Raw genomic sequence first — 72089 nt, forward strand, 5'->3', positions numbered from 1 at the left:
GAAACAGCCAGTAACTGAGTCTGACTGGCCGGTAATAGGCCTTGCAGCCATTGTCAAATCATCAGCAATTTCTCTTTCAGAAACCCACAAGAGATGGATTTGTATTTTCTTTTTCATTACAACCAAGAAAGCTGATACACACAGTATACCATGTTTCTCCAAAAATAAGACCTAGCCAGACCATCAGCTCTAATGCATCTTTTGGAGCAAAAATTAGTATAAGATTCAGTCTTATGTTATGTTGTATTGTATTGTATTGTATTATATAAGACCCGGTCTTCTATTAAAATAAGACTGGGTCTTATATTAATTTTTGCTCCAAAAGACGCATTAGAGCTGATGGTCCGGCTAAGGCTTATTTTTGGGGAAACATGGTACATGGAAGGAGTTTATCTTTTTCATTATGATTTTTCTTCTGCAGACCTCTTTGTCTCTTTGTGTACCTTATAACTAAATGTCAGAAACTTTTCACACAAGGCTTGCAAGGCAATAAGTAAACTATAAATGTTGGGCATATTGTTCCCAACTATAAGAAGATTTGTGAAGTACTTCCCTCACGTCTTACAGGACGAGAGTTCAAAACTAGGTTCTAGAGAGAAAGTATTAGGTCAACAGGTGATTTAATTATTTCGTAGAGTGTAACAGATATGAAAATGAGAATTTCTTTGTTCTGGGGATTAGTTTTATCACTTTAGTGTGGTAACACTGATTATCTAATGCTCTGATTGGCAACAATATAAGTTTTAATTAAGACAGAGGAAAAAAATTAATAATAAAATGTATATTTCTTTTCTATGTAGACATCTTTTAGAATAGCATCTTTCAAACTATGGACCATTAAATTCATTTAGTATGTCCCAACTAGTATTTTTTAATAAAACAAAAAGAAATATCTGGAAAGTTTTAAATAGTAAAAGTGTGCATTATTTCTTGACATTGTATTTCAGTTGCAGAAGGTAAGAGCACATATATATGTGTGTACACTGTTGTGAAATAAAATGTATTTCTTAACTGCAGATAGCAGTTAGTGTTTAAACACACATTGGGGAACCTGGGCAAAGTACTTACAATGGCATCTGCTTTGTATAGGTAAGCCCTGAGGTAGGTATAGGAGAAAGGAGTGAGGGTCATGAATTGACACTGGATAAACAGAATCAATCTTGGTAAACTTTTTATTTACGATGAAATAAAACTGCAGGCAACACCTCAACAGGTCGCTGAAATACACTGTGATCAATATCCATCATGCAATCACCCTAATAAATTTCTGTTTTCTCAAGTAACTCTTTTCTCAATCTCAAAATTCACCCATAATACAAATATTTATCTTAATAAAGAACAATACATTTAATCATCATTTAACAAAATACGGAGGGTGCCAAAAAAATGTATACACACTTTAATAAAGGAAACAACTGTGTTAAAAGTGTACTACTCAATATATACTAATAACAAAAGATCAATACAAGTCATGTGCATATATTTTTTTGGCACCCCCCGGTATATTTCAATGAATGGTAAGTTCTCCTGTGATCATTAATAAATGTATTTTAAAGAATCAATTAAAAATATATTATTCATTTAAAAGTCACTTCTGTCGTCCTTCAAATGTAAAAATAACTTTTGCAAGAGAAGTGAGTTTCAGATGTGGTCTCTTCATCACTGGGTTCCAGATCCCTTGAAATATAAGCCCAGATTCAGGCATAAATCTCAAAGTCATTGTCTTGGGAGAACTGAAAAGATATTTCCCTCTAACTTGGGGTGATAGAAAAAGATTAGCACAATCTAACCAGCCAAAATATTGGGGCGGGGGTGATGAGTTGACCCTGGCACACACTATTTGGGCAGTTTATTACTCCAAAGTTAGTCTTATCTAATACTGTTTCCACAAACAAAACATCCTTAGAAAACGTTTATTATCCAAGTCTCTTTGCAATGTGTGTAACATGCATAAGTTAAGTACAAATCAGAACAGTAAGCTTAAACATGGGAAATTTAAGCCTCAAGAAATAAGAAAAATCTCAAACAACCTACTTTTATACCTCAAGGAACTAGAAAAAGAACAAATGTAACCCAAAGTTAGAAAATGTAAGTAGATTCTTAAGGAACTGCAAAGATTTTCTTTAAGAGGTTTACCAATTGTTCAGGTATAATAAGCTGAGTCATTAATAGCAATAAAACTAAATTAAAGTAACTTGGTGTGTTAAATGTCTCACCTTTACAAATTAGTAGATTCAGAATAATTTTATACCGAAAGTTCTGGTTCAGTGTCTTAATGAATATTTTAACGGTGGTAGTATGTGATAATCCCCAGAAAAATTACCGCTTGAGCTGAGCGTTGAAAGAAAGTGGGAGCTGAGAAATCCTTTTTGCTTTAGTGAGGACCTATAGTTTCAAACATCAGAGGAAATGTCTAATGACAAATCAAGGAGCTCCTGGAGAATCAAAAGAATGACAATATCAAGAGAAAGCCACTCTTAGAAAGAAAAATGGCTGTTTTTATTTAAACTATAGTTTCAAGTTTGACTTCATCTAAAATGTTTAAATTTAGGCTAAGAAAAAATAATGGACATTTCTCATCATATTAAATGACACATGCTTGGTGTCTCCATCTTCTAAACAAAATAACCTAAGACCAGGGTTTGTTTAGTTGGAGCTCACATTTCCAAAAGACTTCTATGAGGATCTAAGAATATCACTGGACATGCTTCAAGTAAATTTATCTCGTTAGAAGTAAATGTACGAAAAGACAGTTAAGATGATTCATCTGTCCTTTTGAGACGAAATTGAAGAGTAAAACACAGCAGAAATGATCATAACAACCGGTGTATTTTCTAGAGAACCAAATAATTCTCTCTTTCTCCCTGATGCTGACACTGCAGACCTCCTGGGAATGCCGGAGAAGAGGCTCATCACATGGGCAGGACTGTCCTGAGACAGCCATCCCTCCCAAGTGCACATCTTTGATACCTACAGGTCACCCTCCTTTGTCATGTATACTGAGCCGTCCCCCATCAGTACTTCATCTTCTCTTCTGGAATGGGTTACAGGTACCGATAATGCAACAGTCAGGTATTCAGTACCTGTCAATCAATCCACACCCTTACTAATATCAAGACAGTGCTTGGGGCTTAGAGGAGGAACAACAGAGTTAATGATAATGATTATTTATTGAGTTACTATGTACTAGGTGCCATGCATTCTTTACATGCATTCACTATGCTTTACATGCATTGACTCATTCAATACTACCAATAGGCCAATATACCACTGAACCAAACTTACACTAACATAATGTTCGTAACTGAGGTTCACATAGGTAAATTTTACTTTGCAGAGCTAGTAATTGGCAAAGTACAGATTTGAATTCAGACAATAAAATAAGAGTCTATAGTCTTAACCAGTACTCTGTACTGTCTCACAGTAGAGAAGGAAAAGAAAAACAAAATATCTAATGATGCATAATTTTTATATTATATTGGCATATAGAAATTTGAACAAAGCATGACAAAATATCCATAATAAAACCTAGAAAACACACCAAAAACCCTACCCCAGGAACGAGAAGATGCAGAAAATCAGTGCTTTGTTTTGTTTCCCCAACTTTGTGCTGGGATGAGGCTGTGGCCTACCTCAGATCTATGCAAAGTATGGTAAGGAAAAAAGTGACCATGTCCATGCATCTGTGGAGACAAAGAATCAGATCTACAGAGACTTCTGCTAAAAGAATCAACAACAAAATAAAAGAGATAGAAAAAGGTTTAATATTTAAAGATATACAAGAAATAGTTCCAAGTACAAATTAAGAACAAGAGATCATGAGATATATCTGGACAGATCTGAAAAAAGCCAAATAGAACTTACATAAATAAAAATTTATTAGGATGGAACTTGATGAGCGTATTGCAAAATGCATACAGAATAGCAAAAGCCCAAGATTCACTAAGATACTCCTTGACTATTTGAGGGGCTTAGAAGACATGTAAAAAAGCTCCAGATTTAAAATGTGTGTCATTGTTACTGAACTAAACAGACTAATGCAGTTCAATAAAAAGCAGAAACACAGATCTACTCATGTATAATACCCTAATATGACAGTAAGGAAATGCACATCCGAGGGGAAAAGAATAATATTCAGAAAATGGTGAGGACAAAATTGATTACTTTATACCATTCACAAAAATCAATTCTAGATGGATTCACAATTTAAATAGGAAAGCCAAATTTCAAAACTTTAATAAAAATTGGAGGAGGAGTTATCACCTTGAAGGGAATGATTTCTTAAGACACAGACATTGTGACCATTTTTTTGAAAGTTTGATCAATTGTACTAAATAGAACTAGAATTTCTGTCCATCAAAAGACATCACAAAGTAAATGAAAAGACAAGCCCCAAACTGGGAGAAGATATTTGCAACACTTATAAAAAACAAAGGATGCATATGTGGAACATATAAAGAATGCAAAGCAGTAAGAAATCCAAAAGAAAAATGAGCAAAAGCTATAAACAGACATTTCACAAAAAGGAAAACCTCAGATAGCTCATACCCATTTTAAAAGACACTCAATACCATTAGTATTTGGGGAAGTGAAAATTTAAATTACAAGGTACCATTTCACATTCATGTAGCATCAAAAATAAAAGTCTTACAATACTAAGTGTTGGCGAACATGTATAGCAATAGGAACACACATAAATAGCTGGTAAGATTGTAAATTAGTACAATCACTGAAAAACACCACTTGTCATTATCTACTGAAGTTAGACATCAGCCTATCCCAGCACCCATGCATTTTATTCCTAAATACACACCCTTGAGAAGCTCTCATGTATGACATGAGGAGACATATAAGAGAATGTTAATAACAATACTTTCATAACATAAAAAAAATGGGAACCAGCCCAAACCCCTGATGACTGGAGAATAAATATGCATGTTATATTCATTCTGTAGAAGATTGTTACTCAAAGGGAATTAACTAGAGCAACATGTATAAATGTGGATGATTCTCACAAACATGATGTGTGACATAAAGCAAGATGCAAGGAAATAACATGCAGTACATATACATGAATTTCATAAATATCCAAAATTAATAATATTCTAGGAATACATGCATGCATATTCAACCTAAATGAAAACCAAGGTTGCTATAAACACAAAATCCAGGGAGCATTTGGCAGGGAGGTAGGGTCTGTGAAGGTAAAGGGAATGCTGGGGACTTCAGAGTTCTTACTAGGGGTCGTAACACCCTCTTCTGGGGCATTTCAGAAATTCATGATTAGGTGCCCATTATTGGCATTGGACTTCCAACTGTCTTGCTGAACTAAACCCTTACAAATATAAATTCGTAGTGTTTTAATACATGATAATACTAAGACAGTATAATAAGAAATTACTCTAAAATCTCAGTAAGGTAACAGATCTTATCAAGAGGGAAGTTTAAATGCCATAAAGATATCATCTTGAAACTGTTCGATGTTTTACTTGACACATTCTGTCCACTAAATATATTCTAGCATTTCCAGCTATACATGGAATTGAAAAGGGTTTCAATATACAGTGCACTTATGGCTGTATACTGGGCTTTGGCAAAGGGAATGATTTTGACACTGAAGTGTAAAATCCAACTCCAAAGATCACTTGAGAGACTGGTTCTTCCTCGTTTTCGCCACATTGGCAGTCTGTAATTTGCCTTGGCCTGTGATCCTTACTTGACTTTCTCGGCCTTTCCTTTCCCTTATACTAGCAAGCCTGGTCTGTAATTATTTACCAGAACTTCAGGCTTTATTTATTTAATTCGAGTGCCCAACGTGAACTCTGTTCCCTTATGTAATAGCTTTTGATCTTATGTTTCCTATAACAAAACAAATGTATTGTAAGCGTGTAAGAAGAAATGTGACTGCTATATGAGATCTCTAGTATACGTGTGCCCAAACATTTACAGGTTGAAACACATTTTATTATATTTTGCTTTCTTTCTATTTCTTTTATATTACAGTTACTTCATTACATTGATTCTTTTTAAAAATTTGTGTGTAGGTGAATTTGTTATGAACTTATCACCAGATAGTGAAATATTTATTATTAAAAGCTGTGCGGTGTGTAGACAGGTGGTCATTTCACTATGATTTATAGTATCTCCTATGTATGCCATCATGTCTGCATGAAATATTTGATAATAATAAAAAGAACCCCTTTTTTTCAAATAGGGTGAGTAATATCTAAATATTTGCTTGACACTGGGGGATAGTAAACTGCAGGGAATGGGTGGGAGAGATAAGGGAGTGGGGTATTCCATAGATATACGTGTGAGAAAGATATCAACTAACCGGGACTAAAAGCACACTTCTAGGAAGAATTTAGAGGACCTTCCACATCCTTCTCCACTCAGAAACATCACCCTGCATCCAGGTACCCTGGAGGGAGAGCAGGTGCAGTTTCCAAAAAGCCTGAAAGTCCTACTTTTTTATAATCCTCTATGAAAATAGTAAAAAGAGATTAATACTTTCCACTATAGATTTCATTGTCGAAAATCAGCGGTACACCCACCTGAAATCTGCACCCCCGACCCCCAGAATCTTTGCTGTTTACCACACCACGTGACATCTAAGGGTTTACCTACATACAGAGGCAGAGGCATGGTACGCAGGCATAACCACCACGCAAGCGCAGGCTCAGACCCTTCCTGAGAGGAGAATTAGGAATAAGAATAAATAAATGGCAGGGAGGCACATGACTGCCTTAGGGAATGTGAAAAATGAGTAGAGGGCACAGATTTGGGAACTGAGGCTCAGAGCAAAAAGATGTTATTACTGGAAATAGTTAAGACTTCACTTCCTGGAGACCAAATAAGGATTTTGCAACACAGAGGAACCAACAACAAAAAAGTCACATTTCTTGGAACTGGGTCTAAAGTAAGGGTTTAAGATTCCTAGCTGCAAGATAGAACCAGAGCAAATAAGGCAGAGAAGTGATAATGTTTACTAGAATTCAGAAGCATGATTTGCAATTGATTAAACAACGTGGATAATCTAAAAGACATAACTGAATTTACATTTATCAGTTTGCCTGACATTTTAAATTATATAATTTTTTCCATATTATTTGGCTAGAGTGGTAAATTGAAGTGAAAGACAGTGAAGAAGATAAATATTTCATTACAAAAGAATCCTTTGGGCAGGATAAGTAATCTTTTACTTTACTGTATGTACTATTTCTGTTTGAGATAGTGATAGTACATTATCAGATTTAAATAAAGCCTTCACTGCCAACACTGAATTCATTTATGTAGCTTGCTTTGTCTCTAATAATTATCTGATTTTTTGCTGCCATTGTTCAATACTGAGACATATTATATTTGAGGGAGAGATGCTTTACAAATATTTTAAAATATAAAACAAGTGTTTATCTTTTACAACCTATTATAAAAGCAACATATCTCATGTTATAAATATAGATTTAGTTCCACTTTCAAGTGAGAAGATTGTCTCCTATCAGGAACATTTCCAAATGTGCAGAATTCTACTTTGACAGTTTAGCTCTGCATTATCTGAAGAATAGAACTATAAGAAGCACTGAGATCTGAGGACTAAATTAGGGACTTCTCTCCAAATTAGTCTCGTAAAATTTGCTACATGTTAGACACAAACACTCTGCAAGATACCGTGTTTCCTCGAAAATAAGACCGGGTTTTATATTAATTTTTGCTCCAAAAGACGCATTAGGGCTTATGTTCAGGGGATGTCATCCTGAGAAACCATGGTAAGGCTTATTTTCTGGTTAGGTCTTGTTTTCAGGGAAACATGCTACATTCAGTCATGAGAAACTTTTGAATATTCAAGCAGTTTTCCTTAGGAGATAAGAATATGGGATCAGTTGGTTGAACAAGACACTTTTTCTGTACTCAGCTAATTGCACACAAAATTTTACATGAATCAAATTAGAAGTACTGTTATCACTTCACTTGTCATTGATTTGTTCATATTTTCTATTGCCATATGATTCAGTCTTTGTAGGTTGCATGTTTGTAGGAATTTGCCCATTTCTTCTAGGTTATACAATTTGTTGGCACATAATTGTCATAATAGTCTCTTATGATCCTTTGTATTTTTGTTGTATCAATTGTAATACCTCTTCTTCCATTTCTGACTTTATTCATGTAGGTCTTCTCTTGTTTTTAGTTTGTCTAAATAAGGGTTTGCCAATTTTTGTTTATCTTTTCTAAAAACCAGCTCTTATTTTCATTGATCTTTTCTAATGTTTCCCTGGTCTCTTTTGAGTTATTTCTGCTCTGTTCTTTATTATTTCTTTTATCCTGTTAACTTTGGGCATAGTTTGTCCTTTTTATAGTTCCTTGAGTGCCTTGAGCTAGGCTGTTTATTTGTGATCTTTCTTCTTTCTTCTTTATGCAGGCATTGTCACTATAAACTTCATCTTAGGACTGTTTTTTTCTGTATCCTGTGTGTTTTGATGTGTCGTATTTCCGTTGTTGTTTATTTCAAGATAATTTTTTATTTCCCTTTTGATTTCTTCTTTGACCTATTTGTTGTTAAGGGAAGTGTTGCTTCATCTCCACACATTTGTACATTTTTCAGTTTTCTTCTTGTTTAATTTCTAGTTTTATACCATGTGTTCAGAAAAAAAATACTTGGTACAATTTCAGTCTTTTTACATTTGCTAAAGTTTGTTTTGTGAGTTAACATAGGAACTATCTTGGAGAATGTCTTGAGGAAAATGTGTATTCTGCACTGTTGGATGGAATGTTCAGTATATGTCTGTTAGGTGCAGGTATATAAGGTGTAGTTCAAGTTCAGTATTTCCTTACCAATTTTCTGTGTGGAAGGAATATCTATTGTTGAAAGTGGTAGCCCCCTACTGCTGAAGCCCCCTACTATTATTGTATTGTGGTCTATTTTCCCCTTAAGATCTGTTATTATTTGCTTAATATATTTAGGTGCCCCTATGCTTGGTGCATATGTATTTATCATTGTTATATTATATTGATAAGTTTATCCTCTTATCATTATATAATGATCTTTGTCTCTTGTTACATTTTTTTCTTTGTATTTAAAGTCTGCTATGTCTGATATAAGTATAGCTACTTCTGCTCTCTTTTATTTTCCATTGCATAGAATATCTTGTTCCATCCCTTTACTTTCAGCCTTTGTGTATTCCTAAAGCTAAAGCGAATCTCTTATAGGCAGCAAATAGTTGGGTTTTGTTTTTTAATCTGTTTAGCTACTGTATGTCTTTAGATTGACGAATTTAGTTCATTTTTATTTAAAATAGTTATTGATAATTATGGACTTATTATTGCCATTTTGTTTATTATTTTCTGGCTGCTTTGTAATTCCATTGTTCCTTTCTTTTTCTTTTGCTCTCCTTTGTAGTTTGATGATTTTCTATAGTGGTATGTTTAGATTCCATTCTCTTTATCTTTCATATATCTACTATAGGTTTTTGCTTTATGGTTACCATAAGGATTACATAAAATATCTTATAGATATAACAGTCCATTTTACACTGATAACAACTTAATTTCAATCTCATACAAAAACTTTACCTTTTTATTCCCCCCACGACTGATGTTTTTGATGGGATAATTTACTGTATGTATTGTGTATCCATTAACAAATTATTTTGCCATAGTTATTTTTTAATACTTTTCTCTTTTATATCTTTATACTAGAGTTAAGTGATCAACACACTACCATACTGCAGTATTAGAATATTCTGAATTTGACCTACTTGCCTTTACCAACATGTTATATATATATACATATATATATATATATATATATAAAATTATATAATATATATATAATATAACTATATATATTATATATAACTAATATGTATATAACTAATATATATTACTAATATATATAACATATATATATATATATATATATATATATATATATATATATAATTAGTGTTTTTCATTTCAGCTTCAAAAACTCATTTTAGCATTTCTTGTAAAGCAGGTCTTGTAATGATGAACTCCTTTGGCTTTTGTTTGTTTGGGAAAGTCTATCTCTCTATTCTTGAATGACAGTTTTGCCGAGTAAAATTTCTTGGTTGGAACTTTTTTTGTTTGTTTGTTTTTCTTTTTCTTTTCTTTCAGCACTTTCAATATATCACCTATTTTTTCCTGGTCTGCAAAGTTTCTGCTGAGAAATCTCCTGATATTGCTATGGGGATTTCCATATATGTGGGGGGAAAAATAATCTTGCTTCCTTTAAAAATTTTCTTTTTATTTCTGATTTAAAGAGTTTTATTATCATGTGTCTTGGAGAAAATCATTTTGGGTTGAGATTTTGGGGTGAAATTAGCTTCATGATATTTGATATCTAAGTCTCTCCCCAGATTTGGCATGTTCTCAGCCATTGCTTTGTTAAATAAGCTGTCTGCTCTTTGCTCCCTCTCTTCTTTTTTGGGGACTACAATAATGCATATATTTCTTATTTAATGGTATCTCATAATTCATGAATGCTTTTTTCACTGTTTTTGTTCCTCTGACTGTATGATTTCAAGTGTCCTGTCTTTAGTTTACTAATTATTTCTTCTGCTTGGTCAAGCTTGTTGTTGAAGCTCTCTCTGAAATTCTTCTGTTCAGTCACTGTAGTCTTAAACTCTAGGATTTCTGCTTGATTTTTTGAATGATTTTTTTTTTGAACTTCTCATTTTATTCATGTATTGTTTTCCCAATTACATTTAGTTGTCTGTTTTCTTGTAGTTTATTGAATTTCTTTAAGAGGATTATTCTGAATTCTTTGTCAATTTATGGATCTCCATATCTTTGGGGTCAGTCATTGGAATTTTATTAATTTACTTTGGTGGTATCTTGTTTCTTTGATTATTCATGATCCTTGTGGCCTTTCATTAGTGTATGTGCATTTGAAGACATAGACTCCTCTTCCTGTCTTTATAGACTGGCTTGAGCCGGCAAAGCCCTTCACTGGTCAGCTCATCCAGAGATTCTGGGAGGGCAATCTGCTGCTGTCCATGGATGGCCTTGCTGCTAGAGTCCTTGGGCAGCCTGTTGTTGGAGTGGGTCAAAAGCCTTGGATGGCGTAGTCAGCTTGACACTGGGCCCTGCCAGAATCTTGAGTTTACAGGTACCTTCCTGGAGCCTGTGTTCATTGGCATTCATTGGGATCCTGAGGTCACAGGAGCCACCCAAGGCCACAGGAGAGAATCAGTGCTGGGGTGAGCCAGAAAATTGGTTTCATAGGAGTCTGTGAGTATCTGGTACCATGGGAGTTGGCTGGTGCTGGCATGGGCTGGGAACTTGAGGCTACTGGATCTGCTGGGGCCCATAGGAGCTGGAAGATGCTGGAGTGGATTGGGCACCTGGGTTCACAGGGGCCCTATTGGTGTTCACTGGAGCCCTATAGGAGACTGGAGCTTCTAATACTGCCTGGGACCACAGGAACCCAGGAAACATGCAGGGCCGCTGGAGCCAGCAGGTTTCAGGTGGAGATGAAAGTCTGGGTTCACAGGACCCTACAGGTAGCCTATTGCCACAGGAGCTGTTTAGGGTCTCTGGAGCTAGTTGGCAGCAGGATGACCTACGGGCCTGGTGCTATGAATACCACTGGGGGCTGCTGGAGCCCATCAGTGCTGGGATGGATCAAGGACCTGGGTTCACAGGAACCTACCTGGAGCCTGGTGTCACTGGAGCTACCTGGGCTACAAGGAGCCACCTGGGGCTCCTGGAGTTGACAGGTGCAGGTGAGACAAAGGAGTGGGTTCCCAGGAGACTGTAGGGAGTCCACTGTGGAAACCTACCTGGAGTGGTGGAAGGCGCCTGGGGTCACTGGCCCTGGCAGATACCTGAGTGAAATGGTGGCCTGTGTTCTTGGGAACCCTACCTTAGAAGCTGACTGGGCTGCTTAGGTATGCAGGTGCTGGAATGGACAAGAGCCTGGATTTATGGGAGCCTGCTGAAAGCCTGTCGCCAAAGATGCTGTTTTGGGCCTCTAAAGCCACCTGAGGACACCAGAGCTGGCAGGCACCTGTGGTGTTGCCGGAGCCAACAAGCATCAGAGTGAGGGGGGCCTAGGTTTGTGGTAGCCCAGAGAGCGTCACCTAGAACTGTAGGAGATGGCCTAGTGCTCTGACTGGCCAGAACTGGGCATTCGTCATAAAATCAGATACACACTTTATGTTCCTTCTCCCATAGACAAGGTGTCGCTCTGCAGTGGGCTACCCAGGCTTGGGACAGGGGGAATGGGGATAACATGAATCTAGCTTTTCTGTCCTCCGCAGCACATTCTTTCTTGTTTCTGTGTGTCACCAGTTGATATAATTCACCTGGAATCCTTGGCTCATGTGAAGGTAGTTGCATGCAGATAGTTATTCAAATTGATGTTTCTGGGGCAGGGGGTTGAGGTGGGACGAGGGGTAGAAATTCCTATGCTGCCATTTTGCTGAAATCACTCCAGCCAACTAAATCTTCCTAATAATATACAGTCTTATTCATAAAAATATAGTTGTCAGGTAAATGCTTTTTGGTTTCTTTTTCTGAAAGTAAAGATAGTTCAAATCTCAGTTTTGCCCCTCATTGCTTGCTGGTCTTTGAGTATAATCATGGTTTATGTTTCAATTTCATTATGTGCAAGATACGTGTCTGAATAGATGATCTCTGGTTTCCTCTGATCTCCACAGATTTCACCACCACAGCATAGTCTGTATTGTTTGGCAAGAGCTTTGCTTTCTATTTATAAAGAAAGTAGAGAATATGGTAGGGAATTACAATGTATTGAAAGAGATTGAGGTTAGCCAAAGAGGGTGTGTGATAAAACAGGAGGAGGCCACAGGGGAGACAAGAGACGTAAATTACAACTCTTCTTTATAAATTAACATAACCTTGTGATCTTCCCCTTATGTGGGATTTTATGTTAAAGAGCTTTTAAGTCTGACCTCTGTTATGGAGTATATAGGAATCAAACTAAAACAAATTTCCATGAAAATAGTCGCAGGAGCAATAGACTAAATAAATAAATAAGGCAGGAAAAATCCCAAACAAGAAATAAAAATTTCCCTTTCAAATAAAAATTACAATGCAATGACAATATACATAGCCTTCAAACATTCCTAAAGCTTAAAACAGAATATCACTTTTTTTTCCTTATCATTACTTAGAGTAGATGGCCTCTGTCAAAAAAAAACAGGTTTGTTTTTTTACCTTCCACCTCCCAGCCTTGTGCCTAAATTAACCAATCATGAAAATGTAACTAACAGATGAGAATTATTTAGCTTGTATCTCTAAAATAACAATGTAGCAAATAAAGAATTGGACTTTTGAAGATGTTTTATATGGGCATCCTGAGTTCATAATGTAATATCTTTAAATAAAGGCATAATTGTACAACAACACTTGTGGTGACAATTTTTAAAACATCTGTGCAGATACACTATTGCTTTAAAGTAGGGAATTTGTCTTAGTCCTCAATAAATTGAAAGTGATTCCTTTAGATTAAGAGACTCCGGGTCAGATATGAGAAAAATGGTAAAACCTGGTAGACCTCAAAATAAACTCAGAGCTTTTTCTCTAATAGAAGAAAATATTTATCATTTTAATTTTGGCAGGTATATGTCTAAAATAGTACAACTTCTTAAATAAATAGTTTACATGTACATTCAGAGCAGTATCAACTGAGGGTTACCTTATGGCTATGATAACAACAGTTTTGATTTGTTTCCCTGTCAGAAGTGAACTCATTAGCTCTCTTAATGGAATAAGTTGCAAATAAATAGAGGATAAACTACTCCATTTATGACCACAATGGGTCAATCACTACATAAATGCTTTATCTACATTGCTATTATATTTAAGTCTTTGGTTACCTTTTGAGATGTGATTATTCCCATTTACACGAAAGTAAACTTGTCCAAGACCACACTGGAAATAAGTGGGGCAAGGATGGGATTTGAGATCAGGTGTCTCTGATGCAGTCAGGACTTTTATCATCTGTGCTGTAAGTATTTGTAGCATAGCTCTAAGACCCCAATAGGTCTAATTTCTAGAAATCAAAGCCTGTTCATCTAATTACTAAATTAATTATCTGCAGGTAATTAGTTACTACCCACTGCCTTTTCCTGGCCTAAAAATTAGGGACAAATAGTTCTTTCCTACCTCATAGGCACGTCCTCATGCTCAGTTGATTAGTGTTTCTGGGCTGCTTTGAAGCTTTCTTTAGGTATCAATTGAAAATTTATCTTATGAATGTAATGAATAGTGTGAGGGTCCTTTTTGCTTCCATGAAGGGGAATTTTGACTGCTTACAATTGAAGTTCAAGTCTACTTACGAAATAATACGCTATTCTTAGCTGTGTCTCCCACTGAGTTCAGCATCACTTGGATCCAGAATTTCATCTGAAGATAAGCAGTGAATTGGGTACTTTACAAAATCTATGGAAGTTCAAAATATAATCACTATCAATTTTAGTAACCAGCCTATTTTGTCAGTGTTAGTGTGTCTGTTTCATTGCTGTGCTCATAGGCTTTATGATTCTATTCCTCATTATTACTCTCCTTGAGCATGTTATGTGAAAACTATATAGAGGAAAACACTCAGTAATTATTCCATAATTTTGTTAATCTGGAAATCTCAGTGCACTTAAATCTAATGTTTAATAAAAATCCATTAATTAAATTTAACAACTCATAACAGAAACTATGTTTGAAAATATGGCCACTCTAAACAAGGGTATTGCTCCTAATAGGCTACTGTATGCCCTGGTAATAAATTAAGCCCTAAATCCCAATGAGTTAACAAAACAAAGGTTATTTCTCGCTTGCACTATATATTCATTATAGTTCGGTAGGGGGTTCGACTCTACATTGTGGCAGGAACTGAGGCTGACAGGTCTCCTCCATGTGTAGCTGTACCATCTAAAAACATATAATCTTGGCTATTGGGGCACAACAAAGAACAGCTGGAGAATCTTGAATTTTTCACAGTTTTTTCACTGCTTCAGCCCCTGAAGTCACACAGATCACCCGACCAACATTTCATTGGTCAGAACTAATCACAAGGCTCTGCCTAACTGCCAAAATGCCAGGAAACACATACAAGTAAATGGAATTCTGGGTGAGGTTCATTGTTGTTACCAGAAACAGGAACCATTTAAGTCTCAACTGTGTCTAACTTACCACCTTTTAAGAGCCCAGTAAAGCAATACAAATTCTTAGGAGGCACTGCTCACAACACAGGTCATTCTTAAACATGTTTACTAAATCCACTTATGAATGGCTCTTCCTTCCTGCTTCTTTATCTAAGGCACTTTATAGGGCCATAACCTGTGTGGTTGCCCTATGGCATAGAATCTAGTACCCTACATTAAAATGTGGAAAACCAAGACTTTAAGAAATCAAATAAACGAAAAGCTAGAGCAACAAAGCTAGTAAGTAGTGAAACTGTGATTTTTAAATGGGCCTTTCTTAAGATGACACACCTTCTTTCAACTAAAATGGGCTGCCTTCATATCACAGCAGACTCAGATCTATGCAGCTTCGAAGGAAGAAAGTATAGATTTTTTTTTTCCAAGCACCCGTTCCTTCCCAAACTAAAGAAACTACCAGACCTCAGTTATAACAACATTATAATAACTGATTTCAAACTTTGAAAAGAGAATACTAAACTACCATGATTCTAGAAACAAATGACATCACATAAAAGAAACTGAGCTTTGGTCAGAAGATGATGTAAAGTAAATGGTTCTTACACCAAACTTGGTCATTAATAAAAATTTACAAAGACTTATTTTATATAAGCTATTATATATATACATATGTATATATATATATATATATACACACACACACATATACATATATATACATATATATATACATATATATGTGTGTATATATATATATATATATATATATATATATATATGTATATATATATGTAATGTTCTTATTTCCCCAAGCTCTACATCTGAAAACTCGGAGGGCTACTCATTTTCCTTTAAAGTTTCCTTGAAGGCCAGAGAACGTCTACTGCCCTTAATTGGTCTCAGTCCTCTTTCTTGGCAGAAATCTAAAGTAAAGGGAGAAGAATGATGACGAGACTGTCCATTTTGAGAAATCAGCTTCTATATTTCCTATACAAGATTATACTCATCACTTTACAAGACATTTATTGAGCACCTACAGGATCCCAGATACTTGATCAGGACTCAAGAAACAAGGATGGAAAAAAAGATTTCCAACCTTCAAGTACCTCACAGCAGCCTAGTAAGGAAACTTATGTTTTTAAATTGAGTCCGAGGAACATTGATTCATTATAGATTTAACAATCTGCTGTGTCAGAAAATATTATTCATCACTTGGAAAAGACAAAAGGAATTATGAGGTGTTATTTCCGTGATGCACTGGCCTTGATTCTACTGACTAGGCTATGTTGTAACTCTATAAGGGCAGAGGTTAATTTACAGATTATGTTCAGCAGAGATGCAAAAAACTCCTCTCTTGCGGAAAAATAACTCTAAGAGTTTATTTCTCCTTGAGATAGTAACCACTTCATAACCTCCATAGCTTCTCTTAACATTCCTTTATTAAATTGCACATATGCTGAGACTAGTGGTGTGCTGGAGCCAGCTCAGACTGGCTCGTGAGAACCAACGTTTAGTGTGCTGGAATTTTGAAAGCTCATTGAATTCACATTAGTAGCTTAAAATCAGCCATGGTGGGAGTACTTGTACTACAAAAATTGGCAGATACGACAAACCAGGGCTTTTGTTTGTTTCGTCGAAAGCCATTTGAGCAGTTTTAACGTCTTACTGGTTCCGTCATTAATTGATGATTTAAATAAAAATTTTGACATGGGATATTTTATGCCTTTATAACAACCATGGTTTTTAACTTTTTGAAAATATACCTTAAAAGTGGATGTCAATTGCCTTTCTCAGGAATTGTTTAACCATCATTCTCTTATGTGAGCTTGATTTTCACAGTCACTGGAACCAACACAGCTCAGTATTGAGATAGCTCAATATGGCTTGCTTTAGGATGACAATCTAAATGATTACAACTATAGCAATGCATCTCAGCTAATGGGAAACCATAGGCAAAATAATATGCAGTTCCCATACTTGATACTTGAATGTCTTGATTACAAAGTTTGTTCTCGTTCCCTTTTAATATGTGGATTGATGGCTAGGAAATTACCGCTTTCATTGTGTTCCAGATATTTCTGAGGATTTTAGTTACTAGTTCAGTTGAGTCTCTGCAGATATAAATTCAAATCTTCGCTTCTCAGAAGAAAGACAACTACTTAAATTTTAAATTTGGTTACTTAGACAAAGGTTCCAAAACACTCTCCTAGTCTAGGCTTAGGTTATGATGATTCACTTTTCATAGTTACAGAGCAGTTTTTAAAAATGTCACTTTGGAGAACTAAAACAGTCTTGTGACATAATCAGATAGAGGTACTGCTATCCTCATTTTACACATAAGAAAACAAAAGCCTGGGGCCTTATCTTGGGCATCTTCACATACTCAACTGGGTAATTCTGAAGCGACATGGCTGTGGCATTCTCCACAAAATGTAGAAAACAGAATAAAGACTACTTTAAATTAATAGAAAATAGTTTTATATCACTAAGTTAAAAAGTATACCAACAGTATACGTGTGAGCGTTTTGATCCCAAGACCAAGCTTGAAGATAAAGTTAAGTTCTTAAATTGCTTAATTTTCTGTGCACATTCAGCTAACAACTCATAACTGCCAAATCTGGCAAGCAGAGAAAACACTGGGTGATTCAAGATCCTTAGTCTGTGGGTTTAGCTTTTTAACTTGTATATTTGCCATGGAACAAGTTTTTGGCTCTTGACAGAAATATCATTGTTCTTCAGCCATAGGCTAAATTAGGTGTGTGGATTTCTGTACAGTTTGGCCATTTGGCAGCAATTTTTTTTTCCGTCAGTATGAGGTTTTGCTGATGTTTTTACATCATTAGTTGAATTTTGTTTTAAGTCACTATTGGGTTTTTCACAGTTGAATATCAGCTGTGGCTTTTGAAATAAATGTCTAATGAAGCTAAGTCATTTCAATTGTGAAGATCTGTAAAGAGATTTTTTTTTTTTTTTTTGAGAGAGAGAACTGATGCCATATATGCATTCCTCACAACAGCCCTCCCCCAACCCCCATGACCCACACAATCAAACACACAGGATTTAGGGATGGGTAGAGCTCTCCTTTCCTTGAGCCTGGAGATCTGGGTGGTAACAGGACCGTTGTGTGAATCTGACAACTCCTCTAGAATTTGGGAAGGACAGCAGACTCATATCTGACTTTTGCCAGACAAAAAAGTGAGCAGATGGACTGCCAAGCAGAGTACAGAGTGAAGGGCATGTGGTATTTTGTGTTTACCTATACTTTCAGGATGAAGGTGAGCAAAATATGCACCAGTGTTTACTGTGAACCATATGTAGGCCCAGTCGGGGAGGAAGCTAGCCTGGAGCTGTTTTGACGTCTTCTCAAGAAGACTATGTAGATGTGCTATAGGCCTGCAACTGACCAAGTGTACGTGGAACCAACACTGGGAGAACCAGAGACTGAAGGTGACCCATCTAACAAAGAAAGAGCATACATCAATATTAACTGAGTTGCAGTTGCAGGGTCCTCACTAGGGAGTTCTCAAAACCCCATGAGAGGCACATATGAGAGAAAAGTCAGTTTTTTTCTGTCAATTCCTTACGCCAAAAAACATATTCCAACAATATCAAATCAGAACTTGTTGTTCCTGTTCTCTCTTCCGTCTGTGCAGCAACCCAAATGGTCTTTAAGAATTACTGGCAAGTAGGAAAGGGGGAGTAAATAAAAAAAAAGAAATTAGACTCTCTAGTGCCTGAAATCAGGTAGTGACTTTCTACAGACTCCACTTGAGAGCAAAGAAAGAGAAGCAGACATTTATACAAAGATGGATGTGTGATGAATGTATCATAATTACTAAGTCTAAGCTGTAATTTTCACAGGACCATCTAATACCCAAGAGAGACTAGAAAATCATAGGGTTATCAGAGTTTTATCCAATGAAAGAAGAAAACATTTCCCAGGAGAAAAAATATTTAAAGTGGTAGTGGGAAATAAAAAAAGATAAGCATTTTTTAACTTGATTATTAAAGTATAACAGAATATCACACAAATCATAAGGCACAGCTGAATACATTTCTACAAAGTGATCACACTTTTGTAATTAGCACCCATACCAAGATACATCACCAGCACCCCCAAAGTCTGCCTCATGCCACCTTTGAATCACCTCTACCAAATGGAACCAGTAATCTAACTCACAACATCATACATTATTAGTCTTACCTCTTTTGGACTTCATATAAGTGGAATCAGACAAGATGCATTCTATTGTGTCCAACTTCATTCACTCAACATTATATTTATGAGATTCTTCCATATTGTTGCATGTAGTGGTAGTTTTCTTTATTCTCATTTCTATGTAGTATACTTCCACTTTGAGGGTTCACATAATATGACCCACGAGCCAAAGTCGGCATACCACCTGTGTCTGTACAACCTACAAGATAAAAATGGTTTTCACATTTTTAAATGATTGAAAAAAGACAAAAGAAGAACACTATTTCAGAATACATGAAAATTTTATGAAATGCAAATTTTAGTGCCAATTGATAAAGTTGTATTGGGATATAGCATATTTATCTATTTATGTATTGCCTGTGACTCTTTTCATGCGACAACGGCAGAGTTGAGGAGTTGTGACAGAGAGCATATTGCCTACAAAACTAAAATATTTACTATCTGGCCCTCTATAGAAAGCTTGCCAACCCATGTTTTATGTGAGTGCACCACAATTTATTTATTTGACTATAGAGAAGCGTCTGGGTAGTTCCCACTTTGGAGATACTGGAAACCGGGCTGCTGTGAACATTTTTATGCATTTCCTTTGTGAACATATGTGTGCATTTCTACTGCATGCATTATACTTAGGAATGGAATTGCTGTGTTTTAGGGAGACACTACCAAACAGTATTCCAGAGAAATTGTAATGTACACTTATACTCCATCTGTCGATGTTTGGGAGTTCAGGTTGTTCCATACCCTTTCCAACATCTGGGAATAGACATTATTAATTTTAGCCATTCTGGTGAGCTTTTAGTAGCACATTTAAATTTTTGTTTCCTTCAAGGAGGCTTCCATATATTTGATTTTTAAAACTGAAATTGCTAGTGGCATCCTTTTAAAATTTTTATTTCCTGTTTGTTTATTGTTACACAGAAATACAATATAATTTTGTATGTTGCATTTGTGACCAGCAGTGTTGCTAAACTCATTTATAAATTCTAATAGTTCATAGTCTTTCACTTTGACAGCTAGCATACTATGACCCATGAGCCAAATCTGACCAAAATCTGCATTTTCTGCCAATCCTATCATGTCTTCTGCAGATGACAGCTGTATTTATTATTTTTTGATTCTTGTGTCTTTTCATCTTCTTTTGTTTTTTCCTTTTTGTTTTTGTTTTTGTTTTTGTTGGATTGCATCTGCCAAGATCTTCAGTACAATTCTCAATAGAGTTGATGATAGCTGATGGAATCCTTTTCTCATTACAATCTTAGAGAGAAAAATCTTTCAATATTTCACCATTAACTATAATTTTCCTTAAAGGGTTTCACAGATACTCATTCTCAAATTAAGGAGGTATTTTTCTACCTATAGTCTAGAGAAAACAAACAGTTATTTATTCACAGCAATAGCAGTACTGTATCGTCATTCATGTTGGTGCCCTGAACCCCAATTCCCAGGAAGAAATTCAGAGAGTCAAACAACTCACAAAACCCTGCACATGTAGTGGGGCGCCTGACAACATAGGAGCCCTGACTTTAAAAACCTGATATTTTTGTAATGGTAAGTAAACATATTGCCCTTTGCTCTGAAAAGAGATGTTATCTTTGTCTTCTAAGGCTGTTTACTATACAAACATTCTAGTAAAGAGAGTCTGTATTAGTCTGTTTGGGCTCCAATAACAAAATACCACAGGCTAGGTGGCTTAAACAACATAAATTTATTTTCTCACAGTTCTTGAGGCTACAAGTCTAAGAGCCAGGTGTGAGCAGGGTTGGTGTCTGCTGAAACCTCTCACCTTGGCTTACCAACAGCTGATATTTCACTGTGTCCTCACTCACATGGCCTTTTCCTTGTGCATGCAGAAAAAGAGCAAAATCTCTGGTATCTTTTTTTTCAAGGACACCAATCCTTTTAGATTAGGGACCCACCCTATAAATTTATTTAACCTTAATTACCTCCATAAAACATAAAAGCAATAAACAAATACAATAATCAAACAAGCAAAAACTCATAGACACAGACAACAGTTTAGTGGTTATCAGAGTAAGGAGGGAGGGAGGAGGTACAAAAGGATAAAGGGGGTCAAATATATGGTGATGGAAGGAAATTTGCCTGGGAAGCACACAATGCAATATATGGATGATATATTATAGAACTGTACACTAGAAACCTATATAATTTTATTAACCAATTGTCACCCCAATAAATTTAATAAAAAATAAATTTTAAAAAGTTATTTGTGTAGAAAAGTATATCTAATGGCATTATTTACAATAGTGAAAAAGACTTGCATATCCAATTGTCTTAAATTAGGAAAATGGCTAAGTAAATCAGAACAAAATTATAACATGATATTATGCAAATATTAAATGTTTATTGCATAATACTGAATAAAAAAGCTACAAAATTTTATGCATAGCATGATTTTAACTATATAAGAAAAAAATAGGAAAAAAGATAAAATGCTGGATTATGGGTAGTAGATTATGGTAGTGGATTATGGGTAATTTTTTAAAAAAATTATTCTGCTTCGTTATACTTTTTACTACTTCCTAAATTTACTACAAAAACCTTCATTTGTTTTGTAATAAAAATAAAATAAAAAAGGATTTTGTTTCCTCTAGTAAGAGAATTTATAATTGAAAGTAAAATTATTTTCTTTTTGAATTGTTTAAATTAGATAAATTAAGGCCTTTGGAAACAGTTAATTGTTTCTATTTCCTGTGCACGACAATCAAACAAGCAAAAACTCATAGACACAGACAACAGTTTAGTGGTTATCAGGGGGTAAGGAGGGAGGGGGGAGGTAGAAAAGGACAAAGGGGGTAAAATATATGGTGATGGAAGGAAATTTGCCTGGTAAGCACACAGTGCAATGTACAGATGATATATTATAGAATTGTACACTAGAAACCTGTGCACACTTCTAAAGGGATGATGTTATAGACAATTTAATAAAAGAAGAATGAAAGAAGGGAGACTACATAATGTACAATATCTGGTTTGTTGATGTTTTGTTTGATTTTCTAGGAGTCTTGTTTAACATTCTTACTTTTGAAATACGTAAACAATAGGCACTGTCTCGTTGCTCCTGTTTAAAACAAAGAGAAACTTACGAAGTTACCTAAATTTGTTTCATTTTCTTTGTTTTTAATTAAATATTTTATTTGGGGAAAATTGTAGATTTCCATGAATGTAAGAAAAAATACAGTGAAAGCCCATAATCCCTTTATCTAGTTTCCCCCAACGACAACATCTCACCAAATTGTAGCCAAAGGTCACAATCAGAATGCTGACATTAAAACAGTCAAGAGGGAATAGTGTTCCCTCTCTTCTATTTTCATCACCAAAAGGATCCTTCCTGTTATCCTTTTATACCCATGCCTGATTTTCTCCCACCCTCACCCTCTCTCCTTAACACCTGGCAACCACTAATATGTTTTCTGTTTCTAAATATTATCATTTCAAAAATCATATAAATGGAATCATACAGAATGTAACACTTTGAGATTTTGTTTTTTCACCCAGCATAATTCTCCAGAGGTACATCTAGGCTATTGCATGTATCAATAGTTCTTTTTATTGCTGAGTAGCATTCCATGATATTTATACGCCACACTTTGTTTCACCATTCACCCACTGAAGGACATCTGCGTTGTATCCAGGTTTTGACTATTATAAATAAAGCTGTTATAAACATTTGTATTAAGATATAGGTTTTTGTGTAAACACAAGTCTTAATTTCTCTGAGATAAATGTTCAGGAGCATAATTACTGAGTTGTTGATATTTGCACATTTAATTTTTTTTAAGAAACTGGCACAGGGTTTTCCAGAGCGGCTGTATCATGTTATTATACCTGCTCATCAGCAGTGTACGAGTGATCCAGTGTCTTTGCATCTTCAATAGCATTTTGTGTTATCACAATTTTATATTTTAGCCATTCTGATAGGTATGTAGCAGTATCTCATTGTGATTTTAATTTTCATCTCTCTAATTGCTAATGAGGTCAAACAAGTTTTCATGTGGTTTCTGCCATCTGTTTATTTTCTTCAGTGAAGTGTCTCTTCATGTCTTTTGCCTGTGCTCTAATTGAATTGTTTACTTTTTTTACTATTAAATTTTAAGAGTTCTTTATATAGTCCAGATATGAATTCTTTGTCAAATATGTCGTTTGCAAATATTTTCTCCAATCTGGCAGCTTGTATTTTTTTTTTTAAACTGGGCCTTTCACAAAGCAATTATTATTATTATTTTTTTTATGAAGCCCAATTTATCAATATTTCCTTTTAGGGGTCATGTTTTTGTTTTGCCTAGCCCTGACCCTGAAGATGTTCTTCTTTTTTCTATAAGTTTTATAGTTTAACATTTTATATTTAAGTCCATGATCCATTTTGAGTTTATTTTTGTAGAAGTTGGGAGATTTAGATCAAGGTTCATTTTTGGCCTGTGTATGCCAAATTGCTCCAGTACCATTTGTTGAAAAAGCTATGTCTTCCATTGAATTGCTTTTGCTCCTTTGTCAAAAATCACATGAGCACATTTTTGTGCATCTATTTCTGGGCTGTCTGCTCTATTCTATTAATCCATGTGTTTGTACTTCTACCACCACCACGCTGGCTTAACAATTGTTGCTATGCAGTAAGCCTTGAAATGGAGTAAACTGATCCCTCTTACTTTATTCCTTTTTTTATAATTGTTTTAGCTATTGTAGTTAGTCTTTCCATCTAAGTTTTACAATAATCTTGTCTATGTGTTTAACTTACATATCAGTTTGAGAAAAAAATTGACATCTTTACTATATTGAGTCTTCTAATTCGTGAACATGGTATGATCTTTGTATTTCTTTAATCCCCTTTGGTTTTTTCTATTATTGTGTATTTTCCACCAAGTAAACCATGTATATGTTTTATTAAATTTACACATAAATAGTACAATTTTTTGGTAAGCTGTATTGTATTTTCAATTTCTGTGTCCATGTGTTCATTGCTAGTATATAGATATGCAATTGATTTTTGTTTTCTTATATCCTACATTATTGAACTAACCTATTAGTTTGAGAAGTTTTGTATAGATTGCTTGGTATTTTATACATAAACAATTATGTCATTTGCAAACATGAATAGTTTTTATTTCTTCATTTCTGATATATATGCCTTTTATTTCCTTTTATGGTTGAATTACTCTGGGTAGAACCTCTAGTCTGCTGAAAAAGACTGGTGAGAGTGGACATTATTATTTTTCCCTGAGGTTAGGGAGAAAGCGTTCAGTCTTTTATCAGTAAATATAAAGTTAACTACGGGTTTTGTTGTTGTTGTTGTTTTTATTGTTTTTGTTTATAGATGTCCTTAATCAATTTGCAAACATGAACACTGTTTATTTCTTCATTTCTGATGTAATCAGAAATGAAGAAATGTAATCAAATTAAGTACATTTCCCTCTATTCCTATTTTTCTGAGTCTTTACTATGAATGAATGTTGAACTTTGTCATATATATTTTCTTCATTGATTTATATGATTATGTTTTTGTTGTTGTTGTTTAGCCTGTTAATATAATGTTTATATAACACTAATTGATTTTCAAATATGGAAACAAACTTGCCTCCCTGGAATTAACTCCACCCAGTCATGGTTATATTCATTTTTATATAGCTGAATTCTTTCTGCTAACATTTTGTTAACAATTTTTATATCTCCATTCATGACAATATTCATTCTATAGTTTTCTTTTTCATACTGTCTTAATCTGGTTTTGATATCAGGGTAATTCTAGCTTTACAAAATGACTTGAAAACTTCTCCATCTCATTCTGTTTTTTGGAAGAGACTGCATAAAATTGATGTTAATTATTCATTAAACATTTGGTAAAGTTCTTCCCAGAAACCATCTGGGACTGGAGATTCTGTTATGGGAAATTTGTAAATTATGAGCTCAATTTCCCAATTAATTATGGAGTTATCCAAATTATCTATTTTTACTGAATGAGTTGTGGTAGTTGGCATTTTTTGAGGACATGGTCTTTTTTCATCTAAGGTGTCAAATTCATGTATATAGAGTTGCTCATTGAATTCTCTTATTATTTCAATATTCCACATTTCATTCTTGAATTGGTAAGTTGTGTCTTCTGTCTTTCTGCTCCTTTTTCTTTTGCCTCTTTTACTGTTTGTACTTCCTGTACACACCTCTAAAAGAATGTCGTTATGGAAAATTTAACAATCAGTTTCAGAGGTAATTTTGGTGATAATCTAAAGTAGTGGGGAATCACTATTGATTGGGTTTTGTCAAAAAGTGGAAACAGTTTTTACAATTAGATAGCTCAATGAATCTTACCTATAGAGGGGGCAAGCTACAGTGAAGCTAAAGTGATTGATAAAGAAGCAGCAATCACTCACATTAGCCAAAAGAAAGGGGTGTCTGGTCATTTTTTATGGTTAGGACCATGTTCATATTTTGCCTGTATTTAGACATGATTACAGAGTAGTCTTGTTTTTGTTTCCACCCATCATAGTCACAGAATGGCCTGGTCTGATGTTTATGGTCTCTGGAATTGTTTATGTGCAACAAGAGAACACCAAGACATCGCTGTGAGCACCAGGTCAAATCATAGCAACACGAAGGCTTACCTGATAGTGCCAGCCCAGTCCCTGAATTTCAGGGGCTGCTTTTCTCTTTATCAGTTGGAAATGGTCCAGCAAACTAGATAGCTCTGTAGAAAAGTGGTCTAATTAAAAGAATTCACACTCAAGTCTTTATTCCCTCTAAGTCCAGTAAGTTATACTGAATTAAGCTTAATTTTAGAATACAGATATTGTGAATAAGATTAATAAAAAGTTTGCCATTTGGCTTACCTGTTGATATGCATGTGTCCTCTAGGACTTTAGTACCATGAGTCATATGGGTGTGTGACTGAAACAGACCCATGATATGGTCAAGAAAGAACTTCTGAAATTGGGCCAAACACCATGTTATCTTGAAGTAAAGTTTGGTCTTGTATGAAGAATATAAAAGACATTCATTATGCCAATGTCAGATTGAGGGAATGGATGAAAACGTAGACACACAGAAGCACAAAGCAACACATGAAAGAAAAAAAAAAAAAAATCCTCGCTAAAAAGAAGAGCCCCCAAATGCAGATTTAGATTTAGAGGAAGTGCCTTCTTAAATTAACCCTGAGACCACTGCTGCCAACCTCACTTTTCCAAACTAATCTACATAAAGGGACTTCCAGATACTTGTGAGTCAAAATTATTTTTATTTTTAGTTTATAGCAGTACTGAAAGAAAAAGTATAAACACATTTAATCAATTATATAGTAAATTTTAACAATGAAAAGCAATGAAGAAAATCAACTTGCTACCTTTGACAGAAGTCTAATTCATATATCTGAAGATCTCAGAATGAAGAGAGATCTGTGCACATAAAATTTTTCTAATGAGTACATCTCCACTGTATATTATGCCAGGCTCAATTAGTGAGAACTAGTATAATGTACTGTATGTCGTCCAGCAGTGTGATAATGGCACATTAGAGATACTTTAGACACAGCTTGAGTGTTGGATTTGGGGGTTTTATTTCTTCCTGACTTTGATTGCTTGTATTGTGCTGTGTAACTGTGTTATTGGGAGGTTGTGCGAGATGGGGGTGGTGTGACATCTGTATTAATCAGAGAGCCTTATCGTAGCAGAAACAAAGAATGAGCCTTTTGAATAGAAAAACAATATACAAAACACCTATCAAAGTGCTTTGCACATTGCACGTACTCAAATATCGGTTCTTTATTTCTTGTTTTTATTAATATTATTTTATGCTAAATTTGAATCAATTTCCTGCCCCCAAGTGGATGCTCTCTCCATGGTCTTTTTCATACTCAGGTGCCAGATTCTCATGGAAGCACAGCCTGGGTTTTAAAAACAAATAAAACAAAACAAACAACCAAAATACCCTAAAAAACATATCTTTGTTCACTTCTCTGAATTCTCTTAAGGCATCCAGACAAAATACAACCATCGCAGGGCAATAGAAGGAGGACATTAAAAGAATTTTTATGGAACACCTTAAGAAATATGCTAGTTTTCCCTTTCCTTCAAGAGACTCTCTTCAGGTATAATGTAGCTTCTTTGAGAGATTCGGGTTTACCATTTGGAACATGACTTATAGTTCTCTGATGTAATTCAAGGACTTCCTTAGGTACCATAAAGGAACATAGGTCTGTCTGTTGCAACACTTAGCTGACCTCAGATTGTTGTGTTGTGTGTTTGCTTACTTTGTCTCCTCCTAGTTTTTTGTTCCCCTTTCTGGGTTCAGACAGACACATCGCCCCTTCTTCTAACTAGTTTTCCTTGGCCTGTATCAACCCATTTTAATCAAGTAAAGTTTCTTGGTTAAGAACTTGGTTAAAGTTCAAAACAAGCCAAGGCCCTTGTTAGGGATACAGATTTCCCCAATGACTGTGACTCACTAGCCCTGATATGGAACCTGGTAATATGTATTTTTAATAAACAGCTTAACTAATGTAAAAATACAACACGATGAGGTAATCATTCCATATAACCTTGACCAAATCAGCAAGCTTCTTAAATATGTTAATATTTAAAGTAAATGGGACCCAAATGAGGACTTGCATTTTCTTTTGAGAAAACGTTTTAACTTTTTAAATTATCCTTTGAGATTATGATGCATTTCCCTTTGGAAGTTATTCTTAACATACAAAACCACAAAAATAATATAATAGATATTTGAATATCTACCACCAACATTTAAAAAGGTTAAAATGTGTCACATTTGTTTCAGAATTTTAAAAATGAAATAAATATCACTAGTAAATATTATTTTTGTTTACCCCTTCAAAATTCTATTTCCTGTTCTATTCCCAGACAGATATGCTTTTATGCAATCTGCTTTTTAAACTCAACATTATTTTGGAGATCTCTTCACTCGATCCATTTATCAGGGGTGCCAAAATAAAGTGTTTACACACGACTTGTATTCATCTTTTGTTTTCGGCATATATTGAGTATTACAATTTTAATACAGTTTTTTTTTCCTTTCTTAAAATGTGTATACATTTTTGGGGGGCACCGTCTGTAGATCTAGATCATTCATGTCAGTATGCTGTATAGTATACACATATGTAAATATTTCACCATTTAATTTCCTATTCTCCTGCTGTTGGACATTTGCTTATTTCCAATATTTTGCTCATATATTCAGTGCTGCTGTGTATATCCTAGGACCTACCTCTGTGCATATACCCCAGAATCTCTAGGGTTTATATCTAGGAGTGGTCATCAAGTTTGTACATTTTCAGCTTCATTAGAAATTGCTCCAATGCTGTCCAGAGTGACTGCTTCTATATACTCTCACCACCACTGTGCAAGTTACCGTTCCCCCATAAACTAATTCACTGCTACAAAGGAGTATAGACAATTTGAGGGGTAGAAAATGGTATCTTGGTGCTTTAGTTTGCACTGCTTTGATTATTGGTGAGGGTGAGTATCTTCTCAAATGTCTATGGTTATTTGGATTCTTGTTGGGTGAACTGTTTTTACCGAATCTTTGCCCAGTTAAAATCTACTGATTTTATTGCTTTTTCCTATTATCTGTTGATAAGGATTTCTTTATAAATTTTGGATACTACCCCCATTATACACATTGCAAGCAAATGACTTTGCTAGTATAAATTTTATAACTATTTATTCTTAGTTTTCAGGCATATTCCTGGTGATTGAGATTGTCTGAAATGTTACTGCAGGTAAGCATTCCTATAATTAGTTCTCCCTGTTTATAAGCAAAAGCATTCAACTTGATATGATGTAAAGCCAAAGGCAGAATTTTCATCCTTTGTTATATACAAAATGGAATAAACATAGTGAAAAAAAATTAAAGTGATAAACTTACACTTTATCAATTTTAATTGGCTTTTTTACTAAAGCAATCATCTTGGAAGTTGATGTAATAGTACCCTTCACATCTCTTCCTAAATTAGATAATTTGGGAAAATTATTTTAGAGAGATTTCAAGTTTTGCTAAGTCTCTTTGTAAAAAAAAAAATGTATATTCCTCTGTCAATGAAACTTGGAAAGAATTAAAGGGCACATTAACATAAAAATGTAAAAAAAAAAAAAGGTGCTGAAAAGTCAAACCTTTCTGGTAGCTAATTCTAGTAGTAAAAGCAGCTCTATGGATTTAGCATACCGTGTATGTTTTGCTAGCTGACTAAAGGTTAAATAAATTTAAACTGTTAGACTGAAACTAGTCCCCCTAAATGCTTTCAACTTAATTTCTCTGGCAAATCAACAGAGAACAATGCTTGGCAGCCTTGCATTTTAGAGGTAGCCTTGCATTTTTGTAGATGTTGATTTCTAAATATTTGTTATTCATTATTCTATGGGATTTTTTCTCATCTTTAGTATCCTGAAAATGTCAAAGCCTGTTCATTTTATAAGATCTCTGTTATTTGAAATGGGAAGATATTCAGAATTTTTAAAAAGGAGGTTTTTATAAATTTATATTCCTAGAATTCTAGAAAGAGTGTTTTTAAATTTTTAAATGAAAACAGTTGTTTTTAGAACAGTGTGTTCAGTTTTTCCTGAGCACATTTTTATTTTTATCATATTCTTTTTTTTAAGTAAAATTGGCACAAAATACTCCTTCTATTTTATCAGTACAAAGTGTCCATTGACCTAATTAATTAGAAGTGCAGTGCTGTTTTCTGAATTTTTGCTTATTTGTCCCATATGTCTCATAGAAAATTCTACTTGGCATAGTAAGAGGATGGCGTATTAGCTCCAAAACAGAGCTATGTTTAAAACTTTGTAGGAGAATGAATGGGTCCGGATGAAAGAATATTGTAGAGGAGGAAAAGTTTGTCTCGAACAACATTATTCCCCCTTATCTTCACTGTTTCTTCTTTTAAGCATTCCTCCCAACTCCCCCTCTAACCGTACACTTCTTCACCTCATCACCCCTCTCTACATATAAATATAACACACACACACACACACACACACACACACATACACACACAGACACACACACAAAGTGTCCTTCTTACTTCACCAGTCATTTCACCTTGTATTGTATTAACCACCAACAAAGAGCAATATAGGAAGCTCCTTTCAAGTGAAATGTTAAGTAATAATATGATATTCCGTCCTGAAATAATCATATTGTGATAGAGATGCTGGGAACACCACTGCCTTGCTTGGTTCCTTGCTCCAGCCTCCATCTAACCTAGCCCAATGCTGGGTCTAAACTTTGATCTGACCCATAGGCACAGAAAATAAAATCTCCCAGTGGTCATCAAACTTTTTTTGTAAAAGCCAGAGAGTATTTTAGACTTTGTAAGCTATCCAGTCTTTATTATAACTACTCCACTCTGCCACTGTAGCACAAAAGCAGTTACAGACAACATGTAAATGAATGGAAATAGCTGTGTTCTGATAAAACTTTATTTACAAAAAAAAAAACAGACAGAGGGTCAGATATGACGCACAAGCCATAGTCTGCCAACCCTTTCCTAGACACTTGATGATATAGCATCTAATTAGCTTTGTTCATTAATTAATTCATTCATTCATTAATTTACTTACTCATTCACTCATTCAATATATGAATATTGAATATCTGCTATGTGTCAGTTACTTGACAAGGCTTATTACATATTAATACAAAAATGACTGATATGCAATTTTTCTTTGCATGAGCTCAGAGCTCCAAGGTGAAAATAGGTTTATGAAAAAACAAGTTGATAAGGTAAGTGTGTGTCATCTTTGATTTGTTGTTTCAAGTGACGGTTGAAGTTTTCCCAAATTAGCTTAAGCATAGGATAGTATATTACGTGCATAAACCCAATGCTAGTTATAGAAATAAGACTACCAACACCAACAATAATACAATTAGAACAATAGTAATGTAACATTAATTAAATCTATGCACCAGTTTCAGTTCTAAGCATATATCTTAACTCTTTATCCTCACCCCACACAAAGTGGTAGATAGGATGTTACTCTCAATTTGCCAATGAGACCCCTGGAGTAGATTTTAAATACCCTGCTTATCTAGAATGGGGCACAGTCAGCATTTGAGCCCAGGCAGTCTGGGTTCCACCTCTATGTTCTGGGGCCCTGCTTCCACTCTGCTGTGAAACCATAGCCTTGGAGTCTTGGCATCATGTACGTGGTAAGAAACTCAGGGTCACCAGCTGAAGTAAACCCCCTTTTGTTGAAAGATTAGGCACATACCTAGTTGTGCTAAATTCTAACATAACATTTTAATAAACCATGTTACTGCGTGTCAGTTCATTTCAATTCTCTCATATCTTTCGGGGCATTTACTAAATGGGAATAACTATTCATCTATCTTAAAAAAGACTTCTAACTAAAAGTTACAATGTGATATCTACCTGAAATACAATAAGTTGATTTAAAAACTTTCCAGAAAGAGATTATAATTATGTTACTATCTACATTTATAAACAAAGTGTCTAAAAGAGGAGTACAGTGGCTCTAAAGTAGCTAAAATTCAAACGAGAGTTTTCAAATCTAACTTTTATCTTTCTTGGATGAATATTTTTAAAGTTCTGGTGGTTGCTTCTTGAGTTTTAACAAAGTAACACAATATAAAGAGCCATTTATAGACTTCTTAAGAAAATGATTATTCTTATAAATTTATAGTTGAAAGTAATTTGTGATGTGGTCTTTAAAAGTGTGTGTGTGTGTGTGTGTGTGTGTGTGTACATGCACACACGTGGTGTCTTCTGCGGTTTGGAAATATGAGGGATTTTTTTTGTTCTTCTAAAATTAAAATAACAACTTAGCAGGACTGAATAATTCCCCCTGCTTTTGGATCCTAAAACGAGACTATTGAGTAATAATTTTACCAAGGCACACTGGAAATTATTGCTAATAAATGAACTCATGTTGTTTTTAGAATTACTTTGCTACAGCATGCATGTCTTTGCACTTGAATTTAAATGCTAAAATTGCTTGATTGTATTTTACAGATCTCTTACTGTTTTCCTCTTCAATAGGGCCTCCATATGAATATTAAATAACTATGGAACAAGAATGAATCCACCATTCATTTCTAAATGAATATAATTTCAGAAGATTCATGGGAGTATGAACGAGTGAGTGGTAGCATTGGCAAATGAGCGTGGAGTTGTTTCGGTCTTAGGAATGAGTTCTTTTTAATATTTATTGCTTCTCTGTGTTTTTAATAGGAGAGATGCTTGTAAAAATGGTGACACCATTCAAAAGAGAAAATTATTTTTTAAAAATTGATTATCATATCCATGAAATAGTGGAAAGATGAGTTAATGCATCTTTTATTCAATTTCTGGTTGTGTACATTAACATCTCTCTTTCCCTCCATTCATGCAGACTGATTGAGAATTATACTGTCTCATATGTTACATTAAAAAATATGTTTACATGAAATGGCTCCAATAAGTTTTTTACTCATAATACTAGTGAGTGTTCCTCAAGTTGTTAATATGTATTAGGCACTATTCAAAGAGACTAACAATTCTTATCATTTAATGCTCACATTGCTATCTGGAAGTTGTTATTATTCCAGGTGTATGGCTATGGAATCTGAGACACAGTCTGGCCAAGTAGATTGCCCAGGGTCACACAAGTAGTTATTGGTAAAGCTGGGCTGAGAACCCAGGCAGAATGAACCCAGAGACCATAATCTTAACTACACATTGTTTTGCACCTATCGGAAGCGTTCTCCCGAAAAATTAGTTGATCTACTAATCTTATTTCTGGAGTGTTTACAAATTGACCATTTGGGGTTCATACAGCCAGCTTATTCCTCTACAGTTGATATCATTCTCATCAAATAGTACTATCTATTAAACAGTCATCTTTTCCTGGTCCTTTCCTGGTATAGCCCTTGTTCCTTTTCTCATATGCCCCTCCCAGGATTTGTCCCTGTTCAATTAAAGATCAGAGCAGTACAATACCCACGTGAAGTTCATAGCTTATATTGATAAAGACACGATTGGAACTCAGTCTACATCCATTATTGTGCTGGAGAGTTCCCCAATGTGTGACTCAAATCCTGGACACAGCTGATTAGACCAGAGGGGGTCAAATAATAGGTGAGACCATAGGTCATGAACTTGCCTGGCAAAAAGGCTCTACCCAAACAGGAAAAGAAAAACTAAATGGACCACATGGGTTTCCTTTCTTGCACTTGAATTGGAGACAAGGTATGTCTAGCTTGAGAAATGGGAAAGCTGTTCAGTTAGCACCATAAATAGGTTCTTATCCAATATTTTCAAACTTGTTTTACTCTAGGAGCCCTAAAATAATTTTACAAAATAATCTCGTATCTTATATCCCATTTCTAGTTGTAATGTACAACTTTTACCATAAATTTAAACAGTGGCAAAAGATATATTTTCTTACATTTGTAAATATTATGATTTTAAAATAAAATGATCTTTCTTTTTTTTTTAAGTGTATTTTTCCAGGACCCATCAGCTCCAAGTCAAGTAGGTGTTTCCCTCTAATTGTGGAGGGGGCAGCTCACGGTGGCCCATACCGGGATTGAACTGGCAACTTTGTTGTTAAGAACACCAGGCTCTCTAAACAACTGAGCTAACAGGCCGCCCCCAAAATGCTTTTTCTTTTAAATGAAGTAGAATCCTTAGACCTAAGCAAGAGGAGCCCTGCATTTCATGAAGACACAACATATATATTCACTGAAAAACACCTAGGATCCTCTCTTATTCAGGATTTGGCATTTAACACTTACACAGAACGACCTGTAACTCCAAACATCCGTTTTCAATACTAATACTATTCAAGCCCTTAGGGGACTGCTTTTGCACATCTCGGGGCCTACTACCCCACAAAAATGACACTGCCTCTCAATATCCTATAAACTTGTAGGACATGCTGTCCCTGAAGTCTGAATAAGACACTGCTTTGGAGAGCAAGGCAGATTTGAGTAGATAAAGTGCTTAAGTAAGAGAAGGAAAAATGAATTAACCCCTATGCCAGGTGGCATGAATACCACATAGTCTTGTGATAACAAAGTAACATTTCCTATAGGGTCAAATGCCCATTTTCTTGCCTTTCTTTGATTTGATTAAAGCAGTAGTACTCCCAGTAGTTGCCCATAGTAGCTATGGATTATTTATCAAATATAAACAGTTCATATTCGCCTTATATTTGCATATATGTATATCTAGACCGTTTTTTTGGCACTGAAAACGATGAAAATCGAACGATAGAATTGCAAATAATTTTCTTTTTATAAATGTATTTAATCATGTATAATTCACTATTAAAAAATTGAGTGGCTTTGATGTAAATGTTTAATGTTCATTGCTTATAATTTATATTATACCTCTACTTTTAATGAACAATTTTGAATATTTTAGTAAAAAATAACTTTTTTTTCAAAAACATGAAAAAGTATTTCTTATTGTTTTTATATTTATGTAATTCTTTATAAACATGTTTTCAAGTCTTGTGCACTTTGATTATAATTACAGTATATTTTATTTTTAATCCTTTAAGTTATTACTGCCAATAAAATGAAATTTATGTGAAAATTTTGATTATGAACACATACTGTTATTCCTAAATAAGGACAAAAATGAAATTTATGAAAGAACATTTAAAAATTTATGTTATATATGTCTATTTTTTTAATGCATCCAAACATAGCTGGTCCACTGGCAGAACAACCAAAACCAATAATAAATAAATTCAGTCCTCATTAATATTTTGCCAACTTTGAGACATATGAGAACTAAAAGTTTACGCATTTGTCTTTCTGTCACATTGAAAGTACATCTTTCAGGGTAAAATAGAAACTATTTCACTTAACAATTTGTTAGCTTGATTTGTAACTCTTAAATATTTAAGAGGATAGTAGGTGGGCATCCATTTACTCATGGCCTGGGCCACCCTAGTGTTTGTGGCAGTCCAATGTGAAAGCACGTAGATTCTAAGTGCCATTGTGATTTGATGCTCACCTGATCCAGTTTAAAAATTAATCATCACGTTTTTCTTGAAGGCTCAAAAACTTGCATTGTTCCTTTCTTTGTACTCAGACATCCATTTCACTTCCCCACAGATGTTTATTTTAATGCAACATTCCTAGTCAATACATTTACGACTTGAAAGCCTGTTTATTAACCACTCTATCAATCTTTTCTGCAACAAAGTATGTAAATTAAAATTAAGTTTTTATTCCTGTGACTATAAGGCTTTACATGTTAAAGACACTTCTTTTGCAGACTGAGTTTTATTATTATTATTAATATGCAAGTAATGAAAGTATGTTAAAAGTTTTGATAAAAATATTAAACCCAAAAACATCTCTTTAATGAGATAGCTGGGGAGGCTTTATTAGTTCATATATCCATGTATACATATTACTTGTTGCAAGAATGGGGTTTGCTTTCAGCATTAATTCTATTCTACATGTTTATTTTTCAGAGATACAAATTTGAAGAAAACTTCTTTACATAAATAAGTGGAGGGAGTAGAAGGAGATTTCAATTGTCTATCAACAATAATTGCTTTCAGTTTTGTTGAAAAGAAAGGATTCGAGTTTAACAACTTCTTTCCATTGCCGTCACCCTGATCCAGCCACTGTCCCCTCTTGCCTGAGTTATTACAGTAGGATCTTAACTGGTGTCCTTGCCTCCCGTTAACCTATACCACGTACTATCATCTATACTACATTACACCAAAACAATGATAGTGAGTCTTAAAAAAGTCCAATCATATTACTTCTCTGCTTAAAATCTCCCTTGGCTCCCCATCACTCATAATGAAAGCCACAACCTTACCATGACCTCATCTCCTGTTCTCTGTCCTCATCCACTCCACTGTCTGTCACTGGCCCCTTTGCCTTTTCCATTCCTCCCTCAGACCGCATATTTGTTGTATGAACAACTCTCCTTACATAAAACAACTGAAATATTAACACATCACCTCATTATCACCATAATTGCACATCACTGACTAATATTTAAATAGCTTAAGAAGAAAGACTAAATATAGAAGGTTTTTGATTCTGTGCCTTTGTATTCTTTTCTCAAGCACATAATGCAATATAAGAAACGACCTCAAATAAATTAAATATAATTAATAGAAGTCCTTAATTAACCACTCTCTTCTGTTCCAAATTTAAGAAGGCAAGGAGCATATTTCTTGATAAGAAATAAGCCAGTGACAAGACTGCATTTCTCCTGACTATCATCACCCATCAAGGAGAGGGCTTATTGTGGACAGCATGTGTGGACTACTGCATCTCAGAATGATTTTAAATAAGAACTTACACAGGAAAGGGCTACCCATTGCTTACTCAGCAAAATCATGAGCAGGAGTGTTACAGAAATACGACACACACGGTAATTTTGAATTCCTGAGTGTAAAGGATGATTGCTACCTCCTATGTTGATTAGGTTTATCAAACACATTCTTTTCTATTTTAATTCCCAAACTAGCCCTCCTTGGCAAGAGCTTGTTTGACTCGGTTTAGTGGGAAATGGATTTGAACCCACTAGAGAAGTGGTTCTCAACTCTGGTTGGACTTTAGCATCACAGAGGCTGCACCCCAGACCAATGAAACCAGAATCCTGTGGGGTGTGGGGTGTGGGCTAGGAGCTATGTTGATTTTTTCACCTATGGTGTAATTTAGTGTGCAGCCAGGATGCAGAAACTTTACATCAGATTGTGAGCTTCTTCAACTTGGGAACCATGTCTAATTTTCCTTTTTGTCCCAGTGTTTACCACAGTGCCTAATAAACGGGCTGCTCAAAGAAGCAGTGCAATTTTAAGCTTTAAAATCCTCAGAAGTGCAAATGAGACTAACAACAAAGCATCATTTGAAAGTTTAATTATATTTCAATTTCACATACACTTATTTATTTCTAGGACTTTTGATCAATAGACTTTTAGAATATTTTGCCTTAGTCATTCTGAATACAAGTGGCAAACATTGTCTGAAAAACAACTAAAATTAAAAACATATATTTTCAAAATTTGATTTGATAACATCAAATATGTGTAGATGAAATGAAAGCAATGAGCCTTTTCAAGTTTTATTATTTGTCAGTTTGTAGCATTTATATATGTGAAAATATTAAAATTTAATACTAAAATTTTTGGAACACATTAAATAGTAAGGGATCAATAACTGTATGATTGATCCACATCAGCATGTTGAAATCTGCTATCTATTAAAGGTCTTGTTTCAGATTTATTCTCTAAAAGTACGAATGCTTTTGGCTGCATGTAAAAGTAAGCAGTGTCCTAAAAGAATAAAATTGATTTTCACCTAACCAGAAGTCTGTAGTTAGGCAGATGCTAATGTTGATTTACTAGTTCAAGTTTGTGAGGGCAGCACTCAACGTTTCCTCAAGATTGTTTTCCTCAATGGCCTCCATTGTTCTAGGCTACACATTCAAATTCAAGGCAGATGTGTGGATTTAGGGTACAGCTAGGGGCTACTTATGACTGATATTTTTATCAGAAAATACATATCCTTTTCCAAAGTCCACTCAATGCATTTCCATTCAGGTGTTATTAGCTAAAATTATGATATGCAGCCACCCTCTAGTTACAAGGGTTACTAGGATATAAATCATTTAACTTTTCCATCTTTGATTTTGTTGGCAAGCAAGAGAGTTGCACATGGGTTAACCAATGAAAAGTTCGTCTTATCCCTTATCTTGTTCAGTACTTCTCACCTCCTTTCCTCTACTCTACTAAGTGTAAAGTCAACTGCTTCTAAAGCTGATGGATCTGTCAATTGTTAGATAATATTCTTTTTTTCTCTAAAAAAGTTGGAAGAAAAAGAAAGAAAGAAAATATAGAACCAGAACTTTCCTTTTAAGATTCCTGTTCCCAATAGTAAATGTTGCAGTCACAAATTTGCTTTCTTAATTCAGGGAGAAAACTTTATTCTCCTCTAATAATGGAACCAATATGGTAAAAAGCCATTAATGAAGGCAGCTGCATGTCTGTCTACAAAGTGCCATCAGTGAGAAGTGTTCAGTGGGAAAATGACAAGCTCTAGCTGATGTCTTCTGGAGACATTTCATCTTTCTTTAGATTAAACTACATAGGTTATTGTACTTTTAAAGTATCATAGGATACTTTATTTTGACTTTGCACTCATTCTTTGATTTTGCTGTTTCCTCCTGAATGGGATTTCAGACACAATCCCAAGTTTCAATTGTCAGACTTTTTTTTTTTCTGACAAGACTGTGGTTCTTACCCTCATCCATTAATCATTGTATGACATTGGATGTTTTTTTTCTTTTCGTCCTGTTTCTAAAGAAAGACACTTCAGAATATACCAGCATTATATATATGTCTTCTAAAAAGCAGCAAAACTAAAACAAAACAAATCAAACTTTTACACATATATAACATTTTGTACTAGAAAAAAGGTAAAGTTTAGGCTATTGGCATTATACATACATATATATATTCAGATAATGACTAGGCTCATTCATTAATCATTATTAATAAGAGTGAACTATGTTACAAGATATTTTCAGCAGTTTAAGCCATTGTTACTTATTTTATAGACAAAATATTAATAAGTAGGACTAGAAAAGAGATCCTTCCAAATTCAGAACCTACTAAAACCTTCAGAGTTTGGGTGTCACAAACACTGAGGCTTAGCAAATGTAAATTTGTTGTTCCAAGTAAGACTTTCTTAGCTGCACTTGCTTGAGTTAAGCACGTATTAATTAGAATTCTTGTATTGCACAGCCTTTACTCATTTGGACATCTAAAGTGTACTTCTATGGCATAACTGAAGTTTTATTGACATTGTAGATATATTCAGTAATGCATTTACTTATTCAATAAATACTTACTGGTCACTGTCTGATGTGACTGAAACTGTGCTGAGTGCTGGGATCCTAGGTACTGAGTATATCCATGAATGATACTGACATGGACCCTGCCACCCTGGCATATACAGGCTCATGAGAAAGATGATAGACAAAAAGTAATAAACAAATAAGCACACAAAGACTTAATTGCAAATTGTACTAAGTAAACATGACAGAGAACGAGATCCTACTATCGACTGAGGAACAACTTAAGGTGTTTAAGAAGAGGCCTGAGCAACAAGAAATTAAAAGTGATGCGAACTTTCGGGAGAAAGTTTATCCCTGGCTGATGGAACAGGGCATGAGAGGTTCCAGAGTAAGAATGGAGTTGATACATTTAAGAAGCAGAGAGAAGGCCAATATGTCTGCAGCATTTTGAGCAAAAAGAGTATGTACGTATGACATGAAGTTGAGCAATAAGCCTGGGGATCATAGCATGTAAATTCACATTAAGTCTCATGCTAAGGATTTGACATTTTATCCCACATTGAATGGAAAGCTGTTGAAAGGACTTTGAACAACATAGACAATACGATCAGGTGTTTGGTTGTTGTGTGGAAAATGTACTGGTGGAGAACAAAACAAATACACAGAGGAAGTTCTCACAAAAATTTTGCAAATGTTACATATTTCCTTTCCTTACTGGAAATAGAAAAATCCGTTGTGATGATTGCAGTTCCCTAGCTGAAAAGTGAGAGGTGCGTGGACTGGAGTGGTGGCCGTGCCTGTGCAGAGCAGAGGACAGGAATTCTGGAGACATGATTGACAGGATTTGTTGGAAGACTGGAAGAGGCTATGAGGAAGAGACAGGAATGGGAGCAGACTCCCAGGACTCTAACTTGAAGAAAAGGTCAGGGGAATGGCTCTGAAAAGACAGATCAAAAATTTAATTTTGAAAAAGGAAACGGAAGCACACTTGATCCACGCAACCTCTGAGAGCTTATACGTCAAAATGGGAATAATGCAAAGATGAGCATGACCCTTCACATAGATGGTTCACACATTTGTAAAGTGTTGCATAATTAAACAAACAAACAATCCTAACAGGAAAAGTATATATGAAAAAAATGAAATAAAGAGTATTACTAAGAAAAATTCAAGGAGTAATATCAGGTATATTACTTCAGACACTAAACACAAATTAATTCAAGTCTCTACAGATGGACAAGATGCCAAACTGTGTGTTTTTTTTAAGTATGTTATCTATAGGAATCATACTTAATGTGATAAAGTTAGAAAATATAAAGATAATCAAAGAGATGCTAAGAAATTCAAATAAAAAATGAGGCGTGGCAAATATTAGTCAAGATGAAATATAAGGATCAGCAATTAACTAGGACAGGAGACAATACGTTATGATAAAAGGCATAATTATGAAGTGAATAGAGCCATGACAGCCTAGGCATCAAACAACATGGCAACTATACTCATATTAAAACAAAACAAAACAAAAAAAAGAACAGAAATTTCTATCAAGAGAATATGATAAAATATCTTTATTCTGGGAGACTTTAATATACCTCTTTTGGCATTTATCATATCTGCAAAATAAATAAGGAATGCTAATTATTGGTTAATAAGACTATAAAAAAATCTTCATGTTATCTATGTTAAAACTGAGATGTCGCCACACAGAGGTGCTCGGTCGTCAGCCCAGGGCTTAGAACAGCGCCATTGTGATGTTTCCTCTACATGTAGTTATTCCCGGGCCACATATGCACTGACACAGTGAGGTGAGGAGCTCTTTCAGTGTCTTAGGAGCTACAAAATTTAGAGGCTGCTGTTTCTCTGGCCAGGCCTCGCTTTGCTTAGTTCCATTATAGTGGGACAAAAATTTAGGGCCTTAAGACACAGATCACTACTCCACTGTCATCTAATCAAGAAAATCCTAAGCAACAGCCAAATATTACATGGATGGCTCATAGTCCTCCTGCAAACGTGACGTTTCTTCAAGTCTAGGCAGCCTGACTTAATCTAACTCACCTGGTCTCAGGCAGACACAGAGAGAAGGCTTTGCCCACAACCCACAGACAGGCTTAAGACAAATACCAGGCAATTATTTCAATGAAGAAATATGTTCTAACTTGTTTTATTATCTTCCCTGGAGCAGAAACCAAGGACCCCAGCAGTAACATACAATTACACTTCTTAGTTCATTAGAGGCCAGTTCAATGGTGACATTGAATCACAACAGCCTTAACCTCATTTGGGTGACAAAAGACAAGATTTTTTTTTTTTCATCTCTAAAATAAACTTCAAGTAGCAAATATATATAATTGGCTAGACAAAGAGGGGTTTCTCACAGGAATTTGCATTATGTGTAATTTGTCTTCTATCCTTGTTACAGAATGTATAATTTATCATGCAGAAAATAAATGGGAAAAGGGCACAGGGGTCTTTTTGCAAGTTGGTTATTAGTCACAACTGATTAATACCATATTCTTCCTAAGAGAGATGAGTAATGCCACCATCTCGTGATATCAGAGTCTCGGAAGGGACACCCATAACACCAAGTACTGTAGGTAGAATAAGATGAGGATACTGGTCATGGATGAAAAGGGAAAAAGACTAATTAAAATGATTCTAAGTTTCTGAGCATGAGTTTCTGAGAAAGCCCAGAATAAAGATCAAGTGTGGAGAGAGAAATGAATTCAGTTTAAAACAAATGAAATGTTTGCTACCAGTGGGATCCCCAAATGTGAAGGACCGGCAAGCCGCTGGAAGTGTGGGAGATGTCCAGAAGATAGCCTGGGGCAGGAGTTAATATTTGGGTTTACGCCACATAAAGGCAACAATATTTACGATATTTACGGTGTTAACTAAATGTATTTTTAGAAATGTATTTTCTAGTTGTTGACATTATTTAACTAATACTTTGTTGTCTAAATTTGTGCCTTAGAAAGAAAATGTTTATGTAAATTGTAACAATCTTAGTAAGTACTTTAAAAGTTTAATCATTCCTGTTACATACTGGGTCCTGCAGGTTGGTGAAAGGATCCCTGGGGAAAAAAAAAGCAGATTTTAAACTTACGTTTATTTTAGAGTATCCACATTTAAAATAACACACACACACACACACACACACACACAAACACACACACACTTAGGTAGAAATAACAGAAAAGGCTTTGCAAATATTTTTTAGGTTAAAGAGAAGACAGGATAGTGAATTTGATGTAACAGTGATGGCTTGTTCGCTGACCATTCATTTCTACTTTATTAGGAGTCTTTATCTTTTTCCTGTCTCCATTCCTACACACAGTATCCAAATCCCTGCCTTCTGTTCAGAAGTACTACAGTGGCTAAAACTATTATCTGTGTGGTGGCATTTCCATAGGGATAACAGGACAGGAAGTTCTCCCCTTCCCTCCTTCCATCTTTCCTCTCCTTTCTGTGTTGCCTGTCCTACTTCTCCTTCCACTGCCCCGGGCTCAGTCTACATACTCTCTGAAAGAAGCAAAACTAGTTCCTCAAGACTTGTGGCTTTGGATTGAGGGGAAGGGTGGGTGGTGCCTTGGGCACCAGTGATGGAGAAAATGGGGGGGGGGGTATTCGTAATCCTATCAGGCCGTGCTCACGTGTTTTCTTCTACTCTTACAATAAAAGATGGTAAGCAGGGTTTTTCTTTTTTCCCCAGTTAAAAAATCTTTTAAAGTAGGAATCATGTCTTACCCAAGTCAATTACCATTTTGAGAACATGAGTGAATGAATGAACCAGTAAATGAACTTTTATTCTTGAGGAGTAAAGATGTCTGTGTAGGGCTTTTTCAGTTTATAAGTTTTTAAATATACATTTTGTCACTTGATGTAATTGATAGAATTACATCAAGTAATCTTAAAGATAAACAACTAAGGTAATGTAAAGTCAAGACATGAATCCATATTTCAGTTCTTCTTACTCCAATTAGTTGTCATTTGCACTCTATTACTTTGTGTCTTTGGGAAAATGAGAAGAATTAGAACTGTGACATCCTGGGCAAGAGAAGGAGGATGTTTTAAACAATCCATGCAGATTAGACTAATAAAGGCAGTTAAATCCAGTGGAAATAGCAGCTCATTTAGCTAAACCCCGGCTGGTATGCCTGGTCTCCACTCCATGCCATAAGGACTTTGGTTCTTTATGTCCTGCCCCCCTCATCCCATAAAACCTCTTTGCAAGACTTTGTGTAAACTCCTCTTATGGACCCTTCATGACTAGAGCCACCCCCAATCCCACTTCACAGTAAGAATAGTACCTGGTCCCAGGTCCCTAGGCCAGTCCTTGCTGTTAATGTTTGTAATGGTAACTGACAATTATTGTGCTGATCCCTTTAAATGTTTAACTACTAATATTCCAATATACTTATGGCATTTATATTACAATTCGTATTTTACTATCAAAGGACCAAAACAGGAAGGGTAAGGCAACTTAGCTAAGGTCAGTAACTCAGCTAATTAGCGCTGGAGCCGCATGTGAGCCTCTGGTCTGACTGAAGTCAAAGACTAGGTCCTTCCATAGCACGAGGCACCTGGTACAAACACTGTATCTTCAGTGCATCCTTCTTGCTGGTCGTATCTACAACAGCACCTGCCTGTCACTCGTGCTTCCTTTACCCTGCCTTGGTTTTCTTCATACACTTGTCACTGATAAATTGATCTGCCTGCAATGTAAGCTCCAGGAGAGCAGGGACTTTACATTTTTGTTCATTGAAGCTTTCTCTGGTGTGTGGAGCAGAGCCTGGCAAAAGTCGTTGGGCAATATATGAATATATAATTCTAGAACATTTATTCTTTCACTTTCTAAGTATACTTTCCTTAATATCTTCTGTGAGAATAAAGACAAAACTGTGTAGAAAAATTAAGAAACAACACCAAAGCCACTTTAGGTAACACTAAGCAACAGGAGGATTACCTAATGTTTCCCATCATGCATCTATTTACATGTCAGGATATTCCAGCCCCGTATTACTAATAGATGCCCTAATCAGTTTATGATGCTGCAACAAACATTCCTCAAACCTCAGTGGCTCACAATAGCAAACATTTATTTCTTGCTCACTTTACATGAAGGCTGCAGGTTGGCTGCAGCTCTGATGGGCTTGACTGAGATCTATGCATCTTCTATTCGAGGTCCCAGGCTGAAGGACAACCACTATCTGGGCATGCTGTTATCACAACAGAAAGCATATGCTCAAAGAGCAACACAGCCAATACACACAAGCCATTTAATACTATGTGTATTCACATTCCACTAGTGACATGATCAAGCCCAAGGTCAATGGGAAATAAAATGTCTATAGGACTTCAGGACAAGGTCAGGGAGAGAATGAATAATGCAATATACTACATAGATGTTATATTTCTAGATTACTTCACTGTATCTAAGATCTTTTCCTTCACTCTACCTGAGATCTATTCCTTTACCATTTACACATTTATAAATGACCCATCTTAATTTTTTATCAAGTTTGTATCTTCGCTAAATAAAGTACACCCCCTCTTCTTTCTACTAAATAGTCCCCAGATTTTATTTTATTTTTAAAATTTAGTTTAGACATTGTGATTTTACTATGAATTTCTAAGTTACTAACTCTCAAATTTGGTGTCACTGACAAATTTAATCTTATTCAGTCAAATATGACTTAAGTTCATAAGAACCAAAGTCATTGGAAAGACTCTTTTGTGGTGACACAGAAATCTCATGAGATGATTTCTCTATCACAAAAATTAATAGAGGGAATCTTCAGCTATAAAATACCTTATCTGTTAAGACAGAGAAAATATGAGTCTTAGTTTTAAAGACTTCCTTAAGTATCATGACAATTGCGCTGTTCTTTAAAGAACTTTATCAATATTTCATCATGATTTTCTTCTCTGTAGGAGAACCTGGGAAACATATTCTACTAATCATGGTGATATTAAAACTATCTGTCACTTGTACATGCATACGTAATAAAGTAATCGGACAAAATTAATATCAGAGACAAATGGCCCACATTAAAAATGTCTGCTTGAAGTTCTAAAATTGCTCCTTTTTATGATGATCTCAGTAACGACACCGTTCAATTTGCAAGTGAAGATAAGTGCTAAGTTTTTAAACTCTGAATCGTGAAACAGAATAAAGTAGGACCTAAAGTGACTCATAGTGTAAGAGCAGAAAGAAATGCTTCTGAACTTTTAAAACACATAAATATGTTTATCTACTGGCTATTTCCTTAGACATTGACTTCAAATTCTCCATAATTTTATTTAAAATGAAACTAATGGAAGAATGTGAACTTAAGCAAATCTATCTATCTATCTATCTATCTATCTATCTATCTATCTATCTATCTATCTATGTTTCAATTTTTAAAATGTATATCTAAACAATGAGACTAGAATCAGTATTTCCCTTATGTCCTGTTAGATAGTCCTTTTTTTTTTTTTAAGGAAAGGAATTGGAATGAGGGGGAGGTCAATGAAAAAAATATGTTAGGGAATGGTACATGACAAATATTTTTATTTACTTCTTAATATCCATTCTTCCCAACTTCATCACCAGTGGAATCCTGATTTGGTTCAGAATGACAGTGTTCCTGGTTTAAATCTTACTTCTACAGACTTCACACTTCTTGAGAGTGTATAACCTAGTCTGGCCATAAATTTAAGCAAAACCTATTAGTTGAGACCCCTAGGAAAGCAATTGTACCACAATGCCTGCAGATGTAGGATTCTTCCTGAGACCTTTAGGTGGAAAATCACCCAATAACACTGCTGAGCAGAAAGATTGAAGGAGCTCAAATTATGATGATTTAATGAAGCCATTGAACCAGCCTTGGGCTGCAACCCCCTGAATTCCTTTTCATGTAAAAATAAATGAATTAATTAAAAATAAAATAAAATATCTTTCTTTAGTCAAACCAGTGTAACTGGGTTTCTGTTACGGGCAGCTGACCCAATTTCTCACTCGAAATCCCTCTCATGGTCATTTATATTTTCATTAGCATAATTAAAACTCTGAAAAGCCTTATGATAAGGAAATCCATTTAACTTTGCTTAACATGGAACCTGTCAAACTTTTTTGTCAGAAGATACCTAATAATTCCGCTATGAACTAGCATCTAATGTCCACACTTTAGTAAACATTTAACTAGCGATCTTAAGTGGCATAGAGATTTAACATTCTGTGGTTACATTATGAAAGATCTAGAAGGCTATTTATGTCCATAGCCATAACTGCCTGTAAATCCCATATTTCTTAGGAAGCATGGTTACCAGTGATAATTATTGACATAAGCCATTACTCAAAGAGTTAATATCCTCCATTTCCATACATGTAGGGTGCGGCCGTGACCTTACAGGGTTTAGGCAAAAACCTATGAAAACTATCTTTCTTCTTTAATTTGTCTAGGGGTGACCGTTTTGTTGAAATGTAAGGCAAATGATGACCTATCTAATTTTTAAAGCCATGTAGGCAAGAGAGAATTACGTAGCCCTTCTTGGATTTTGGCTTATGTTCCCCACCTCCTAGAATCATAAGCACATGTTCAGCGTTTTCTTACTGGTAATGTGAGCCCCTTCTCTTCTTCTTCTACCTTGTAATCCTTGGAGAAAAGTTACTCCAGTTTCTCTTTCCATACTTAGGAAAGCATCTATGTCTCTCCATTAGCCATGATTTGTGTCAAAGTAATAGACTGAGGTAATAAACACATGCAGATGCTTTGTCCATACTAATATTTTTTAAATAAGGGTCTGCATCTAAGAGTGAAGGTCATCATCACCATGTATAACACATTTCCTATATTCAGAGTTGCATATGAAGCACAAATGAATCTTAAAGGAGGGAGATGCTTTGATTCTTACTCTATATTCTAAATAAAGAGGAAGTACATATAGAAAAATAATTGGGGAAAAATGGTGCTTTATCATTTGTGTTTACAACTGAATAGTAAATTTCTAATTTTTATAACTTTATGTTGCTGCAATAACAGTTTTTCTAAAGAGAAAATTGCATGTAAGCCATTAGTCTTCAGTATATTTACACTCTGACATGGAATTACAATGGAAAGAGGGCAATTATCAGGATCATAGTGTGATGCTTATTTTTCAGTTTGTCCTTTAAGACGACCAGGCTATATAGGCTGTGGCCTGGTTCCTAAGGCAAAGGACTTGGAGGGGGAGAGAGAGGGAGAGAGAAAGAGAGAAATAAATTAAAACCTAAGTGGTTAGAAACCAAACTGCAAATACAAGTCATTCACTAAAGTGATTGTATTAATAGTTTCTGCAGTAATGGGAGATAGGACCAATCATTGACACAACAACAGGAAATTGCATGAATACCTCATCAGGGATGTGAGGAAATGCATTTGGCACACACAGCAGGACGCTTGACATGGAGCTTCAGTAATCACACTATAGACCTGGAACACCAGAAGACTCTTTAGTGGCCATGGTGGGCAAAGTTTTTGCTTTGGAGTTAGTAACAAGAGGAAATATCAGCACCACTAGTAGAGGGAAAAAAGGGAGGAAAAGGATGCATAGTGCAGTCAAGACAATCCACTGAGCATATGTGAAGTACCTCAAGGGGGCAAGAGTCCTTAGAAAAATACGGATTTGTGCACTTAGTTTTACTCAAAGACCACTGTGGTGTTTTAAAGATGTGAATAATACCCCCCAAAAAGAACAGCATATACAAAAATAACTTTTAAACAAAATGGATTTGGGGGCATCAGGATCTTGTAGAAGATTATATGAAGCTGAGATGAGGTTAAATTGTCTGAAGGAGTTGTATAGACAGCATAAAAATAATTACAAGTAGAATGGGATAAAAAAAAAATGGAGGAAATCCTATGTATAATGAAGCTGGGGTGGGGAGGGGAAAATAAAAAAAAAAAAACAAGTTATCAGAAGCATTAAGGGTCTTCCATCACTGGAAAAGCTAGGATTAAGCGATCAAAAGCACACATGTCTATAAAGCACATCCTTTGAATTAGCACTATACTAAGCACTACAGAGGTACACATATACGACAGGTACTTTCCCTTCTAGTCTTGTGCCATTAGCTGAGGCAGGTTATAGGACCCTGAGGAGCATACAGACAAAACGCTGGTAAAGTAGGGCAGATTACAAAGAAGGAGTAAAAATAGAAAATAAAATCTTGTCACAGTAAGGTCAGGAAACATGAACTACAAAAGATAGGAATGATAAAGTGTTCTTGAAAGATACAGACCTTAAATATAAACAGTTGAGAGGTTTTTTTGTTGATATTAAATATAGACACTTTTTTAGCCCTTTTTAATCTTTATCTGATCAAAAGCATTATTGAGCCACTCTATAGCCTAAATATATATATATGAAGGGGTATCTGACAATTAGAGAGAAGTTATATTGAATGTTAACTGTAATTGAAAAATTAATAAAGGTGGGTAGAGGTGAAAGGGAATAAGAGGTCCAAATTTCCAGGTATAAAACAAATAAGTCATGGGGATGTAATGTACAGCATAGGGAATATAGTTAATAATATTGTGATAGCATGGTATGGTGTCAGATGGTTGCTGGACTATCATGATGATCACTTGCTTAAGTGTATAAATGTTGAAAACTATGGTGTACACTTGAAACTAATATAATACTGTATGTTAGCTATATTTTAATTAAAATATTAGAAAACATTTAGATAAAAATGGGAAGTTAGAAACAGCTAAACTAGCTTTCATGTGATTAGAAGTTGTCTCTGAAACAGCATAGCTTTGCAGGAATATGTGCCATTTGCATGCATTCCTATGAATAATGTGATCATGTTTGTGTTCTACTTGTTCTATCAATCTTGCTCTCCCAATTTTTCCTGAAATAGCCCACAAAACCAACCAACAAACACAAAAGCATGTGTGAAAAAGTAGAGTTGTCTTCAATTTGAGATGTATATTCCCAAATGGCTGGGAAGAATTATTATGCATTGAAAAACCATTTAAAGTTAGTGTACTAACAAATAGCTCATCACAGAGAAGCTCTAGTGGGTTGAATTTTCAGCCATCCTGAAGTCACAGAACATAAAACACTTGAAACCTATGTACTTTTACTAACCATTGTCACCCCAATAAATTTAATTTAAAAAAAATGAAAAAAAATCCTTTTACATCACTCAGATTCTTTAAAGGTGTTACATAACCATACAGACAAGTAAAGAGACAATTACGGAAAATTCTGATCAAGTGAATGGCAATTTTATAGCAATACCCCCAAGTGGATTTTTAGCCATCACACATAGATGGCTGAAATGTCTTTATATTTGCTCTACTATTTCTTAATTTTCCTTCTTTGAGGATAGCTTTCGTTTTTAATTAGATAGTTTGAAGTTGTTTGAAAACTCTCAGGTCGCCAGGCTATTGTCAGATGATATCACTTAGTAAACAATGTTGTCTTCAAGTGCAAATTCCTCTGCTTTTTAAATACAGTTCTCTTCAATGCATACCTAACATTTACATTTGTCAATATATATTGTACCAAATTCTTTCCCTTGTCTCCCCACAGAAGAGGAGTAATTATAGACAAAGTTCTGTGAGATTGCCCGTTTCCCCAAATCCTTATCAACACTTGGTATTATCAATTTTTATAAATTTTAGCCATTCTGATGGGTGTGTAGTACACTGGTCTAGTATATTGCTGGTGAGAGTGCTAATTAGTATTGAAGACTATTTGGCTGTAACGACTTCAGCTGAATATAGCCATACAAGTTATCATCCAGACATTCTACCCCTAATGTTTAGACCTAATAGAAGTGTGTGTAAAAGTATACCCAAAGACATGTACAAAAACATTCATAGCAACACTATTTATAACAGCAAAACTCAGGAACAACCCAAATATCTATCAATAGCCGAATGGATAAATAAATCATGGTATATTTATACAACAGGATACAATACAGCAATGAGATTGAATGGACTATTATTATCCACAATATAAATGAATCTCACAAGCATAAACTTTAGCAAAAGAAACCAGAAACAGAAGAGTATATTATAAACGATTTGTTTACTTACTGTTCAAGAACAAATAAAACCAATTTATGGTCCTAGGATAGCAATTACCTGAGGGAGGGCTGGCAGTGATTGGAGTGGACATGAGGGGGGTTTCTAGGATGCCCTGTTGGTGTCTAATGTTTTATTTCTTTACTGGGGTGGTCAGTGCACAGGTGTATTTACATATATCAAGTTGTATATTTATAATCTGTGTACTTTTCTGATGTATGTTACAGTTCAAAAATAAGTTCTGGAGATCTAATGCACAGCATAGTGACAATAGGCAATAACACTGTATTATAAACTTCAAAGTTGCTAAGACGCTAGATCTTAAATGTTCTCACCACAAAAAAGAAATGATAATTATGTGCCATGATAGAGAAGTTAGCTAATGCTCCGGTGGTAATCGTATTGTATGAAATATATGAAATAAGTGTATGAAATCAACACCTTGTACTCTTTAAACTTACACAAGGTTATGTGTCAATTACATCTCAATAAAAAAGTTTAATAAACATTTTTAAAAAGTATTTTTTGTTTTTTAATTTTACAAATTTAGTCATTATTTTAACTTCAACAAATACATTTTTCAGTCCTTTTAAAACTAAATTGTTTACCATCAGACTGGAATGATAAAATTGTTGTTCCTGTTTATGAGATGGTGGAACTAGACAATAATTTCAAGCATTATTATGGTATCTTTTAGTGTTACAGTTAGTACACAATATATTTCAGAGTCGTTACCTTCTTGGAATGTACATTAAGCATTTACATAAGCCTCTCCTAACTTCCCACTTTGAAGAACAGGAATTCAAACTAAAAGAGGACTCACTCACAGGAATCTGGCTCACCCTCACAATATCTTCCCATTTACTTGCAATGCAGACAAATACTTTCTTGGAAAACATAGGTTATCTCTATAAACTTCACTTTTCTCTTCATATATTTCTACTTCAAACACTCTTTTACTAGGATTTTATCCATAGGCATGTCCCTGATGATGCTGGGGGAAAATCCACTGTGTTTTCCTCTCTGCAAAAAACGAGTATTTATCATCATTCCATCATAAAATATTTGTAAGTGATCTTTACAACATCAGAATAAAGCCCTTTGTAAATAAGAATCGTTATACGTGTAAGCACAGTGGATGTTTAAGTCTAGCATGGGTAGTTACTGAGAAGTTTCTTCCATTTTAGCCATTTTCATCAAGATTACATTAGATTTTTAATTTGTTTCAATTTCATAATCCCTTCAAAGTTTTCTAGATAATTCTTCTATTACATGAACAAATAAATTTGGATTATTATGTGAGAGCTTATATTTTATAAGTATATTCTGTGACGTTTCCTATCACAGATGGCTTATATTTTAGAATAGAAATAATGTCCTTTACACTGAAAAAAACAATTAAAATTAATAAGGATTTTCCAATGCTTTTGAATAATACCTCTAAAATTGTTTTTAAAAATTACATTTTTATGCCCTTGGTATAAAATATGGCACTGTCCTAGAAAATAAAGAGAACAAGAATTGCAAAGAATAATTTACTTTTAATAAACCTAGGAGATGTGTCTGTGAATCAGAATAACAATAATCTCCGAGTAAGGACATCCGAATGCAGAGAAAGTAAAATAGTGGGAAGTAAACAGGGCAAGTTGGATAGCTATGACTCAGATCTCAAACTAACATGGCAGAATTTCCAAAGTGGGTGACACAAGTCAACATCTCTAGACTGAAACATCAGAATGTGTGGGCTGACTGTGGGAGCTTCCAGAACTAATAAAGCAACAACAACAAAAATCAGCATAAGTAGGCTGAACAAAAAAATCCCACTGACATGTCATATTTTCAGGAAGCATTTAGTCAGAGGCAGAGTGGAAGACAGCAACATAAATGTAGGCTAAACCCCAGTTATTCATTTATGTTGGATGGAGAAAAGAACAACCCAACAACATTATAAACTGTCCAGTGCTGTAATGAGATTCCTGTAAATAACTGGTTCAGGGTGAGACCCTCACTCAAAGATAACATATAGTCAAAACCTAATCAACATTGGTTCTTATCAAATATAATTTCACATGAAGAAAGAAAGAAATAGGAAAAGTGAATATTTACCAAAATAACCTTGGCACAGGGCAGATGACCAAAAATATTGTCATAAATTAAAATCACTTAATGAAGTGATTAGCTATATAAAGCAACTACTCAAACAAAGGTACAAAACCATTACAGAACATGAGAATATATAACAAAGGTGTGAACTATGACCTGAAAGAATTTAGAAAAGAAGTAGAATAGAAAATAAAACCATCAAGGAAATGAAAGCTACATTGGCAGAATCACACAGAACAAAATACTGCAAGGAACATGGATCATAATATCGAGAACAGCAAGGAAAATGGAATGGAAATAAAGAATTAAAACGGACTACATAAAAAAATGATTACTATGGAATCAAACACATACAGTTGACCCTTGAACAACATGGGGCACCGACCCCTCCCCCAATGCAATAAAAAATCCACATGTAACATTTGAGTCACCCAAATTTCATTACAGTTATCCCTCTGTATCTGAAGGGGATTGATTCCAGGAGCCCCCACAGATACAAAAATCTGCAGGTATTCAAGTCCACTATATAAAATGGTGCAGACCAATGCATTCAGTCAGTGCTCTGCATCCATGGACTCCCAACTGCTGATTGAAACCAATACAGGTATTCATTGGGGAAAAAAATCTGCATATAAGTGGACCCATATAGTTCAAACCCATATTGCTTAAGCATCAACTGTACATAAATGGTTCCCCTCAAGTGAGAATCAAAATAATGAAACAACAGATATTTTAAAACATAATGCAAGAAAACTTTCAAGAATTTAAAAAATAATAATAAGTCCAGAGGTAGAAAGAACACAGCATGTCCCAGGGAAGAAAAATGGATATAGAATGATTAAGTTTATTATAGAATAATAAAATCACTGGGCTTCAAAGTTAATGAAAGAGTCCTTTAAATGTACAGTTATAAAGATCAAGAGACTTATAAATGGTAAAACATCAGGCTAGTCTCCAATGTTCCATAGGCACTCTAGAAGACAGTGGAGTAATGCCCAAAATGTTCTCAAAGATAGAGAGATTCACTTTTATGACCACCCAAATTATTATGTAAGGGTAAAAGCAACAAACTTTAAACATGCAAGAACTCAGGGTATATAGTGCCTATGAATTCTTCTTGAAGAAACTACTGAGGGGGAATTTCAGCCACTCAAGAAATAAATGGAGAGACAGTGGCAAAAGACACTGGTGATGAATGTGGATTCCCTTTAACTTTAGCACTCCTAAGATTAAAGAGTTATAGAGTTTATAATTACAGAACAAATATAAAATTTATCAATCCTGACAGGATTCTTTCACTTGCTTGCTCTCTTTCTGTATTGAGTAGAAGGATGTCTTCCATTTGAAAATCCTTGAGTGTACTTGAAAGATTTGAGTAGGAGTCTTTTACCAAAAATAAAATCTGTGTATTTGTTGGTCTGTCCCATGTACTATTTTCCAGAAACTGAGCTTGGTAACTGGTGTATAGAATGGTAAGACATCCCCACATAAATGATTTATACACATATAACTCATACACACACACACGCACACACATATAGAAGTTTAGAGCACAAGTTGCTTAGGCCATAAACACTCGGTCCTATTATCTCCAGGGCTAAAAAGAAATTCCGATTTACTAGGGTTCCAAAATTGAATGCATCACTAGCTTCATAAAATGCATTTAACATGGTTAAATACAACTGAACTTTTTATTAAACCCACATGATTTTAAACATCAATTATTGGTGATCTTTAAAGTAATACTTAGGAAAAAGTCATGAGGATAAATACTCGATGACTCTAGCTAAGCTGAAAATTTTCTTGGTTTTTAAAATCAATTCATTCTCAGCACTGTTTTATGTATAAAGTTTCTATTTATTTAGCCACTGCAGTGTGAAGTCTGATTAAATATGTGTTTTGTATAATAATAATGACTTACATTTATCAAGCATTTGTTACATGCCAGGCATTATTCTAAGTGTCTTACATAGATCTCAATTAATTCTCTGTATTTCTTTGTGAGGTAGGGACCATTATTAAGCACATTTTACAGTTGAGGAAAATGAAGTACAATGCACAGAAATGAGTGGTATAAAGTATTAAATACAAGTCCCTGAAAGAGAAACCTATGTTTACATCCCACCTGTCATTTAAGTGCTAGTTGAAGAAATTAGTTCAACTGGGGTTTCAGTAGTTTTAATCATCAAATACTACAACTAGTGACAATAATAGTAATAATAATAAAAATACTTATAGTCATGTCTATCTTACAATCTTGTTTTGAGGTTCAACTCACATAACGTACATAAAAACGATTTATAAAGCATTATACCAATTTATCAATAACAATAATACTGTTAGATGGTAAAACTTCTCCATTTGGTCATCTCATCTAAAATTAACAACATTACATTATACATGGATTTTATATCTTTAAACTCAACAGGATTATACTATTTTTCAATAGAACTAAAAATCATTAGTTCCTTTCTACAAAGTGGATCTTCTGGTTTCTGAGTTTCCCTTGAGAGGAGAGTTCAGATTACCTTTTCACAGGATCTCTATCTCAAAAATGTTAAGGACCGCTGATAGTGGAACAAATTGCCTAACCAGTTGTTGGAGGGCCTTTTTAAAATCAAGGGAGCTATGGATTTTAAAAGCCTTGCTAGCAAATTCAGATTTATGTTATCTCCATTATCTATTGGTCCCTTGAACTTTCTCTCTTTCCTAAAATAACTGCATGGACCTAAGAACAATGCCAAGCATAAATGATTCAGACCAATTAATTAGAAGCTGTTTCTCATGGTTACAACTCAAGTACAAAACATCCCAGAGGTGAAGATGAAGCTTTTCAAATATTCTACATGTTTATAATTTATGAGATTTACAAGAGTGTTCGTCCTTGTTTTAATAGTAATTTACTATTTCTCTTTTTTGCTAGAAAACGGTGTCTTTTTTTAAATGAAGTCATATTCCAGATACATTTTGAATATTTCATCTTTCAGTCCTCTTTTCTACATATCCTTTTTCTTTCTTAAACTAGCATTAAGAAGAAAAATCATGTTTTTCCAGAGGGAAGCAACTTCAGTGCATGAGGTTTCCAAAAGTATTACTTATGCAGAGTGGATTTATTAACTAGGAGGAATAATTCTAGCATCGCCTGTCAAGCCAACAAATATTTAGAAATAACAAGCAGTGGAAGGAAGACTCAAGCATCTTTGTTTTGAAAAACCAAGCCTGTATCTCTAATTTGATACTAGTATCACTTCATTATATTTCATCTCGGCAATTTCACGATTTAGGATATACAACTTTGATCTATGCCCTTCTTTCCTTCCTACTCTGGTGTATCTTATGTGAGCATAAAATCCCCAAGTGAACACCCTTTAGAGGGCTGACTGCCAGTACCAGTTTCCAAACTCTTGAATTCTTTTCCCAGTCTCAAACTTTGAATTTGGAAGTAAAACCCATTTATTTTAGCTTGTTCATTTGTTTTCCTTGGCCTAATGCAGCTGAAATGTCATTAAGTGTTTCTGTGATTTCTGAACATGAGGGAAAAAGTGCAAGATATATTATAAGCAGAGAAGGAACACCGTGTTTCCCCGAAAATAAGACCTAGCCGGACAATCAGCTCTAATGCATCTTTGGAGTAAAAAAAAATCTTATTCTATATAAGACCGGGTCTCATATCATATCATATCATATCATATCATATCATATCATATCATATCATATCATATCATATCATATCAGGTCTTATTTTCGGGGAAACAGGGCAGTAATGTCACAGAATTCCAGAAAGCCATCATACACATCATGCTCAAGATTTTCCTCTCCACTTTTTACCATTTACTTTCAAATCCTTTTAGGACATATTCAATTCCAGCCTTCATTAATTAAATCTTATTTATAATTTTTAAAATGTAATATTAAAATGCCTATCAAAGCCCAATGGTAGCCTCACTTACTATTAGGGAAAACTTCAAGGCCTTTTTCTTCTCATTGTAGATAGAGTTTGTCTGTGTTCCAGCCCATAAACACTTCTAATTCTGTAAAGGTAAATCATTAAAAAACCTAAACATAAGTTTCAGTAGATTGACTGCGTTACTGCCTCTAACTCTTCACTTCTTCCTTCACTCATACTCTTTGTCATATGACTTTACGTGGGCTCCCTTGAAAAAAATACATTTCCCTGCCTCTTGATTTTGAATGCATCTACGTGAGTATTTCTCCCCAGGGGGATGTTAGCCATTATGGTACATTCAGGGCTTGAAAAAGAAGCATTCCAGTGTCTGCCATTGCACTTGCACTTCTACCAGCTATGAACATGGCCAGGCTAGCCTGCTGGTGGTTGAAAGACATGTGGAGCGGGACGACCTCATCCCAGTCATCCCAGCCAAGGCCATCCTCCACCAGCCAACACCAGTGCATCCCCAGTGTGTTAGTGACACAGATGTGATCAGCAGAAACCGCCTCGTCACTCCAGCTGACTGCAGGTGAGGGAGCGAACTCAGCCAAAATGATGTATCTAACTGTGTGATAAATAAACGTGCCTTGTTTTATGTCTTTAAGGTGTCAGGGTGGTTAGTTATGCAATATTACTGTGACAATAGATAACTCATATACATGTGCATAGGCACAATAGATACACATACATAAACATATGCATACATTATAACATAAATACTTAGAAATGTGTTGGATAAAAACGTTTCTGAAGAGTTATGTGCAACATTTATATGTATGTATATCACAAAGAAATAGAACATTTTTTTCAAGCTACTTGACCTAAAATGCTCTTGCCTAAAAGGAGTTTTCCAAATATTCAACCCCATTTTCAACGTGCTTGTGTATTTGAGTACTTTATTCTTTACTTTTTACATTTTTTGGCAAAATTTAGTATTTAAATTATTTAGTTCTCAGGATATTTTTATCTTAATTTTGTATACCTAATAAATATTAGATTCGTAACACCTTGGGAAAGATGGAAATAGTTGGGGTTTTTTAGCAGACTTCATTTAATATTTTATTTATTTTTGCTTCTATATCAACACTTACAGACCTCTTTCTTCAGTTAAAAAAGGTCAGAAATCAATTCCTGCCAATAATACTAAATCATTAAGCACATTCAATTATGGGATGTGCAATCTTGATACTGTCCAATCATGGATTGTCCCATGATATGTGGTGCATTTCTCAACCCAGTGTACCGCCATGGAATAAACATTTTGAAACATTTTAATCTCATGTGACATGCTGGAAACCTGAAACATTTTTAATCATTCATAAATGAAGCATTTCAAATTATCTAGTCTTTTAAGTGTTCATAAACAGATCTAATGGGGGAAGAAATAAACAATGATATAAACCAATCCCATTTTCATAAAAATGCTATAGATCTGACAAACATGTACTACAAATATTTTAAAATATGTTAAATGCATTGGTGAACTGAAATTTATTTCTCCTTATCTCATCCCGCCGCCATCCATGTCAAAGAAACAAATTGGGAATTAGAAGAAGCAGTTATGGACATGATAACATTTATGTTCAATTAATGCTAGGAAATACTAAACTTGCATGCAAAATAGAAAGGGGACAAAAATGGAGCTTTAACTTAATACAGCTAAGGTGATTATTTTATGCACACATGCACACACACACACACACACACACACACACAGAGAATTGGAGTACATCCATCCATAGGAAGAACACAGATTTCCCATGGAAATCCATAAATCCATTCTTGTCCACCAGAGTGTATTTTATAGCAGATACTTGAGGAGAAAGCAAGCCATGCCCATGGTCAGAGCCCTGGGTCTTTCCTCCCTTGCTGACGCTGTTCGTGGCCAGCTGCTTTCCGCAGTGGAAATGCTCTTTATGTGCTGTAAAATGCTATGCACATGTAACCTCTTCAACTTGCTTTGGGATCATACATTATGAAATTTAACCCTAAGGCATGTCAATTTTTTGCTTATTCTGAAAGAATGTTGTACTTTGAAAACAACAGCAGAAACATCAGTAAGTGTTAGAAAAACAATTCCAGTTAGGCCCATTTTACATGGTGGTATGATCTGAAACACTCTCATCATCCAACTTAAAATACTCACACAAAAAACACACTAAAAGGCAAAAAATGTCCAAGATTGCAAAAACAAAGCTTAGAGAAGATGGTGTTGAGGGGGAAGGATGGGGAATCCCACTAGTTCCACTATCAGTAGGGCTGGACTGAAAAACACAAGTGAGCCCCAAGCCAGGAATGGGCCCACACCAATAAAGAGTGCTGAAGTTCCACTGCAGTAAATCAGACGTTGCTGCCAATGTAATGGGTTTGCCTCGCAGAATTCCTTGTATTATATAATTCCAGAATGTAATTTGGTTCTACACCCACTGAGGTAGACAGTGCCCTCTAGTGGACATTTGTTTCAAAACACTCCTCATTGGCACCACCCTCTCTTGCTTGAGTGGGTTCTGCCGTTCACCCAGCAAGTTTGCTGTGCACACATTGCAGCTGCTGGCAAGCCCACCCTCACCTCAGAGACCAGCCAGCTGAGAACCAGCCAATACTGAGAATTCATTGCAGCAGAAATGTTGAACCAAAATCATGTGTGCATGGTGCAATGACCAGGAGTGAGTGGTAGGTGTTGCCCTCTCAGTGTGAAATATTTAATGTGTCTTCTAGAAAGGCAACTGGTTCAGAGACTTTGAAAAGAACATTGGGAGATGCTGTTTAAGGGTACACCCTTGCCACTAGTAGACAGAAATGTCCTGGAGATCTATGCACAGCCAATAGTTACAGTCAAAAAGACTGTATTATAAACTTCAAAGTTGCTAAGTGACTGGATCTTAATTGTTCCCACCACAAAAAAGAAATGAAAATTATGTGACCTGATAGAGATGTTGGCTAACAATGGTAATCACATTGCAGTTGATGTATCAAATCAACACATTGTACACCTTAAACTTTCACAATATTAAATGTTAATTACATAGCAACTTAAAAAAAAAAGAAAACACAGAGAACAATAACTACAGACAAGCAGGGAACTTTTTTTTGTTTTGTATTACATCATGAAAGCAAGCAAAAAATAAAAACTTTTAAATGTATTTTGAACAAGACTGTAATTATATATGTTACGTATAAACTTAGTGATTGAGAGTGACTAACACTATAAGCTACGAGTAACAGAAAGATTGTAAAGTAAAAGATAATTACACGTAAAATACTATGTAATGTGTACTACATAAAATGCATTACATAGTTTAAATGTAAATAGGTGGGCAGTTCGTTAATTTAAAGGTTAAGCGCCTTCCTACTACACTAAATAAATATTAAACAAACATTTAAAGAATATCTATTTGAAATGGCAATAAACCATTTGCCTGTCCAATAAAATGGCATGTTCCAGACAGACTCTGTAATCCTTGACTAAGCATGCCCAATCCTCTGAACTAGGATCACAGTTATGATTAGAAATAAGGTATATATATATATATATATATATATATATACATACATAATCAATAAAACACTAAGACCCTGTCTTCCTTTCAGTATCTATCTTTAGCTCAGGGATCCTGTGGGTGTTCTAATCACATATGCAATAAAACATCCTGTTTCCTATATGGGAACTAGTTTTCAAACTTGTCATTCAAAGCCTGTAAGCACCTGGATAAATAAATGATAAAGGTGTTAGCAAAATTTATCTCAGGATAGAGACACTTCAAGAAAGAAAAGAAGGAAAGAAGGAAGGAAGGAAGGAAGGAAGGAAGGAAGGAAGGAAGGAAGGAAGGAAGGAAGAAAGAAAGAAAGAAAGAAAGAAAGAAAGAAAGAAAGAAAGAAAGAAAGAAAGAAAGAAAGAAAGAAAGAAAGAAAGAAAGAGAAAAGTGGATATGCAAAGGCAGGAAGAAATGGAGCCCTGTACGCTATCCTGGGCAATAGGCGTATATGGATGGAGCAGTTATACAAAAACAAACAAACATAAAACAAAAACAAGGACAGCAAGAGAAAACAAGGTAAATATAATCTAGGCACCAGAGCTGAGACAAAGCCCCTCCCAAACCTAAACGTGACAAAAAGAACACACAAGGGGCCAGGAAAAGGGCTAGGATGCTGTCGTCACCATATATGTTAGCAAAAATAATCCAATAGAATCAGCCTACATGACATCTCATTGTTTAACTATTAGAAGTATAAGTTTTCCAATAGGCCAAGTGAAAAGGAAAATTAGATAGAAGATGAAAAGGAAAAACATGCTTTTGAAAGGATTTATTATATTAAGTTTTAAAAATTATGTTAAACTCCTTGGGAAATCAGTTTTGTTGCTTTGGCTAGTCAATGATTGCTGAGATTTACTCACAGTTACCATTTTGTTGTTCTTCATTCCTTCCACAATTCCATGTTTCTCTGGAATCGTTTTTCTTCTGCTTGAAGAATTCCCTTTAGTATATCTTGTAGTTCTGGCCTCCCAGTAGAGACTGCTCAGAATCTTTGCTAGCAAATATTTTTATTTCACCTCTACTTTTAAAGAAACTTTTCACTTAAGTAAAGGATTCTAGGTTGGCAGTTACTTTTCTTTTGACACTTTCTTTCGATGTCATTCCATTGTCCGACTTGCATTGATTCTCTTGAGAAGTCAGTCATTCTTTTTATTGTTGATCTTATAAAGGTTAATATATCTTTTTGTCTCAGGCTTCTCTAGTCTTTATATTTTTCTCAATCTTTGGTTTGAAACAGTTTTACTATGATGTAGTTGCATGGTTTTTTGTTTGTTTTTCCATTTATCTATGCTCGGGTTCATAGCTCTTCATGACTCTTTAGCTTGATTACTCTCATCATTTTTGAAGCATTCTCAATCATTTTGTCTACAAAGATTGCTTCTGCTCAATTTACTCTTTCTCTTTCTGCTTTAAAAATTACACACAGGGACACTTTCATGTGTCCGAGTGTCCTTCATGATCTTTTTGTATTTCCCATTTTTTCACTCTCTGTGGTTCAGTCTTTCTAGTGTTTCTTGACATATATCCTTTTGTTTCTCAGATATGTCAGTCTGCTGTTAAACACATCTACTGAGTTTTTATTTTAAGTTATACATTTAGTTCTACAATTTCCTCTTACAGATTTCAGATCTCTGGTTAAATTGCCCATGTCACCCTCTATTATCTTGAACACATTAATTACCATAAATTTTAAGTTTTAGTTTTCTATTGCAATAGTCTGTATCAGCAATGGGGTTAACTCTATAGGCTTTTTCTCTTGGACATGTTTCTTCGTATGCCTGGTAATTTTTTTTTATGAAATCCAGTCATTGTGCATGAAAAATTCTAGAGGAGCTGGATGGTAATATCTACCTCCAGAGACCATTCACCTCATTTTCTGGCAGACGGCCAGAGTGCTGACAGATTGTCTCCATCTAAGTGACTTGAGGCTGTGTGTCAGACACTATAAGGCTTGAACTCTATATCCTAACCTAGAGAACTGCCGTTCTCCCCAGAGGTTCCTTACTGAGAGCCTAGGATCTTTTACCAAGGTCTCTCCATTTGGGATACTCTTTACTCCAATTGTTGTCTGCCCAACAAAGATGTCAGCTTTTGAAATCTTTGTTTGATTTTTACCTTTTAGCTTAGCCTTGGGTCTCTTGCCCTGTGTAGCTTACAAATCAACAAATACCTGGCGGGGAAACAGCCCACTTCTCTTTTACCTCTTCCAAAACATCCCTGTACTTCATTTATCTCCAGAATCCTAGACCACCAAGTCCTGCCTGCCCAACCAGGTCACAGCTTCTATTTTTGTGTCCTACACCCTATGAGCTTGCTGCTGGTTTTGCTGCCCCTTAGCATTCACCCTCAGCTTTTCACTCTGCCAAGCTTAAAATTTGGCACATGCCTCAGGGGCATCATAGCATGCAGATGGTGGGCTCTTCTTCTTCTCAAGATCTTGGGCCAAATCCTGGCTTCTAAGAAGATCCACAACACCTTCAGACAGGTGTTTGTAGGTATCTGTGCGTGTGTTGTATCTATTTTCTGATTCTTCTCAGTGGAATGGTCATCTGCTGTAAGTCCCTTCCTCACAGCCAAAAGCTAAAGTTCCAAATAATGTGTGGGAGGCACTTATGACACAAACGAGAAACAAGAGAGAAAGCTGATGGCAAACCACTAACTGTGTAAGGGAAAGAGGTGTATGGTAGCTATTTCAGACAAACCTCCTACCCAGCGGCTATGCTTATAACGGGATGCTACCACACTGTGTCATATCAGCTACGGGATTGATGAGTTGATCCCAGCAACTACTTGGGTATGTCTGATTTAGATATTCTTCTGCCTAAATAAAACAGCCTGAACAAGAAAATCTCTTGTACTCCCAACTTTGGAACGTGATAACTAATTGACACTTATTTGATGGATTTTGGTAGTTTATTCACATGCCATATACTAACAATTTAAAATCCTTATTGATCAAACCATGTAGCAGTACAGAAAAGTCAACGGAAAAATCCTACCCGTCCTCTAGACTCTTAACACTTTGTTCCCACAAAAGGAAGTTGTTTCTAAGTGACATGCCTTGAGGGTGTTTACTTATTTATTGTTTTCATCAAAGCAGTTTCTATTTTCAAATAAGTGGGCATAGAAGAGCTGCATTTTAAAAAGACTTACAGTTTTGTGATGAAATTATAATATTTTTCCTCAAACATCTGTCACATAATCTAGATTCAGAATTGCTTCATGCATTCAATGCTTTGGAAACAAATTTCGCTAAGTCATCTGCTACTCTTTGGTGACTGAAGGAATAAAGTCACCTAGTCAATGGAATGATTAATGGAACTGTAAACATGGGCATGAAATTGTATTTGTGAAAATATGAAAATCCTTTTAAATTTTATCATTGCACAGGGACCTGTACTCTACTAAACTATCAGAACTGCTGCAGTTTCCCTTAGGCCACCTCTTGCTGGCAGTAGTTTCTCACTGGGATATATTTATATTTCCTTGATACCGTAAATTGTTGGGTAATTTTTATTCAATGTTTATAGAAGTAGAAAGATCCTATCTAAGTAAGTCTTAATAAGAGATATAAATCAGCTCTTGGTGTTTTAAACTTGGTTAAGACATCTTTCCTTTGCTCTTTTCTGTAAAAGTCAGTCATCTATCTGCTTTGTCAGTAACAGAATAATACTCTCTACTCTGTTTATCCCTCCTCACCCCACTCCTGGCACCCCCCAAAATTTACTACTGCTTCAGCTGCATTTTGCAACAAAAAGAAAGTGTTTCCTCTACCACTTTCCCTTTTACTCACTTCATATGTATACAACATTTCAATTTAAAAAAAAAAAAATCTCTCCTAATTTATGACTAAGCATGTAAAGCTATTAATTTAAAAGTTCATTGTAACCACTACACACTTATTAGAATGGCCAAAATCCAGAACACTGACAATTCCAAATGCTGGTGAGGATGGGGAACAACAGGAACTCTCATTTATTGCTGGTGGGAATGCAAAAGGGTACAGTCATGTAGGAGGGCAGTTTGCTGGTTTCCTACAAAATGAAACAGCCCTGACCATGTGATTCAGCAGTCCATTCCTTTGTATCAGGAGTTGTTTCAACGAAGGTAAAAACAAGTCCACATAAAAACCTACACGCAGATATTTATAGCAGCTTTATTCATAATTGCCAAAAACTTGAGGGGAACCAAGATATCTTTCAGTAGGTGAATGGATAAATAGACTGTGGTACATCCAGACAATGGAATATTAGTCAGTGCTAAAAATAAATGAGCTATTAAGCCATGGAATGACATACAGGGACCTTAAATGCATGTTACCAACTGAAAGAAGCTAATCTGAAAAGACTACATACTAGCCTATAATTCCAACTATATGACATTCTGGAAAAGGAAAAATTATGGACACAATAAACAGATGAGTGGTTTCCAGGGGTGCTGGGGGTTCGGGGAAGAGATGAACAGGCAAAACACAGAAGATTTTCATGGCAGTGAAAATACTCTAGATGATATTATAGTGATGGATATATGTCATTATACATTTATCCAAACCCATAGTATGTACAAAACCAAGAGTGACTCCTAAGGTAAACTATGGATTTGGGGAGATTATATGTGTCGATGTAGGTTCATCCTTGGTTAAAAAAAAAAAAAAAAAAGTGCCGTTCAAGTGAGTGATGTTGATAATGGGAGAGACTGCACATGTGTGGGGGTAGGGGGTATGTGGGAAATCCCTGTACCTTCATCACAATTTTGTTTTAAACCTAAAACTGCTCTAAAAAATAGACCCAAAAAAAAGTGTAACATACTAACCTTCTAACTGGTACACTACTGAGTTTTCATCTTTCTAATCTTGCCTTGTACCATGTCAATTAATATTTTTAACACACTAATTTTATTTTTATTTACAACAAATGGGATAGCTTAATTAATCGCTCCTACAAAACATCTAGAAATGGGAGAGAAAAAAAATATATAGCGAACATTCTTATAAATAGAGAGGGTGCCCAAAAATGCATGCACATTTTAAGAAAGCAAAAACTATATTAAAATTGTAATACTCAATACGTACCGATACCAAAAGATGAATACAAGTCATGTTTGAATTCTGCAATTATAAGAGGTGCTGAAAATGGTTACTATCAGCATAATTTTAATAGTTTTTTTCCTTTCTTAAAATGTGTATACATGGGTTTTTTTGGCATCCTCTGTATACAGCTGAGATCATAGGAATGTAATAGAAAATGAACAAAAGCTTAAATGAGGAACTAACTGCAAACCAGAGTAAGAAGCAGTGAACTGAAGTTGCAGGTATCTTTGGGAGTTTTATTAGTCATAGCAATGAGTTTGCGCTTTTAAGCCTATGTTACAGCTAGAAACAAGGCAAAGGGACCACTCAAGACAGAAAGTCAGAGAATAGATTCCAAATAAAGCTGAGACACCTCTGTCCCTAATAGCTTATGTCCTCAGTAAAAGAAGAGATGAAAGAAAATCCAACCACCATTAAAGGGAGATAACAGGGAGCTTTGTCCAGCAAGGGTGGAAGGAAAAGTCTCCCCAAACACCTTAGAACCACAGCGCTGCTACTTCATCCGGTTCTGAGTTTTAAACTATCTGCAAACCGAGAAACTGACTTAAAATTTCTTTCCATTTTAATTAGAGTGTTTATTAAGGATCTAATCAAATGACATTTGAACAAAGATTTTAAAAAAGTGAGGAATGAGGCCATGTGATCCCTGGAGAGAGAATTTTAAATGTGGAGAGAACAAAACCCTCAATCCCCTGAGTGACTCAGGACCTGAGTGACTCAGAAACTGGCCTTCCTCAGGCTTCTAAAAGAGTGCCACTCTCCCATTTCCTGGTGTGTTGCCCAACTATGCACTCTTGGATGTACAACAAGTCAGTGGTCCATGGGACAGCATTACTGGGAGCCAAAGAAAACACAGTAGTTGGTGACACCAGGCCCACAGACACAGCAGACCTGGGACGTCAGACTTCAGGTTTGGGCCAAGTATTGTCAAGACAAGACTGCTCAGCAGGCAATGTCTTCTCAAAGTGCAACAGCCATTTGATCATTGATATGAGCCTTTCTGTCAGGTCCGATGTTGTATTCAGAGACATGAACCATAGAGTAAGGTGTTCTAACGCACGTCTCTTAGGAGTTGTGGATTGAAAATAGAGAGAAAATGGGAAAAGATGATATTTGAATGGCTGAGAATTTCCCTAAATTGATTAAAGACATAAAGCTATAGGTTCAGAAAGATCAATAGGTCTTGAACTTAATAAATAATAATAAATGCAAACCTAGATACATCCTTAAAACAGTAAAACACCAAAGACATAGAGAAAAATCTTAACAATAATAATTTCAAATGGTTCTTCACCTTGCTTCAAAACCAACAATTGTCATTACATAACAATAAAAACCAAACACTTGATCCTGAGATGCATAATTTTTCTCCTATTGGATCAATCCTGTCTATCTGAACTTTTCTTTTTTTGCCATGCCCAATAAGTGTGTCTGATCAGTCCATAGGCCTCTGGAGGCCACATATATTATGAACTCTGTCTTCTCACTTGTTTTCATCTTTCTACCTTACCTTGTGCCATGTCAATTAATATTTTTAACACACTAATTTTATTTATTTCCAGCAATGGGATAAATCATCCTGTTCCAGGGTACCCTGTTCTCTGCCATCATCACGTAAAGTCTTGCCCATGGTGTAAATTACAAGATGCTCTCACTTCCACCTTGACACCTTCCCTGATCACGCCAGCTCACATCTGCACTACTCATTCTGCCACACAACCTCATAATGTCTGGCATTTTTACTATTTCTGAATCTGTATCTAGTGCCTTGCTCAACTGAACTATTGTCCCATAAAGAAAACATAGAACGACAATGGTTTAAAGCTGTCCTTCTCTAACTCTTGGATCTAACAGTCATAAAATTTGAGGGCAATATAGCATTCCCAGCTCTTTTTGGCTGAAAATACATTAAAAACCATCATTGACTATCTATGTCATTTCATAAAAGAAAGGACATTTTAACAATAAAAATCTATTGAGAACATAATATCATTTCATGTAACTTTAATAAATTTACCATAATATGAAGCTCACTATATTATCCTTACTTTCCTCCTTTTACTAAAAATAACTAATAAAATCTTGATCAATGGCAGCCCCAGTTACTTCTAAGCCAGCATTGGGAAATCACTGCTCTACTGCTATGCTGATTCCCCTTCCTTCCTACCACTAGACTTATGGCAGAGAAAAAATAAATATTTGAATGATCAGATTAAGTAATCAAAATTGAATTATCTTTCTTTCCTCACAGACAATAGTTTAGTGGTTGCCAGAGGGTAAGGGGGGCGGGGGGTGGGAGATGAGAGTAAGGGGGATCGAATATATGGTGATGGAAGGAGAACTGACTCTGGGTGATGAACACACAATGGGATTTATAGATGATGTAATACAGAATTGTACACCTGAAATCTATGTAATTTTACTAACAATTGTCACCCCAATAAATTTAATTAAAAAAAAAAAAAAAAAAAACCATTTTCTTATATCTCATCATGGATCTTGTCTCCCTTCCTCACCCCCCATCCCAGTCAGGCCATTTAGAGTTTTTTTGAATATATAGGTTACCAATGCTAAAACATTTTGTCATGTCAGAATTTTTAACTGAAACTTTTCTGTGCCTCTTTGCTGCTAAAGCAGTTTTTATTTGCAACTCTATTACATATATGTAAAAGTGAATGTGGAAGATTACTTCTAGCTTTTTTTTATCATCTCTTATGTTGACCTTCATTTCTTACTTTTTATTGTAACTCTAAATTTATTTTCTATTTTCTAGCACTCTTTTATCAACGTGCCCTGATTTTTACTTCTGTGCTTTTCTTAGCTATACTTAGATGCTGATGAAACTTTAATTAATCACTTATTTCTACCTACATTTCTTCTCATTTACAAAAATATTTTCCCCTTGTACCTAGAATTCATTATTTTTATAAAGTTAGTTTATTATTATTATTAAGCAATACAATTAAGAATATTTTAACATATTTTTTTTTCAAATGAAAGAACATCACTCATAAATCTTACTTCCCAAAATAACCATTGTTAACATTTTGATGTATTTTCTTAGGGTCTTTTACTGGTGTTAACACTCTCTCCTCTTAGTAGAAAAAGGATTATCTATATTATAATTGAAATAATTTTCAGAGGTTGTAGGTGGAAAATAATATAAAGAGAGAATGTATTTGCCTATATACACCACTATTGGTCTGTTACCATCATTAGAAAATTAGATAATACATCAAATCATGCTATTTGAATTTTGAAGATGAAGAAACTTATGACCTAAGGTCCTTGGCAATCAAAATGACCATTACTATCATCCATACAGCTCTTCTGTTAAGGATAACAAGGAATGCTTTTGGCTGAGCTGGTGTACTTGCAGTGTCCCCATCATGAAAATAGTTGTCTATTGTTATTGAGTGTTGTACCAAGATCTCTCCTATTGTCGATTTCGAGGTTGCTGTATATTTGACAGACAATTTGCCTGCCTTCTTTTTAGAAAATCTTCTTCATCCCAGAGGCCTCCTGTGGGGGTCACGTAACAACCTACCCATGTTCCTTTAATAACCCCACACACATAGATCTCACCAGCCCCTGCTAATGGAGCCAATTGTCAGCACCAGAACTCAAAGCTGACCAGTCCATCAAGTGGCTTTTTTGTTTATGGTTTTTCATTTTTCCTGGAAATTGGACTCAGTGAATAAGCGACATCAGAGTTGAAGCAAAGTAGTCATCTAGACTCAAAGGCAGAGGTCTCTCCTTAGGGTTGCAATATTGGAGCTCACAGAGAGACAAGCAATGACAAAAGATCATGCAGCCTTAGAAAGAGAAATATTGTCATTTTTTGAGATGTGATGACTTTTTGATACTAAGTTTCATCTGGTTTACCTAAAGTCCACCTCCTTTTCCTGTCTTGGATTTTAATGCTTTGAACAGCTTTCACCTCCTTTTGGTTGTTGAGCTATTTTCAGGGCATTTTTGTTCCTTGCAAGTAATGACTGAATGACAACATAGGAAAAGGAATAGAGAGTCTGCCTGGATTGTAGAAAGATGAATGGAGGGTCAAGAAAACCTCTCAAGGAACTGGCGAGGGCTGAGGGACAGGAGGGAGAGACAAAAAAGAAAAAAAACAAAAACAAATAGAACTAAAGGGAAGGAAAGTCTCCCTACACAGACAAACTTTGTCCTGGACAGTTAAGTTCAGTAAGGAAATACCTACAAGCTACCCCCTCCCACACACAACACCGCCACCACCCCATCCTCGTCCCCAACTAGCAGTTTGGTTGAACACAAAGTGCAAAACTGTCTCCCTGCTCTGTCCAGACTCTCAAACCTCAGTTCCATTCTTGCAGCATTAGCTAAGCTGTTACACACAGAATCTAGGGTCCCCTTTCTCTGGATTCCTGCTTTTCTGGTATTTTCTGCCTCATATTCCAATGGCTGCAGATACCCGCTGAGTCCTGTCTTCTGGTTCTTTAAGCAAGTAAAATTCTGGATTTTCTATCAGTTTTAGCTATCCCTGGAGGTACAAACTGGGGTCACCCCAGCTAAATATTTTTAAAACAGGAAACTCACCAGGTTCTTCTCCCTTCCTCCAAGTAATTTCTGCCTGCTTTTTTTCACTCTCCAGTGCCATCAGGTAGTTGTTTTATTTATGTTTTTTCAAGAGTTGATAGTTTTTAGCAATCCCAGGAGAGGTGGTCTGATAAGAGCTACTTGGCCCCAGTTGAAGCACAGAGCTTCTGCAAATCTTTTTATAGTCTTAACTTTTCCAGTATTAAATCCTTCTCTTTGTTTTAACCTCTCAGTCAGATGAAGTATCTCTTCAAGTAATCATTTTTATTATGTATATGAAAAAGGAATATATTAATATGTTCTTTCTTTTCTTTTCTTTACTTTTTTTTTTCTGAATTCATATGTGCCAGAAAGAAACATTCTATTTCCTTCCTATACAAAAAGCAACTTGGCTAGCTCACTATGTGTGTCAAAACTGGCATTGAATATTTCAGAGGAAACTACTGGAGAGATAGGCAATGGGAATGGGGAAATTCCTATTTGATTCTACCAAAGCCATACAATATGAAATCAATACATTCAAGTTATAAATATGAAAAACAGAATTAACACATTTTACGACTATTGTCAAGGAAACGTCACATATCCTTTGGCAGTCTAAAAAGATCACCTTCCTATAAAGAATAAGGAAAACATAGCAAAAAATAAAATCTACAGTGAAACCTTTATTAATCAGGATTCAGAAGAAAAAAACTGAATACAAGAACATAATTTAATAAAGAAATTATTTTACCAAGGTGTGGGCAAGGTGTAGAGAAACCAAGGAAGTATGGTGCAGATCCTGAGGGTTAGCGACGGCTGGGAGCCATTTCTACATCAAGTCTAAATGGGGCAAAATCAGAGAACAGCTCTTGGAATCTAAAGAGGGTTGCTATATAGAGATGGCCCCTCACAGGTACTGTCCCGGGTCTCAACAACCTGGAATAAATGACGGTAGGGAAAAAGATACTTGAATAGCATTCTTCTCTTCAGATGTTCCCATTGGTGGAACTAAACTGGAAGCCAGAAGATTCCCAGCCTGTTGAGGTAGTCCATACATATTAGCTTCACAGGGCACCGGGTGAGAACACACAGGGTGATGCAGGGTGAAGGGTGGATTTAGAGCGTCAACCAGAAAAAGACCCCAGTGCAGAATGTATGAAACATTTACTTCAGATGAAGGGAGAACAAACTTCATCCTAAAGCAAAAATGAAGTGCAGACATCTGAAAATCATTTATTACATGAACTAGCAGAGAATTTTAAAATATGTTTGGCATTCTCAGTAGGGTATGTAAAGAAACAATCTGTATGAAACAGAAGCAGAAAACTTATAAGGAAAGAATGGATTAAAATCGAAGTAGAGCTGGATGAAATAATATTTTTTTTAAAAAAAATTGAAGCTATAGAAGCAAAACCAGTAACAAGAAAAACTGATAAGTTAGGAAATCAAATCATTTTAATTAATACAGAAAACTCACCTGTGTGGAAAAACTTCAAAGAGAAACTATGTATTGACATTATTGATGAAATATTGCCAATAAAGTTTAAGTTCAAGGCTATGCTTAAATGTAAAATTGAGAAATCCCTGGTGCCAGAAAATAATAGAAAACTTAAAAAACAGTGAGTGAGAACTAAACAAATGCCCCAAAGAGCATACGGATTTAATATATGTCTAAATGGCTGTTTTTTTAACAACTTCACCAAAATGCTCATGGTGGCCATAGACCCAGGAGATGCAACTGAACTTCCTAAATAAAGAGGAGAATCAGCATGAGTTGTCCATTCCAAAAGGACCACTGAGTGTCCACTGGACCTGGGATATGGCAGAGGGCTTCTAATCTCCATGGGTCACTACAAGAATTGTAATCTGATGGAAATATAAAACAGAAGTTTGTGGATGTGCTGTCTGAGTTTACACATTTACCCAAGGCACAGAGGGAAGCTCAGAGCAAAGGCATTTACCTAAAAACTGGAAAAACACCCCCTCAACTTAGGTTACTTAGTCCTCCAATAGAAAAATAACTCCCACTGACAATGAGCTCATTTGGACAAATGTCAGCATACACAAAGGAAATAAATTGCCAAAATCAGAATTGGCAGCTTCAAAAAGGAGAAAATTTACATTCCATCAATTCTTTCAGACAAATCTAAAAGGTATGTTATAAAACAGGTTTACCATATTGAGGTAAAAGCAATCTAACCAAAATTCAAGAAAAAAATATAATGGGGATAAAAGAGAAGTCAGATATGAAGAAAGATACATAAATTATAGAGTTAAATCATGTCGTTCATCAACATTGAAAATTCAAATGTTTAAGCAGTTATGTTGGGCAAGGCTAAAGAGAAAACCAATAAAATGGTAGGCAAATATAAAGAAAGCCCTGACCTGAAGCATAGGCAGATAAAGAGATGGAAATGTGAAAGCTGAGATACAAAGAAATAATGAGACATTCCAATTTATTTGTGAAACACTTCTTGAGACACTTCAGAAAATAAATGCAAAGCATTATATGAAGAGATGATGTTGGAGAATTTTCCAGATTTGAAGAAAGCATTAATATTTAGATTGAAAACACCTGTCAAGATAAATTAACAACAAATCCACATACAGAATGACATATCCTACAGAAACTGCAGAACAT

This window comes from Rhinolophus sinicus, linkage group LG01 (assembly GCF_036562045.2).
Source record: "Rhinolophus sinicus isolate RSC01 linkage group LG01, ASM3656204v1, whole genome shotgun sequence".
NCBI classification, from domain to species: domain Eukaryota; kingdom Metazoa; phylum Chordata; class Mammalia; order Chiroptera; family Rhinolophidae; genus Rhinolophus; species Rhinolophus sinicus.